Here is a 60,948-nt window from a genome sequence, read left to right on the forward strand (position 1 = left end):
ATGGTTTATATCATTGGGGCATTGTGGGACTATGTGTCAAATTGTATGAAGGGTAACTCTGCCAATTCAAGCAGCGACGATTCGCACTTGTCTTGTGACTTCATTTTATGTTTAAGCAGTTCCGAATAAGTAAATTCTTGAGTTTACGCCAAGAGGAGCATCATCTTTTCAACTTTTGTTTCCTTTTGTAGACTATGTACCTCAAATGTTTTATCTGAAAAATATGTCTTCACTGGGAACCCCAGAGCTGAAACGTGCACACGTCAGTTTAGCAGGGACAATACTCTGTACCCCTATTTTTGTCATTTTTGCACATGGAATCTTTACAGACGCTGTTAGTGGTAAAGAGTATTGCTTGTCATCGACATGTCTTACAAGATAGTGAATGCAGCATTCGAATAGGGACTGTTCGATTCATACTCAGAAATTTTGCAATTGTCAAAAATAGAAAACACCCTTTTTTATTCAATATAGATATTCTACATTATAAGGTGTCGACGTTAAGTTAGTAATGGAACTTGAAAAACTTTTAAAAGTTGAATTTTATACAAGACTTTAACAAAAAGGTTGCCACATATGTAATATGATGGACACATCAACCTTTAAAAATAAGACCCATCCATTATGTTTTCATCTTGTAATCCTAACAAATCTTCTAACTTTTAAGCTATCCTCTGAACTTGTTTACAAATGATGAAAAGAAAATTTCCCTTAAATTCTGCCATGCTTGTCGGTATTACAATGTTGCAAAGATGAAGAGTTTCTCCAGCGGCACATATTACAGTCATGTCCAGATTCATCATTATACCATGCTGAAAAACTCTATCGATAAATTCAATTTCAAATGAATATCGTCTTGTTTAACAAAAATAAGATATGTGTGTGAAACGTCTGAAATATACAATGATTGATTTATTCGTTGTTGGTCTTTAACGCCACTTTAATTATTTGTTTGCTATTTCATGGTGGCCAGCTTTTTGTTGATGGAGAAGAAAGCTGGGGCGCCCGGACAGAGCTACTGACCTTCGACTGAGAAACTGTCAAACATAGTTTTGGAGACGAACTAAGCAACACGTGTAAGGCATGTAGGTTTTGAACACTAAAATAAGCAATGAAGCAATAATTTGTACCAATGACACAAGCTTTTTTATCACTTTATACAGTTTTCGTTTGATCTATAGTTTTTTTTTCTTTTTGGAATATAAATTGAATATAACAAGACGTGTTAAAACGAATTGTAGAAAAACAAACGGTAGCTGAAAAAATCAATTGTCGTTAAGATGCTGTCCAGTTGAGTGAAATTCGTGTAGTCTGACTTACAGTCAAACTAAGCACATGCCCATGATTATTGATGTTGCTAGGTTACTGTCTAATTGCTTTTACTTCATATTGTCACTTTGATGTACAATACATAAGTATACATGTTAAAACATAAAGTTAGGATGGTATGTTATGCATAATTGAGTGCTGAAAAAAGCAAAAGAAAGACTCAAAGAAATAAATAAAAAAAGACAAAATGATCTGATTTTCAAAAGTGACCTGTTTGGTCGCTCGTAATCTGTTGTCTATAAATATAGTTCCTGGCATTTTTTATGAATGTAAACCTTTAGTACTGTGTTTCTTAACATATAATAAACTATGACTAAAAGTATCAGTTATGTAATTTCTTTTATAGTGACCCTTATGATATTTTTGTATTATGGTTTATATCATTGGGGCATTGTGGAACTATGTGTCAAATTGTATGAAGGGCAACTCTGCCAATTCAAGCAGCGACGATTCGCACTTGTCTTGTGACTTCATTTTATGTTTAAGCAGTTCCGAATAAGTAAATTCTTGAGTTTACGCCAAGAGGAGCATCATCTTTTCAACTTTTGTTTCCTTTTGTAGACTATGTACCTCAAATGTTTTATCTGAAAAATATGTCTTCACTGGGAACCCCAGAGCTGAAACGTGCACACGTCAGTTTAGCAGGGACAATACTCTGTACTCCTATTTTTGTCATTTTTGCACATGGAATCTTTACAGACGCTGTTAGTGGTAAAGAGTATTGCTTGTCATCGACATGTCTTACAAGATAGTGAATGCAGCATTCGAATAGGGACTGTTCGATTCATACTCAGAAATTTTGCAATTGTCAAAAATAGAAAACACCCTTTTTTATTCAATATAGATATTCTACATTATAAGGTGTCGACGTTAAGTTAGTAATGGAACTTGAAAAACTTTGAAAAGTTGAATTTTATAAAAGACTTTAACAAAAAGGTTGCCACATATGTAATATGATGGACACATCAACCTTTAAAAATAAGACCCTTCCATTATGATTTCATCTTGTAATCCTAACAAATCTTCTAACTTTTAAGCTATTCTCTGAACTTGTTTACAAATGATGAAAAGAAAATTTCCCTTAAATTCTGCCATGCTTGTCGGTATTACAATGTTGCAAAGATGAAGAGTTTCTCCAGCGGCACATATTACAGTCATGTCCAGATTCATCATTATACCATGCTGAAAAACTCTATCGATAAATTCAATTTCAAATGAATATCGTCTTGTTTAACAAAAATAAGATATGTGTGTTAAACGTCTGAAATATACAATGATTGATTTATTCGTTTTTGGTCTTTAACGCCACTTTAATTATTTGTTTGCTATTTCATGGTGGTCAGCTTTTTGTTGATGGAGAAGAAAGCTGCGGCGCCCGGACAGAGCTACTGACCTTCGACTGGGAAACTGTCAAACATAGTTTTGGAGACGAACTAAGCAACACGTGTAAGGCATGTAGGTTTTGAACACTAAAATAAGCAATGAAGCAATAATTTGTACCAATGACACAAGCTTTTTTATCACTTTATACAGTTTTCGTTTGATCTATAGTTTTTTTTCTTTTTGGAATATAAATTGAATATAACAAGACGTGTTAAAACGAATTGAAGAAAAAAAAACGATAGCTGAAAAAAACAATTGTCGTTAAGATGCTGTCCAGTTGAGTGAAATTCGTGTAGTCTGAATTACAGTCAAACTAAGCACATGCCCATGATTATTGATGTTGCTAGGTGACTGTCTAATTGCTTTTACTTCATATTGTCACTTTGATGTACAGTACATAAGTATACATGTTAAAACATAAAGTTAGGATGGTATGTCATGCATGATTGAGTGCTGAAAAAAGCAAAAGAAAGACTCAAAGAAATAAATAAAAAAAGACAAAATGATCTGATTTTCAAAAGTGACCTGTTTGGTCGCTCGTAATCGGTTGTCTATAAATATAGTTCCTGGCATTTTTTATGAATGTAAACCTTTAGTACTGTGTTTTTTAACATATAAAACACTATGACTAAAAGTATCAGTTATGTAATTTCTTTTATAGTGACCTTTATGATATTTTTGTATTATGGTTTATATCATTGGGGCATTGTTGGACTATGTGTCAAATTGTATGAAGGGCAACTCTGCCAATAGACCACTTTCGAGTTCATCCGTGAGGGCCCTCATGGGGTTTTTGATTATGTGATTACTTGGCCGTTTTTTTAATGATTATTTGATTATTAAGCCAAATATTTCATGATTATTTGATTACCTAGGACTGTATTTTTAGTTTATGATTATTTGATTACTAAAGATAAGCAAATATTTAATGATTATGTGATTATATTGGCAAAAAAATGGTGATTATGTGATTACTAGGACCCCCCCCCCCCCATAAGGGGCCTCATCCGTCACCGGAAAAAACTCGTCAATTATACGCGCTTTTATCACCGTCATTTGTGCGTTTTGGGGCGTCGTCACTTCCCTTCCAATGTTGAGCGAGTGGTCGGAAAACTATAATTCTATATTATACGAATTATTCGGCAAATTGAATTCTCAAAATTGACAATCAACACTGCTGTCATTAGGGAATTGTCAGTAAGTACCTACAGAGCAACCATTATTTCTAGTTTATCCTGCACAAAGACGATCACTTAGACGCTTGATGAACGTAAATAGTGCAGGGATACAGGCGACCCCCTCTATCTGGTAAATGACGTCATAAAGGCGTGCATAATTGACGAGTTTTTGCCGGTGACGGATGAACTCGAAAGTGGTCTATTCAAGCAGCGACGATTCGCACTTGTCTTGTGACTTCATTTTATGTTTAAGCAGTTCCGAATAAGTAAATTCTTGAGTTTACGCCAAGAGGAGCATCATCTTTTCAACTTTTGTTTCCTTTTGTAGACTATGTACCTCAAATGTTTTATCTGAAAAATATGTCTTCACTGGGAACCCCAGAGCTGAAACGTGCACACGTCAGTTTAGCAGGGACAATACTCTGTACCCCTATTTTTGTCATTTTTGCACATGGAATCTTTACAGACGCTGTTAGTGGTAAAGAGTATTGCTTGTCATCGACATGTCTAACAAGATAGTGAATGCAGCATTCGAATAGGGACTGTTCGATTCATACTCAGAAATTTTGCAATTGTCAAAATTAGAAAACACCCTTTTTTATTCAATATAGATATTCTACATTATAAGGTGTCGACGTTAAGTTAGTAATGGAACTTGAAAAACTTTTAATGGTTGAATTTTATACAAGACTTTAACAAAAAGGTTGCCACATATGTAATATGATGGACACATCAACCTTTAAAAATAAGACCCTTCCATTATGATTTCATCTTGTAATCCTAACAAATCTTCTAACTTTTTAGCTTTCCTCTGAACTTGTTTACAAATGATGAAAAGAAAATTTCCCTTAAATTCTGCCATGCTTATAGGTATTACAATTTTGCAAAGATGAAGAGTTTGTCCAGCGGCACATTTTACAGTCATGTCCAGATTCATCATTATACCATGCTGAAAAACTCTATCGATAAATTCAATTTCAAATGAATATCGTCTTGTTTAACAAAAATAAGATATGTGTGTGAAACGTCTGAAATATACAATGATTGATTTATTCGTTGTTGGTCTTTAATGCCACTTTAATTATTTGTTTGCTATTTCATGGTGGCCAGCTTTTTGTTGATGGAGAAGAAAGCTGGAGCGCCCGGACAGAGCTACTGACCTTCGACTGGGAAACTGTCAAACATAGTTTTGGAGACGAACTAAGCAACACGTGTAAGGCATGTAGGGTTTGAACACTAAAATAAGCAATGAAGCAATAATTTGTACCAATGACACAAGCTTTTTTATCACTTTATACAGTTTTCGTTTGATCGATAGTTTTTGTCTTTTTGGAATATAAATTGAATATAGCAAGACGTGTTAAGAATAAAAAAACAAACGGTAGTTGAAGGCATAGTTCTTTAAAAACAAAAAATTGTCGTTGAGATGCTGTCTTGTTGAGAGAAATTCGTGAAGTCTGGTTTACAGTCAAACCAAGCACATGGCCATGGTTATTGATGTTGCTAGGTTACTGTGTAATTGTCGTTTACTTCATATTGTCACTTTGATGTACAATACATAAGTATAAATTTTAAAACGTAAGTAAAGATGTTATGCCATGCATAATTGAGTGCTGAAAAAAGCAAAAGAGAGACTCAAAGAAATAAATAAAAAAAAAGACGAAATGATCTGATTTTCAAAGGTCACCTGTTTGGTCGCTCGTAATCGGTTGTAATAAATATAGTTCCTGGCATTTTTTATGAATGTAAACCTTCAGTACTGTGTTTTTTAACATATAAAAAACTATGAATAAAAGTATCAGTTATGTAATTTCTTTTATAGTGAACTTTATGATATTTTTGTATTATGGTTTATATCATTGGGGCATTGTGGGAATATGTGTCAAATTGTATGATGGGCAACTCTGCCTATAAAGTATTCAAGCAGCGACGATTCGCACGTGTCTTGTGACTTAATTTCATGTTTAAGCAGTTCCGAATAAGTAAATGCTTGAGTTTACGCCAAGAGGAGCATCATCTTTTCAACTTTTGTTTCCTTTTGTAGACTATGTACCTCAAATGTTTTATCTGAAAAATATGTCTTCACTGGGAACCCCAGAGCTGAAACGTGCACACGTCAGTTTAGCAGGGACAATACTCTGTATCCCTATTTTTGTCATTTTTGCACATGGAAACTTTACAGACGCTGTTAGTGGTAAAGAGTATTGCTTGTCATCGACATGTCTAACAAGATAGTGAATGCAGCATTCGAATAGGGACTGTTCGATTCATACTCAGAAATTTTGCAATTGTCAAAAATAGAAAACACCCTTTTTTATTCAATATAGATATTCTACATTATAAGGTGTCGACGTTAAGTTATTAAAGGAACTTGAAAAACTTTTAAAAAGTTGAATTTTATACAAGACTTTAACAAAAAGGTTGCCACATATGTAATATGATGGACACATCAACCTTTAAAAATAAGACCCTTCCATAATGTTTTCATCTTTCAATCCTAACAAATCTTCTAACTTTTAAGCTTTCCTCTTAAATTGTTTACAAATGATGAAAATAATATTTCCCTTAAATTATAGGTATTATAATGTTGCAAAGACGAAGAGTTTGTCCAGCAACACATATTACAGTCATGTCCAGATTCATCATTATACGATGCTGGGAAAACTCTATCGACAAATTCAATTTCAAATGAATATTGTCTTGTTTAACAAAAATAAGATATGTGTGTGAAACGTCTGAAATATACAATGATTGATTTATTAATTGTTGGTCTTTAACGCCACTTTAATTATTTGTTTGCTATAAATTTTCATGGCGGCCAGCTTTTTTTTATGGTTAAGAAAGTTCGAGCGCCCGGACAGGGCTACTGACCTTCGGCTGGGAAACTGTCAAACATAGTTTTGGAGTCGAACTCAGCTACCACGTGTAGGGCATGTAGGGTTTGAACCCTGAAGTAAGCAATGAAGCAATAATTTGTACCAATGAGACAAGCTTTTTTATCACTTGATACAGTTTTCGTTTGATCGATAGTTTTTGTCTTTTTGGAATATAAATTGAATATAGCAAGACGTCGTCGAGATGCTGTCTCGTTGAGGGAAATTCGAGAAGTCTGGCTTACAGTCAAACCAAGCACATGTCCATGGTTATTGATGTTATTGATTGCTAGGTTACTGTCTAATTGTCGTTTACTTCATATTGTCGCTTTGATGTACACTAAATAAGTATAAATTTTAAAACGTAAGTAAAGATGTTATGTCATGCATAATTGAGTGCTGAAAAAAGCAAAAGAGAGACTCAAAGAAATAAATAAAAAAAAGACGAAATGATCTGATTTTCAAAGGTCACCTATTTGGTCGCTCGTTATCGGTTTTAATAAATACAGTGTAAGAGGAGCATCATCTTTTCAACTTTTGTTTCCTTTTGTAGACTATGTACATCAAATGTTTTAACATGGACAAAATGTCTTCACTGGGAAGCTAGAGCTGAAACGTGCACACGTCAGGTTAGCAGGGACAATACTCTGCTTGCTATTCAATTTGAATAACTAAAAGACAAAAAACTATCTATCAAACAGAAACTGTATAAAGTGAGAAAAAAGGTTCTGTCTATGTACAAAATATTGCTCCATTGCTTATATCAGGGTCTGATAATCTGATTTTCAAAAGTGACCTGTTTGGTCGCTCGTAATCGGTTGTCTATAAATATAGTTCCTGTCATTTTGTTTGTATCTAAACTTTTAGTACTGTGTGTTTTACATATAAAAATCAAAGACTAAAAGTATTAGTTAAGTAATTTATTTTATAGTGAACTTCATGATATTTTTGTATTATGTGGCTAGGGAACTGTCAAACATAGTTTTGGAGTCGAACCAAGCTACCTCGTTCAGTGTTCGAACACTGAAATGAGCAATGAAGCAATAATTTGTACTAAAGACAGATTCTTTTTTCTCACCTGATACATGCAGTTTTCGCTCGATAGATAGTTTTTTTGTCTTATAGTTATTCAAATTAAATATAGCAGGTGGTTTTAAAAAGAATTGAAGAAAAACAACAAACGGTAGCTGAAGGCATTGTTCTTCAAAAGATATGTTTGCAAAAACAAATTCGCCTTACTCCGCTCGGCAAATACATTTTGCCTCACTATTAAAAGAGACTAGTTACGACCCTGCAGTGACAATACTCTGAACCCCTGTTCTGTTATTTTTGCACATAGAATCTTGACAGACACTTCAGTGGTTCAAAGTATTGCGTGTCAATGACATGTCTACTAAGATAGCGAATGCTGCATTCGAATAGGGACTGTTTGATTCATTCTCAGACATTTTGCAAACGTCGAACATAGAAAACACCCTTTTCTATACAAACTAGATATTCTACATTATAAGGTGTCAACGTTAAGTTAGGATGAAGTCAAATTACGGGAAGGAAGACATTGCAAGGTACGCACATACCAAATATAATTATCTTATTACTCATAATAAGACAGAAACTAACATTACAACAAATCTTAAACTCTTTTTAAGTTTTCACTCAACCATGACAATAAGGTCAAGGACAATGGACATATGATTATAAGGCAGTCGGAAACTTCATAGCATAATGCATATATATACAAATTATGAAGGATCCAAGTCTTCCAGAATATTAAGATTTTAATATGTTGGCTAAAAGAGGGACGAAAGATTGAAAGGGACAGTCAAACTCATAAATCGAAAATAAACTGACAACGACATGGCTAAAAATGAAAAAGACAAACAGACAAACAATAGTACACATGACACAGCATAGAAAACTAAAGAATAAACAACACGAACCCCACCAAAAACTAGGGGTGATCTCAGGTGTTCCGGAAGGGTAAGCAGATCCTGCTCCACATGTGGCACCCGTCATGCTGCTTATGTGATAACAAATCAGGTAAATAGTCTAATTCGGTAGGTCACATTCATGAAAGGGAAGGGGATTGTAGTTACAACATAAGGAACATATCCGATATCATTTGTGAAGCAGTTATTCCATAACGGTTTACCAACTCGTGATGGCGTCCGTAAAATTTACGCGGCCGCTGCCAGATCACTATCTTTAAGCTGAGACAAAAACGTTCTGCCAAAGTTTCATCAAATTCTCTATCAATGGTTTGACAAAGAAATTGATATATAACAAACTTTAATTCCAAACTGTTTAGTATTACTTGTTAACGACAAAATCCATTTATCTGTAAAATACGAATAAATTAAGACATATTTTTGACATTTTGCTGGATACTATCTATTTGTGGTGAAGTATAATAAAGTATATTGACAGCAAACCACCTCAAGTTAATACAAGTTTCTAATTCTAAAGCAGTGTAGGGGAGGTAATCCAACATATCATTTTTGGATTAATTTTGGATAACCTCCCTTACACTGGTTTAAAATTGTCTTAATTGTCCATTTACCAAGAAACCCTAGTTTTAAACCCCTTTTTTGCCCCTAATTCCTAAACGGTTTGAGCCATAAACCCCCTAAAGCCATTTCTAACCATCCCTTTATGGTATGGAAACTTGTGGTATAATTTCATAGAGATCCATACACTTGAACACAAGTTATTGTCTTCAAACTAGAAAAAAGCCTTTTTGGGCCTCTAATTCCTAAACTGTTGGAACCATAACCACCAAAATCAATCCGAACATTCCTTTAGTCGTTGTATACCTTGTGTTAGAATTTTATTGATTTCTATTTACTTTAATATACTAAAGTTATTATCTGAAAACCGTCTGTCTTCGGACGATGCTGACCACGGCGACAATGTGATACCAATATACGACCAATTATTTTTTATTTTTTTTTAGGTCATATAATAACTTCTTGTTTATATTAAATGAAAGTTATACAATTATTAACTTTTGATTCTGAGGTTTTAATATCTACTTTAATAAATACAATAACACTAAAACATTGCACAGCTTTTAAATCATTGCACACACTACATTACAAAATTTTGATAGTTGTAAATAAACTACAAGAACAAAGCGTGTTCCTTTTTAAAAACAAGCATTTCATTTAAACACTGTATATAGCTTTGCAGCTACATTACAAAACAGATAATAATATGATACCTATTATTTTTGTGTAGGTAATAGTAAATGCTATATGTAGAGATAAATTAAGAAATGGTTTTTAAGTATTATTTCCTTGGTCAAGATTCTATAGCATTAATTCACCGACAAATATAAAAATAAAAATCCCAACAAATTTGTTGAGGAACATCTTAAATAGACAAGGGGTAGACTGACTTATTTCAACAGTGATGTTTAATATGACATCCTATGGCAGACACATGAATAATAAAGATATTTGTGATTTAACTTGTCTGCAAATCTAATTTATCATTTTGAAAGACATTGTAACATTAAAGCTACAATCATTGAATATGAACTCTAAAAATTGATAAACATTTGTGATACAGGTGAGCTTTAAGGGCATACGATACAGTTACAGGGGAGGTAATGACGTTGCTAACGTCAAATGTTATTTTCGCCACGTCAAACTGTGACATATCGGGAAAAGATGCATTTTTCGAATGATTTTTATCATTCAAACTGATTTAATTTGAAAACAAGTGCATGGACCCCTATTTTTAAAAATGACATTTTGTTTCATTTTCCAGGGAGATTATGTGGACCAAATTTTATAAAACTGTAAATAGTGCATTTTTTTTAATCTTGATAAATATACAGCAAAAAATGACGTTTTTTTCTTAATTCATGACCATTTGATAAATATGAGTTATTTCTGAATAAAAAATGCATAAATTTTTAAGATACTTATAAAAAAAAGATATTACAGATTATTTAACAAAAAACAATTTGTGTTTATCTTTAAAAACAAAAAAAATTATGTCTTTTTTTTTAAAGGAAAAATACGGCCACAAATCCAAATTTTGAGCAAATATAAAAATTTTCGACCTCATTTAACTCAAAAAGTAGCAAATGAAGGTATATTTTTTATTACATACGGAAAATTTCATCAAACTGTAAATACGGAATCAAAACTGTATCGTATGCCCTTAAGGTGGTACCTAACACTACAGGGAGATAACTCTGTAAAGTCAGCTGAACGTTTTAATTACATTGTGTTGTTAAGGGAATATTAAGCTTCTCAATGATCAAAATTGGTGTTTGTCAAACTGCTATATAACCAGTGTAATTTTTCTGACAAAACGGTTGGTTCAATGTGTTTGAAATTTTTATATTTTTGTTAAAGGGTCAAGTTAATACTTTGTCAAAATTTTATGAAAATTAAACGAGCCAAATTAATTTTAGTGAAAGTGTTGGGTTTCACCTTAACGATCCTTTTTTGAATCATTATCTCAAAATTAAATAAAAATCATTCATTGATTACTTCTTAAATATTTATTTGAATTTATATAATAATTCATTCATTTCGGTGTAAAAACTTTACTTTATAGAATATCAATAATGCAGAAGTAACTTAAATGATTTTAAATGACTATACAACAGTTTATCAAACAGTTTATGTTAAAAGTTTTTTTTCAAAATTTGGAAGAGAGAATCAAATTCTCACAATTCATATTTTCTGTAAAATTCTTGATCACATAAACAAGTCTTGACAGTTTACTGAGCAAACAAAATTAATAATTTATGCATAAATAAATATAATCAGTTCTCTCTCTACAACAATGACAGAAATTTAACAAAAAACAAAAAATGTAGCACGAAGGAAAGTAAAAATAAATCATAGCAGTAACAACTGGAATACTAAAATATTAACTCTAGAAAATCACAATGATATAAAATAAATTGTTTTTGAAATATTCTTTTAAATTTTTTAAATCTTTAGAAAAAATGCTTCCCCCCCCCCCCACAATTTCTTTTTTACCCCCTCCCCCATATTTTTTCCGCCCCCACCAACCTCTTTTTCCCAAAATAATTTCTTTACCTCAAGATTTGGTCATAATTCAAATTTCCAATGGAGTTTGCAACCATGATTACCAATTTAATAATTTAAAAGCAGTGTAAGGGAAGTAATCCAAATTCAACATTTTACTAAAAAGTAAACTATTAGGACCATATCCCCAAAAATCAATCCCAACCTTACTTTTGTGGTTATTAACCTTGTGTTTAAATTTCATAGATTTCTATTCACTATACTAAAGTTCTTGTCTGGAAGCCAATTGTCTTCAGACGACACAAACGACGACGAAGACAACGTGATACCAATGCGGCCGTATAAAAACTTTTCCTGAATTAATGTCTGCTAAAGATTTAAGATTTTTTTTTACGAATATCAAAACATTCATCATGAGCTCATTTATAAACCATCATGTTTAAAATCTACTCTAAAAAATACACATAATAAATTAAAATATATATATCAAAAACAACTAAACTACATTATCACAATAAAATATCATTTGATGGAAAAAGTAAATCAGAAAATTTTGAAAGAAAAACTTGATTAGGTACATTGATGTCATATGGGTGTTATAACTGATATTGCAGCATAAAAATTTAATAAAACAAATTACGTTTGACTCACTATGGATAAAATCGTACAATAGGTTATATATATCTATTAAATTTGTAACAACAACCTTTTTATTTGACATTATTTGTCATATATCTTTTTTCTTCATCATTTTGCATATATCCTTATTATATTTTTCGATTCAGTAATTTATTGATCAACAACTATCTACATGACTACTACACTACTGGAATGTTTAAATGACTGTAACTATGGAATTCTTTCTCACAATATTCAAACTTGCCAACAGAAAGGGACTTTTAAAAAGCTTCTCTCTATCCCATATTACTACTTTTGATAATAATATCATCACCATCGTTCTAATTCGCCGTTTCAGAATCTAATGCATTCTGGGTAAAATTTTCAAAAGCGTACACCAAAGAATCGTGATTGGTTTAAAACGTTCTAAACAATGGAAATTTAACCAAACACGTAACGTTATTTTCATTTTGGGGTACAAACAATGAGATTACCCATAGTCATTTAGATTCTGAAAAGGCGAATTCCATCAATTAGTTTACTAATTGCAATAAAAAGACTACTCTCAATTATAAAATCTAATATTAGTCAATATCATAACTAAAGTATCAAGAGATCACAAAGATGAACAGCTCATTCGAAAGATTATAACAAAATACATATACTCATATGTAAATCTAAAACAACTAGGTGATGTACGTGTACAGTTGAACTGTCATGGTGTTACACAAGGATTTAGTTTTTTTTCATTTCAACATGTTCAATTGAAAAAGTGACATGTAAGTGGCTGAGATATTGATTCGTAGTGCGCTGGTATCTTTACCCTTTCCTATAAATAGCTGCACTGAATGATCAGTTGTCATTGGTTACCATCTTGTATGAAGCAAGTCTATGTATTATCATTGTTGTTTGTATTCCTCCAGGGGTTTCTCTGAATTTCGAATTCTGATGTCAGTATTCCTGCAAGGCAAAAAATTAGGATTTTTTTATTAGATACAGATTTATTATCTTAGAGTCAAGACAGAAGACAGATGGACATCCATTTAAGAATTGAATGCTTCTTTTTGTAAATTTATTGGGGTGTAAAAGCGTTGACCGAAGTACATTTTGTATGAAGCATTCTGAAAATGTACGCACGGTCAACGCTTTAAAGTTACAAAAAGAAGCATTCAATACTTATAATTACATTTTTTAGCTATGATCATGAAAACAATAATTTTATATATTTTGTTATTAATTCACCTGTGCACTTTATTGTTGGAGCACGTGTTATCATGAGTGAAAAGTTGTATTGAGCAATGCAACTGCTTACGGAATAACATGTGATGTGCAGTAAGCCAATCAGAATTAAATATTATAATGAAACATACATCTAATGTAATTATAAGCAAATACGTCGAGAGCATTCAGTATAATAATATACAAATGTATGTTAATACTTAAAGAAAATACAAGTACATCAAACCAATTTTTTTTTTAAAAAGATATAGGATAATGTCTTCAATTTCTGACACATAATCTGACAAGTCTTCTTTAAGAAATATATAAAAATGCAACAAAACCAATATTAAAGTCTTTCAGTTTGTCTTTTGTTAGAACGAGCTATCATAATAACCCCATGACCTGTATCAAACGAGTCTCCCATACTTCTACAAGACTTCTAATTGTGCTAATAAAACTGTTTTATAGTTCTTATACATGATTGATTGTTGGTTGCTTAATGTCCAGTGGCAAATATTTCATGCATATTCAGGACGACACCTCAACTGATTTTAGCACCCTAACTGGTGTCTCATTGACATACACCCTATATATAATCATGCTAATACAATGACGAACCTCTTCCGGACTTAAGATTGTGTTGGTTTAATCAGTATCACAACGCATACAATTTGATATGACAGTGCTTTAGAACATGTTGGTTTACAGGTCTTTGGTTTATGCAGGATTCAGTTTAGGCAGGTTTCACTGTACATGTATTATTGATGTATGCTGACATTTTAACCTAAGTTCGTTAGACTGTCCAGTAAAGTGATCATCATTTGCACATACCTTTGTTCTTGGTTGTCTCTGCATGAAATATGGTAGGCAGGAATTGTACTTTTAAAATCTGACAATTTGAAATCTTTTGCCTTGGCAGGAAGACCCAAGTTCATCATTTCTTCTAACCTCTCCATTCTTACGGAATCCACTTGTGACAAAAACCCTGCCGTTCCTCCAAGGGCTATAATTCCATCCTTTGTAAATTGTGGTTTAAAGACCAAATGATTCATCATAAGCCATAATTGGAGAAGTGACGACTTGTTTAACACTTTCTGTTTGGGATTTGATTCGGACTGGCGCCAAAATGGAATTGGCTGATCAAAATTTCTCAACAGTACGTCATGTTGTGGGTCATAGATATAAACATCAAAACCAAAAGGATTCAGTACAATGGTAGGGATTGCTGTGACAATGTCTGGACTATTCCAGTTTTTGGCTATTTGGTATCGTCTCTGGTAGAAAGCAAATGTAATGGCCTGACAGACAGCTTGCTTTACAACGGAATCACGTCTGAGGAAAGCAGCCTCATTGTCTAGCAGGCTTTCAAGCTTGGTTGGATCGTACTCACAAGAGGTTGTTCGTCTTTTTTTAACAAATATTTGACAATGGCCCCCTGTTCCTGGGAATAACATGATATCTGGCCTACTATACCATATATATCTATTTCCTAAAATAGAAAAGTCACAAGTATATATATATATTAATACAGAATCCCAATCTCTTATTTATATTAATACATGGAAATATTGGTCTCAATATGACAGGTTTGGCAAAGTATTATATGGACTGGAAAACCCAGAAGGGAAAACCTGGTGCTGAAAAGTTATTGAGAAAATTTGTACATAGAGTTAATGGACAAATACTTTCACATACCTATACACTTTATACTCACCGTGTACACCGGTACAGCAGATATAGGTATAACTAACCAAGCGGTTGTGTTAGATTTTTTTCTGACACAGTATGAAAATCTTTGTTTTGTTTACATAATATCAATGTGTACTTCAATCTAAACATTTGTTGTTTCAAGAAATGTTTTGGTCGTATGTTGATGATTAGAGAAGTCTCATTATTTTCCCAAAACAAGAACGCTTTCTAAAAAGATGTGCAAATACTTGTAAAAGAATTTAACGCTCGTCTCATCCGATATGATTCTATATTGATTCTAACTCTTATTCTGATAGAAGGCCACTGTCAGTCAGGGGTACTACTTGTACAAGTTATTTTTATTTACTTGAAGAAGTAAAAAAAAATGTACACATATAAGTAAATTAATAATGTTTAAATAATCTCCCTTTAATTTTTTCAAAAATTTACTTGTATAAGTAAATTTTTCTTACAATCCTACAAAAATTCTCAAGTTTTGAAATGTGAAATCAGGGCTTTAATGATTTTTCCCAGTTTAGCTCATATTTTTTAATAAGAGTTCAATGTTTCATCTCATTAATTCAACAAAGAAACTGATTGGCAAAGATCTTAAGTATTTGCCAAGGCCTTCATAAATTGCTCTTTGGGGGCTTGTAAATTAACAGTGTTCTGAAGATAACAGACAAATGGGATTTTCATTGCCCATGAAATTACACTTAAATCATTAGTAAAGACATCTGCAAAGGGCAGAAAACTTAAAATTATATTAGAGCAAAGAAATCCTAAGAATTCAATAAAAGAAGATAGGATGACTTTTTTACCTACACAATTAAGTAAAAAAATCTGAATGTCTGACATAACTCAGCCAATATTTTTTTTTACCTATACAAGTAAATAAAATTCACTTGTATACATGTAATTAGCCTACAAATTTACTTATATAAGTATATTAATATTACTTCTTCAAGTAATTAAAAATAACTTGTACAAGTAGTACCCCTGACTGACTGTATGTACATAATATGTATAGCTGGCAAAATGCATATATACAGGTTGCACTTTGTAAATACAACTGTTTCTCAAACCACGCCTCTTTTGGGGAGATTTAGAATATTCATAGAAAATTAATTTTGTTTACATACTGGTTCCCAGTTATGCTCTCTGTGTTCCATCTCATAGAGACATTATCAACTTGGGAATGTTACCAGTAAATATACATGTGCATATTGTTTACATTGAAATCTGTGGTAACCCTTCATTCGAGGTAGGGGTAGTTAAGAAAATTAGTGTTAGTTTAAACTCTGAAAAGTTCAGGGCATATAAACGTTGAAAATATGCCGACAGCCCTATATTTTGACCTTTGAAAAAAATTGTGGTGCATATGAACTTTCAATTCTAGGATAAGATTTTTTTCAAAACTTCATAGTAAAAGTGGTACAGTTTTAGCCGTAAAAGGAGTTCCTAAGGGAAATTGCATTGTCAATATTTACAGAAATGCAACCTATAGATATATCTGCTGTATGACACATTTGCAATGCATATATAACCCCCTATTTTATTTGTAAACCAACAAATTAATTTAAAAAAAACTTGGCTAAATCCTGACATACACATGATATACATGCATTACATGCAATGTCAAACCTAATGACTTACCAAATGTTGTCTTCCCATAATGCACTTTTCTTTGACATATATTACAAGGGCATTGGTCAGGTTTATTTTTGTAGTTAACTTTAACTGTACATGTGTTGCCAAGTTTGTTCTCCTGAACTAAATGTGATAAAATGTGGGTAACAAAAACCGCTGACATTTCTGGTTCTGATATGTTGTTATAGTTGTTAAACACGTAATTCGACAGGCAACCTTCATGGTATTCTGAAAGTAAAATAATATTCATTATTATTGGTTATTCAAGTACATAATGTACCTCCAAAAACAACCTTCTGTATTCTGAAAGAAAAATACATTGATTGTTATAGGTTATACAAAGTGCATTCATATTCTTACATTGGCAAGTCTGAGTGAGTGTTTTAAAATTAGTAAATTTAACCATCAGATTTGGATAAATCCAATAATCAAAGAGTACCTATATATATTAAACAGCCTTCAATCATGAGAAAAATCTATAGTCATAACTGAAGAGTCGACTATAAAAGGCCTGACATGAAAAATTTGAAACAATTGAATTGAAAACTTTAAAATATATACATTATACATTGTCTTCTAAACATTGGCCCAACAATGTTAGATCTGTAAATTTGCATTTGCAAATTTTTCGTATTTCCTTAGCCAGGATTTGAACTCATGCTACTGAGATATTGTGACACCAAATCGCCTTACAGTGTATCCCACACGCTAGACCACTTGACCACCTAGTCTTCAAAATAAAGCTTTTGGTGGCTTGGTGTTATCTTTCCTTGTCAGTTTTAATCTAGCGTCGTAATACAGGACATGATATATAAGGCATGAAAATGGAATTGTTACAGATCAGCTGAATTAACTATTACAAAGGATCCTACAATTTAATGCAAGATACAAAACTAGTTTACATAAAAATCTGGCCAGAGTTGTACACAGAAGAGTGCTTAAATAAATGATGCAATTTACCATATAACCAATAACAAATTTCCAAGCGCGTCCAACAGTCATAACTAATATCAAGCTACATGTATGATAATTTTTTCACATAAATCTAACAAGAATTGTACAAATAGACAACTTTCGAGTTCAATGCATTTCCGTCAAAAACTCTGGTTTTAGCATGCTTAGTGAACCTCATTCGTGCATTTAGGGGCATCGTCACTTCTGTTCCAATGTTGAGCGAGTGGTTGGAAAACTATAATGCTATGTTGCATGAATTAATCGGCAAATAAGTTTCTCATAATTGACTATCAACACTGCTGTCATTAGGGAATTATAATTAAGTACTTACAAAACAAATATAATTTTTAGATTATCCTGCATAATGACGATCAATAAGACGCTTGATGAACATTAATAGTGCATGGATACAGGCGATCCCCTCTATCTGGTAAATGACATCATAACGGCATGCATGATTGATGAGTTTTTTCCGGTGACGGATGAACTCAAAAGTGGTCTATTAGAGCCCTATAGAAGCAATTTTTCTTATAGTTTTTTTTTCAAGGGACATAACTCTCTTCAAAATAACTGCTCCAATTAAAATTTTAAACTCCTGCAAGAAATTGCTGATATAAACCTATAACTTAAGTTTCATAAAAATCTGACAAGAATTGTACACGTACAAAATGTAAGAGTTCTAACAAGACTGGATGGACAGACCCACAGACTGACTGACGCCTGGTATTTCTGTATCCTGCTCAATCTCATCCAAGACATTGCTGATAAAAACTTATGATAAACATCAGGCAAGATTTAAACATATGAGACCCCTAACTATGCTATTCTCCATATAATTATTGTTTCTAAGGGGCACAACTCTTTTAATCAAAGAGCAGAATGCTCTGAGGGATATGATTGCCATAGTTTTCATTGACACATGTATAGCAGTTCTGCCAACTTTTCATTAAGCAAATGCGTGAGATTTGGCCAAAATTTAAAAGATGAAAGAGGAAAAAAATAGATCCAAGGATACTGCCGCAAAAAAGCATGAACATGCATGAGTCTCACGCATTTTTGGCAGCCCTGGTACAGCTGGATAGTATTATTTATTTTCAAAACTAATTCAACAGTTCAACTGCACATGCAAAATGTTATAATCAGAATAGTCACACAACTTTAAAAATGGCCAATCCTGGATACAATACCATACAAGTGTATGAGCAACGTACTTATTGTGTTTTATTTTTGTACTATCAATTCCAAGTTTACTTTCCACAGCAGTCACTGAGAATGAGATAAGGTGTTTCACTTCGTATCTAATCACCGTTAATTCTAGGAGGAACCCCATTTCTAACTCTTTAAATATTAATTTCCTTTGGGTCAGTGCCAGTGGGCATGACTCCTTTCCATACACACTAATCTGTTTAAATTGAGATCGCTCTTAATATAATACGACGTTTATCGACATTTAAAGAGTTAATTTTCTTGACGAGTCGTACTGCATTTCAATTTTGACGGAAAATACTTCCAATATACAATACAATATACAATAATACAATACAATACAATATTTTTTATTTTCCAAATTAAAGGGCCCATTAAGAGCATAACATTAATTACAACATGACATAAACATTACAGAGTGATTAAAGAAACATAAAATAATAATTGAAATTCAAATGCATGAAGAAAGGATCAGTGGTCAAGGGGAGATAATTTTGATATATTTTAGAGTATCCAACTAATTTTCTGATTTTCTTAGTTGCAGGCCTTTATCCAGGTATGCACATAAAATAGATAGAAATCTGCTATCTTCATTAATCATGATCCATGAAAAAAGATCATTTATATTTAAACTATCTAAACTGGGGTATTTTTTTATATAATCAGTGATATCTCTTCTGAGGTTATTGTAAATAGGGCATTCCAGAAGAAAGTGCATTTCATTTTCAATACAATTTGTATTACAATATAAACATATCCTCTCATGTCGAGGTAATATTTCATATTTACCACATACATTGGTAATTCGTTCATGTCTGCCAGTTTCTATTCTTAAACAGTGATTGCTAAGTCTGTATTTTGTTAATAAATGTTTTTGTGGGTGCTTTAAATCTAAATAATTTTCATAGTCAAATGACTTTTTGAATGAAAAATAAGTGTCCAATTTGCCTTGATTCTGTAAATAAAAATCTCGCATTTTCTCCCAATCATTTTGAAAATTTAATTTGAGCTGTTTTTTCAATAAGTTTTTAAATTTATTTTTTCCTAGATTTTTACATATATTTAGGTCAATACCCAATTTTTCACTGTAGAAAATGATATTAGAGAGCCATGAATTATTGGAACTGGTTTGACCTTTACTTTCTATCATTTTTAACTCAGCATAAGCATTTTTCAATAAATCAGATGGAGAATTCTCTAGTCTATGCCAATACATAAACATATGTGTTAGCAAATTTATATAAAGAGGATATCTACCCAATTCAGACAGGACTGCTACATTTGTGCACATCTTTGTAACACCAATAATATACTTACAAAATTTTAAATTTAGCTTCTCAAACTCCCAATCTTTAAATATGTCATAAAGGGACAAATTTTTCCTTTTAGAAGTAATGTTAATAACACCCCAATTTTCACAACCATAAGTTACAATTGGCTGTATACAGCGATCAAATAAATGCAAAAGAGTTTTAATAGGAGGATTAGATGATTTCAAATCTTTATAAAGTTTAAAACTGGCCTTTTGACCTTTTTGGAATAATTGTTTCCTGGCTTCATTAAAGTTTCCAGTATTTTGGATGACTATGCCAAGATATTTGTATTGTTTAACACATTCAATAGAATTATTTCCTACATTGAAATTTTCATTAAGGAGTCTACCACTCCTATTGAATATTATAATCTTGGTTTTCTTCACATTTATTTCCATACACCAATCTTTGCAGAATGTGCACAAAGTATCAAGTCTCTTCTGAAGCCCTTCTTTTGAGTCAGATATTAATACAAGATCATCAGCATAAAGTAGACATGGTATCTTTTCATCATTTAAATTGACATCATCATAATTGTTAGATAATATATCTGGCAAATCATTAATAAACAGTTTAAACAATGTGGGACTCAAAACGTCACCTTGTCGTACACCAACATTATATCTAAAAAAATCAGTTATTTTGTCTTCTACTTTAACACACACTTTGTCGTCACTATACATAGATTTCAAAATGTTATAAAAAATACCATTATTTGTATGCTGTAATAATTTGTATAATATACCAATATGAATAACCTTGTCAAAGGCCTTGCGAAAATCTACAAAACATACATACAATTTACCTTTGCCTCTTTTAACATATTTTTCTATGAGACATTTTAGTACAAAAATGTGATCCGAAGTGCGAGCTTTCTTAGAAAAACCAATTTGAGTTTTGTTTATGATATTTTTATCAGATAAAAATTTATCAAGTCTGTTATACAGGATGGTATTGAAAAGTTTGCCAAGACTATTATTGATGGCAATACCTCTGTAATTTTCAGGGTTCTGCGGGTTATCAGATTTGAATATAGGAGTAATGTAGCTCTCAGACCAATTACTGGGATAAATGCCAGATAGAAGAATGGCATTAAAAAGTTTTAGTAAGCAATCTTGCATATAACTCTGTGAAACTTTTAACATTTCATTTGTAATAGTGTCTAGACCTGGACTTTTCCCAGATTTTAATTGCCTCAGGGCTTTTTGGAGTTCACCAGGGGTGATTTTAAAGTCAATCTCACTGAATCCAAAGTTTTTCTTTTCTAATAGTTCAAGTTTACTCTTTATCTCTTTTATCTTGGACTTTATGTGTTCATTTTCAGGAATGGATGACAAGTCAGAGAAATATTTATACCAAATGTCACCATCTATGTTGTTTTTAGTTTCTGAATTATTTTCAAGACGGAGTTGATTGACAAGGTTCCAATAATCCTTTGGATTTTCTGATTCTAGATTGCTTAAACGGTCCAAAATATTTTCTCTAAATTCTCTTTTCTTTTTCCTCCTTAGTTTGGCAAATTGTTTATTAAGTTTAAAAAAAGAGCCACGCACTATCGGATCTTTCGGAAATTTTGACATTAATATAGATTTATCATTAACATGTTTTTTCAAACTTTTTAAATCTTGGTCAAACCATTTTTTATGATTACATGTTTTTACCCTTTTCTTCTTCTTTTTTAGTGATACTTTGCACACTTTTTCGTATATTGAATGAATACTATATGTGGCATCATTCACATTCTTTTTGTCTAAGATAATTTTGTTATTTAAAAAATATTTTAGCTCATTTTGTATGACAGGATGTGTAAATGATTCCTGGAAATTTTGAATACTTTCTGTGTCCCATTTATACCTCAAAGGAAAGTCTTTCATATGACTTTTATTTTTCTCCAATTGGAAAGATGCTAAAATCTTAAAAGTGATTTTGCAATGGCAATCAGAAAAATTTGCCTTAAAATCTGATACATTAAAATATAAAATTTGCTGGAGTAGGCTTTGAGAAACTAAAGCATAATCAACTACACTGCATCAATTAGGTTTGAAACATGTAAATTTACCCGTGCTATCACCACACATACGCCCATTCAAGATACGTAACTGATTACCTATACAAAATTCTAGCAAGTTTTTCCCTCTGGAATCAGTTATTAAATCTTTACTGACCCTTTCCTCTGTGAAACAGTCTACATCATAATTTTCATCAAATAAAGGAACATGGGAGGTGCTGTCACCATCAATATAGTCTTTTTCTGACCCAGTTCTGGCATTAAGATCCCCTACTAACAGGATGTCCCCCATAGACCCATAACTATCAGTTATATCCTTTTCTATTATCTCCAGTAGGTCTGTTTGGCTTTTGGGAGCATAGTATATCAAGCACAGATATATATCTTTGTTTAAATTGAAAAATTCTCTCTTCAATTTTAGCCATTGGTATTCTGAGGTCCCGTTATTCAAAAAATTTACACCTTTACGAATTTCTTTACGTATGAGAATCCCTAGACCACCAAAATATCTGTTATTTTTAGATTTTGGTCTGCAGAATGGATAGTACAAAAAGTTATCAAATTTCAAATGATTTTCATAACCAACATGGGTCTCAGTTAATAAAACTAAATCATTTTGTGCTAATTCTGATAAAAAATTCTTATCATTTGACTTATCATGATGTTCTGACAGCAACCCCCCAACATTCCAGCTGCATATATTTAGACTAGTTTTCATATTGTATCTTATAATAACGTATATATGTATTTGTATATTTATGTGTACACACTACACTAGCCTTTTTTTTTTTTTAAATCTCTTATATCTGTATTTGGTTGTACAATATATTTGAATATCTATTACGTTGTATATCTAGATCTATTTTTAGTTGTACACAAAAAATTGAATTTACTGTTATAAATGTTAAATGTTATATAAAAAAAAATAGTACTAAAAAATGTTTATTGAAATAATCTCTCTACCTGAGGATTATTTAGCTGATATAATATTCAAAATAACAACACAGCTCAGTACAATTTGTTTAAAAAGAAGATATCAATGAGGTTTATACTATAGGTAATTTTAACAGTCTATCGGTATCCTCTACGGCCACGTCCATAGCCACGTCTGCCGCCTCTGCCTCTATAGGGTCGCCCTCTTCCATATCCAGTTCTTCCCTGTGTACTGCGTGGAGGCAAATTAAGGGCTTTATCGATACAGTCACGGATATTTGCAGCTAGTACAGCAGTTCCATCAGGAGTAAGATGAAATTGGTCCTGAGCTATATATCTATTCATCACTTGTCCTTTGTATGCCAAGTTGCTATTGTCGCATAGGATAACAGAGTCATCTCCCCTGAACTTGGTTTTCATTAGAATTGTTATAAGTTGTCCATCTGAGTTATAATCTTCAGAATCGCTTCTCGGTGTTGGCAAGGAGATCACGATCTTGATATTATTGAAACGTGAACGTATATCATCGCATATCCTAGTCATTCTGTCAACACAGTCATTTGGAGTTTTGTTCATTAACTCGTTCGTTAAGGAGTGTAACACAATAACGTTTGGTTCACTCTCAAGCTTTTGGAGTTCTTTTTCTGTTTCGTCAAGGGTATATGCTGTAACTTTGTGCACATTGTAGTCTGGTGAGATTCTAGGGTCTATGTTTTCAGTATTTGAGGTGCCCATGAGAATAACTGATGGTTTTGATGGTCTAGATATTGGCACAGTTTGGAATTCTCCGTCGCCACTACTGGCATGTATTTTTAAACTAAGAATCTCTTTTTCTTTGTCTTCAATGTCTTTGCGAAAAGCAGTAAATGATGATTCTAATGATTCTATTTTGTTTTTCCTTACCTGCATCTCCTTGTTAATTTCACCAAGTTCCAGGTCTAGTTTATTAATTTTGTCACTTTGTGATTTATTTTTCTGTGTAAGCATCTCACATTTAGTTTCCATTTTGGTTTTCAGTAGTTCTTTTTCAAGTGTTGTTTCATGATTTATATGCTGAATTTTGCATTTTAGTTCTCCATTTTCTCTTTCTAAATTAGCCTTTTTGTTAATCACAGATTCTACTTTGTCCATCATTTGAGTAAATCTTTCTTCATTTTGTTGAATGGTATGTTTATATGCAATGTCCATTGAAGTCATTTTCAAAACCAGCATGTCAGTTTGTTGTTGACATATTTTATCAAGAGCGCTGGTAAAATGTTTTTCCATACATGTCATAAATTTTTCCATGTTATTATTTTGATCCATTGTCTGAGACACTACATTTTTTTCGTGTTGTTCCATTGTTTGGTTCTCATTGTTTTTGTTGGATATTTCTTTAGTGCCTGATGGGCTCTTTACGAAGGTGTTATGGTTAATATCTAAAGTAGCCGTATCCGTGATATCTGATTGTAATGTTTGTTTGGCATTTTTAATCTTTGTTGAGTCTTTGTCTTCACTAGTTGACAAATTATGGGCAACAACTTTCTCAACAAGAACTCCGGAAGGGAGACAACTCGAAACGATAATATGGAAGACTCCATTTCGGGTGAAGGGGTGTTATAACTTATAGGTAAACCCGTTACGATGTGGACATTTACTTTTATAATTTAAATGATGTATACGATTTAAAATTATGCAACAACAATAACCCTCAATAGCAGACAGACATAGAAATAATCCCATGAGTTTCAAATTAATCAATGCAGCGGGGAATCCAGAGCAACCACTCAATTTGATACCCCTTGAAATCAAGACAAGAGTGCACACACTGAAATGTCTCGCCTTCTTTACTAATCATTGATATTATGTTGATAGTCCTAAGTATAAAGCTTTATTACAACTGTCACATAAACTTAACATTAACCAAGATAGCTAAACAAAGACCAATGAACCATGAAAATGAGGTCAAGGTCAGATGAACCATGCCAGGCAGACATGTACAGCTAACAAAGCTTCCATACAACAAATATAGTTGACCTACTACTTATAGTTTAAGAAAAATAGACCAAAACACAAAAACTTAACACTGTGCAATGAACCGTGCAATTGAGGTCATGGTCAAATAAAACCTGCGGGACTGACATATAGATCATAATATATTTCCATACACCAAATATAGTTGACCTTTGGCATATAATATTAGATAAAAAGACCAAAACTTAAAAACTTAACTTTGACCACTGAACCATGCAAATTAGGTCAAGGTCAGATGACATCTGCCTGCTAGACATGTACACCTTACAATCATTCCATACAACAAATATAGTAGACCTATTGCATAAAGTATGAGAAAAACAGACCAAAACACAAAAACTTAACTATAACCACTGAACCATGAAAATGAGGTCAAGGTCAGATGACACCTGCCAGTTGGACATGTACACCTTCCAGTCCTTTCATACACCAAATATACTAGCCCTATTGCTTATAGCATCTGAGATATGGACTTGACCACCAAAACTTAACCTTGTTCACTGATCCATGAAATGAGATCGAGGTCAAGTGAAAACTGTCTGACAGTCATGAGGACCTCGCAAGGTACGCACATACCAAATATAGTTATCCTATTACATGTACTTATAATAAGAAAGAATTCAACATTACAAAAATTCTGAACTTTTTTTTCAAGTGGTCACTGAACCATGAAAATGAGGTCAAGGACATTGGACATGTGACTGACGAAAACTTCGTAACATGAGGCATCTATATACAAAGTATGAAGCATCCAGGTCTTTCACCTTCTAAAATATAAACCTTTTAAGAAGTTAGCTAACGCCGCCGCCGTAGGATCACTATCCCTATGTCGAGCTTTCTGCAACAAAAGTTGCAGGCTCGACAAAAACTATACGCATGCGCATTAATACATTAACAAACCCGCGACTTGCGATTTGGAACAAAAACGTTTATTAAATGATATGATGAATGGTTCTCCATTTCTTTATGAGAGTACAGCATCAAATATCAGTTTCATGACCGTAAAATAAGAAAAACGCCACTTCAGTTCCTATATGACAGATATAGAATTATTGGAATTCAGAGAATTCTCCCATTTATCAAAACTGGGGAATTCCCTCTGACGTGTTTCAAAATTTATAAAAACACTAAATATAAATACTGCTTAATTCTGATTTTCCGTGTTGTTAAAAACACGTATATAAGTCAAGGGAAATATCAAACATGAAGATTATGAGAAGAACATTACAGGAAAGTTGTTTATGTTCAATCCTTTTGCTTGTTTTTACCTTTTAAAGCAAGACAATCATAAGAATCTGAGATGTTGCTGAATGTTTAGAATAAAACGGTTGACGTGAGGGAATGCAGCCCTGAGTCAACGGTAAAAGTCTACAGATTGCTTGAAAGCAAGCAATCGTATCCCAAAAAACAGCTGTGCCAGAAGCCCATGATTACCCTGTCAAGATTTTCAAATAATAAAGTTCAACAACTTGTCATATCAGAAATTTATAAAAATCAAACTGGAGCTTATGTCAATAATGTCAATAGATATAACATTTCACCAAAGTTTCATGAGAACTGCTGAAACTTTGAAAGCATTTTTGAGCTATTGTCCAAAAACTTGAAAATCCTCCCTTTTTTTATAAATAAAATCCCATAACTTGGAAACCTAAAATCTATATCAATAAAATCAAAAGGGAGCTTACGTCAACAGATATTAAATATTATCCAAAGTTTCATTAGACCTGCTGAACGGATTTTTGAGTTCTTGTTCAAAAACTGGAAAATCCCCCTTTTTTAAAGAATAAAACCCTGTAATATGGAAACGTAAATTTACAATTTTATAAAAATCAGAAGAGAGCTCATGTCAAAATATTTAAACAATTCACCAAATTTTCTTGCAATTTGGTTAAAGCATTTTATAGTTATTGTCTGAAAACTGGAAAATCCCCCTTTTTTAATGAAGAAAACCCAATAACTTGTAATGGTATAATCTAAAATCTATAAAAAAAAAAACAAGAGGGAGCTCACGTCAGTAGATATAAACAATTTCTTTAAGTTTTATGCAAATTGGTTAAAGCGATTTTGAGTTAATGTCTGACATGTTTACGATGGACAGACGGACAACGGTATACCTTTAATACCTCCGGTAAAAAAGGTATACAAATTATTTATGACATTGCTAATATAAATTTATGATATACGTTTCGTAAAAATCTGACAAGAGTTTAACAAGAGACACTAGCTTATTACTTACTAATTTTGCATGTGATTAATGTTTTCAAGCTGAAGGGGCATAACTGTTTTTAATTATTCATCTTCATTTAGACTGATTTTTTCAAAACTGGTCAAAATCTTGCTTCAGGGTATCAGAAGTTTTGACACCCCAACGATATTTTTCATATATTTTTTTTAATCTTATCATTATATTGAACTTTTTGTTTCACAAAATTTAAAGTTGAAAGATATCCACTGAATATTAAAAAAGTTATTGAAGTTAGAATTAGTCCGATCATAGATTGTCAAGTCCCTTCAGGTCTTTTCATTTCTCCGTTCAGGTCCAACTTTTAGCATAAAAAAAATGTTTTTAATATAAAACATTTAAATTTTAATGAAATTTGGATATTTACAATTAATAAAATTTCAACTTGAAGAAATTCCATCCAATAATAAAAAAGTTATTGCAATTTGATTAATTTTAGTCGTACACTTTCAGGTCTTTTCAGGTCCGGTTTCAGGTCTTTAGTGTAACTCTTGTTTTTGCATATAATTTAATCTGGGTTCAAACGCACGTGTGATCAATCAATAAAACGTGAAAGGAAATATAAAAATCAAAATGTCTAGCCATCAGTTGTTGTGGTTTCGGCTCAATGCTGAGTACAGGCAATCATTGATCTGACAAACGGCTACCCGTTGTTCGTCATCATTTACATTCGAAGATATCTTTTATGAAGCTAAAAGGGTAAATAAAGTCTGTCAATATTTTCGTTTGATGATATCAAACACATTCGATTTCGACAACAGCCGTGGGTATCACCTATCATAGTTCGAGATTACTCTGACGTATAACGCCAGAGTAATTTCGGACTTCACCTATCAATATTGGCACTGACATGGATAGTTCTGTGTTGGAGAGTTAAACTGTAAATTTGTGAATTTCGAAATAGATAGAACACCCTCCGATGATCCGATCCAAACAATAATTTAATTGAATTACCAACAGGTCCCCCTAAAGAAAATGTGTTTGCACTATTAATAAAAAAAATCAATAGAACTTCCTAAAAAACCTAAACCAAAATCGTGTGAACAGGGCAAGGAGAAATTGATAGAAACTGTTGTGTGACCTTATTGATCTGGCTAGTACTATATAGATTGTGGGTGATCTTCAGATACTTTAGAATCAGGGACAATTGTGCAGAATAAACTTTAAAATGCTTTGTGGTATAAAGACCCTATCCATCAAAGACTGCAATTTACTGTGAAATATGTCAAAATCCTACTATCAAAATAAAATCTATCCCATATCAAAAATTTATTCATTCCCAGAGTGCATCTTACAATTCACAGTAGTAGTTAGTTTTGATGAGAACACATATCCTTCTGTTCATCTTTTAGTTTCCAAGCACATCTCTTAACATAACAATAAGAGATGTGGTTAATTCCCAATGATATAAATATCCACCAAAATTCAAAAGAAGTATAGATGTAAGCAATTATATGCAACCAAACATTCTTAAACCGTGAGAAAATCCTGTGTTTTGTTTGGGGCCTTTCCAGAATTAATTGTATGGGGGGAGGAAGGCACCTGTATTAACATTTGATGGGTGGTGGTTATTTTAAGAAAGATTGCTTGAACATTTAAATGAAGTATCCAAATTAAAATGTATGCATGGTGGGGTCAGATAAAAAGTGCCTTCCTTCCCTCCACCATACATTTATTTTTTGAACAGCCCTTGGTGAAATTTAATTCAACCTCAAACATTAAAAAAGGCTGTTCCGCATAAAGTTACAAACTGAAAGTATCAATTTAATAACTGTCATGTGTTTCTTACAGACCACTCAAAAACTCATTTTCAAGAATTTTTTAAAAACAAAAAAATTTCGCTCGCTTGCCCCATTTTTTTTAGAGCAAATGTCCGAAGAACTATTTATCAAATTGGTGTGGCCTAAGTTTTCAATTTTCACTACTAAAATAACAGGATGTTTACAGTATTGTCTCCCCTCAAAACATGTATATATATTCAATCTTGTTTTCAAAATAATATTAATCATTCAACATTTAGACATCAACTTCATCAAAAACTACCTTGACCAAAAACTTAAACTTGAAGCGGGACAGAAGGACGGATGAACAAACGCATAGACCAGAAAACAAAATGCCCATAAATGGTACACAATCAAAGCGCTGTAAGCGCTGAAGGCAGTTAACCAAAAACCAAGACAACCGTAATTATGAAAGCTGTGGCAAAGTTGACTCAACATTAAACATTCATATATAGTACATTTATGTTTATCTAATGATTTATTTATTAAGGCAAATAATTTATATGTTATCAAGGTTTCAAAAGCAATGCATATAGCAATGTATATTTTTTTATGGTGAGTCTGCAGTGGTACAAGTTCCCAATGAGTGCAGTTGTTCTACTTGGTAGTTAACCTTGGTTTTATTTGAATGCTAGAAGTTCAAGTTGACTTAGTATGAACATGTAATAGTATGAATGGACTAGTTTCCCTGGAAAGAAAACTGAATTTGTGTTCTATAGTACAAAAGTTATGAGACACGAATCAGAAAAATGTTCACTACAACAGGGATCAAATGTGAGGTCTTACCGACTTGCCCATAGTAAATGTAAATGATTTCTTATTTTGTCCCGTACATATGAATATATATAATTTAGGGGTGGTGATCTCAACGGTTTTCAAGTTCTTAAACAGGTAGGGGTAGGCAGAGGATTTAGGGGGGGCCTTTTTTGGGAAAAGAATTGGTTGCTTATATAGGGAATCACTGAAGCGTATCTGGGAGCGGGCCCATCTTAGGTCAGTCAGTGGGCCCCCACTTATGAAAATTTCTGGATCCCCCACTGGGGGTAGGGTGACCCTAGGGACTTCCCCTAAATTTCATTTTATTTGTTATATTGTCCCATACATGTACATAAATATATATGGTTTAGGGGTGGGGATCTCATTGGTTTCCAAGTTCTCAAACAGGAGGGGTAGGGTGACCCCAGGGACTCCCCCTAAATGTATATTTCATTTGATTTGCTATATTGTCCCATACATGAGTATATATATGGCTAAGGGGTGAGGATCTTGATCTTAGGTCAGTCAGTGGGCCCCCACTTATGAAAATTTCTGGATCCCCCACTGGGGGTAGGGTGACCCTATGGATTTCCCCTACATTTCATTTAATTAGTTATATTGGCCCATATATGAATATATATTGTTTTGGTGTGGGGATCTCGACCGTTTCCAAGTTCTCAAATAGGAGGGTTGGGGTGACCACAGGGACTTCCCCTATATTTCATTTGATTTGTTATATTGTCCCATACATGAGTATATATGGTTTAGGGGTGAGGATCTTGACCATTTCTAAGTTCTCAAACAGGAGGGTGTACAGTGACCCAAGGGACTCCCCTATCTTTCATTTGAATTGTTTTATTGTCCCGTACATGAATATATATGGTTAAGGGGTGTGGATCTCGACCGTTTCCAAGTTCTCAAACAGGAGGGGGTGGGGTAACTCCAGGGACTCCCCCTATATTTCATTTTATTTATTATATTGTCCTATACTTGAATATATGCAGGGGCGGATTTAGTCGGAGGGGGGCGGGCGTGCACCGCCCTTAAATTTGCAAAGCATGGGTTGTTCTCAGCTTAATAAAGAATATTCCGATAATTTTACCTCAAATTTTTTTAGCCTCGCTCTGTTCGGAGAAAATTTATGTTTGCGCCCCTCCTAACCTAAAATCCTGGATCTGCCCGTCATATGGTTTAGGGGTGGGGATCTCGACCGTTACCAAGTTATTAAACAGGAGGGGGTAGAGTGGCCCAAAGGATGCCACCTATATATCTTATGATTTACTTACATTCAGGTATATATAATATAGTTGCATTATTTGTGAAAATAAAGAAACTTTCAGCTACTTTAATTGACCCTTCAAAATTGAGATAAAAAAATAACCCTTCGAAATTGCAATAATATGTTTACACTTTAAAAGCATCTCACATGCATTATCATCATTTATGACTGATTTAGACTGTGAACATAAACATGTATATTCTTAGATATACTATTCCCAGCTGTCACCTTGTATTGGATTTTTAAATTAAAATTTGTCAAAAAGAATTTTGAGTTTCTGTATAAAATATTTTTCTGCTTTTTCTTTCTTTTACATATATCTTTTGGTTTACAATTCCAGTGTTTATATTCATTTACCATGCATAGATGTATTTTTTCACCTGTTTGGATTTATTTTGTAATTGATCGCCAAACCAGGAATTACCCTTATCCGCTTCTGGAATCGGATCCGATAGTGTAAAATTTTGTCTTCACGGCCGCCATTGTTATGTATTTACAATGTTGTTTTTGTCAATCAGATACGATTTTACTCGAATTTATACAATATTTGTCGGCGATTTTCTGTATAAAGCTAGCGGTTGAACAAAATGAACATCGCTGTCATGAATAATAATGATAAAAATAAGTTTTTAGCTCGTTCAATTGGAGACTTTGGTGAACATGTTGAAAAGGTTTGCAAAGTTAATTCTTATTTTCTTTAGTCGAAGGTGACTACGTCGGGCGTAGCTAGAAAGCAACTATCCTAGTTGAAATTCCGCTTGCAAAAGTGGAAGGTCGCGGACCTCGGACCCCCGCTAATTTGCACACCTGCCTCCAAATTGAAAAGATACGAAAATTTCTTTTTCTAATTTGAAATTGCCGCCAACAGCATGAACAGTTGAACTTATTATATAATAGACTACTGACGTAGTTGTACTACGCATTGATGACAAACAATATTCCTACGACTTTTGCCATTTTGGAAATCTAAACTGCTTGTCTTAAGAGATTTTCGGCGATTTAATATTTCATACAATTGTTCTTTGACATCTTGGCCAAAAGCACAGGTCATAATAAACTACACAAGGATTCCTAATGAGCACTACTTCCTATGTGTAACCTCAAAACTTTTGGATAAATCGACGATCATTTAAGGTTTTTCTGGTCATATTTTTTGTAATCCAGAATAAAAAGTATTAAAAAAGTGTTCAATTAGTTATATATAACATAGTAGCAAGCTAGATAATGACAATGGCAAGTATTTCAGCATTTATTGGGTAGAACACAAATCTAGGGTGCTCGCATAATGCAGCTTAACTGCATAAAAACATGATCAATATAATACTTTTTCACCAATTAAGTAAATAAAATGGTTAATTTTAGTTGGGGAAAGTTTTTTTTATACAAAACTGTTTAAAGCACCCTTTACCATGTTTACCTTATTCAAACAATGTTTTGGCACTAGGTTATACTTGTTTACTATATTAGAACAATGTTTTGGCACTCAACTGCTCAAGATAGGGTCTTATCCTCAAGCACTCGACATGCTAGTGGGCTCTCTGACAACACCCCTTCCCCCTTTTTTTTACTGTTAACAATTTCAAATATTTTTAACTGTATATTTATTAAAACCCACCTAAAGAACATAAATACTCATTTAACAAATTCAGGACAAGATTTTGCCTGTTGTCATCCACAATATTAGCGTCACGGATGACATCAAATCCCTTGCTGAATATTGACTCAAAATCAACGGAGTAAGTACTGATGGCATTCTGGTTTACATCTTGGTCTGTGAGAAACTCTTCGCGAACAAACTGTCTACTGTTGTTTTCAATGTATGAAAATACTTCGGAACCCCCATAACGCTTTCCGAATGACAACGCTCCGACTCTCAACGGACGCAATTGAAAATCTTGGTAGCTAGAAAGTACATTTGTCAAAGTCGTGTTTTTCCCATTTGAAATTTGTCTGCCGCATCCTTGGGGGTTTAAACTTGTTGGAATATATCTTATGATAGGGGAACAGCGATGCATGATGGTTGTCAATGATTGTCAGTCTAATTTGTATAACTGGAACCATTCATTCGGTAATTCTTTCACTAACTGCAAATGCCAAATCAACGGGTCTGTTCCATTAGGGGAGAGTAACGAATGGTTCTATGTTCCTCTGAAAACTGGCGGGGTTTTATGGGGCTCTAAAGGGAGATTGCATTTCCCATCATATTCTATAATATTTGTGCCGTATTTCTCTATTTTATAATGATATAAGAAGTTGTTATTAATTTAATTTTAAAATCATGTGTTTGTGCTTTTTTTATTCCAAATTTCACCATACTACATGTATATCAGGAACCGATGATGTAACGGTGATACAAATAACGTCTGTTCAAGTTATATATGTCTCTGTATTATATGTCTTTAGTTCTATTTATCTCGCCCATGATTCGTCTATTAAGTAAGTAAAGTACAACTTAATTTAAATAACGCGAATTGTCAAAATTGGGTTCTTCTTCCGGGTACGGGAAAGACTCCGGTGCCGGAGTGTGGAATACCCCGGCTAGAGGTATTAGGAGGGGATGAGATCTCAAAAAACTTGTTTAACCATACCACTATGTTTCCCTCCTCCTAAGTCAAGAGCCTCTAACCTTTGTAAATGTTTATGAGTTTTAATTTTAGTTCACTTATATATATTTCGGTGTCAGTTTAGTATGAGGTCCTGATTATCACTGAACTAGTACACATTTTTCTTTTGGGGCCAGCTGAAGCACGCCTCCAGTTGTTTTCTGCTCTTTGGTCGGTTGCTGTCACTTTGACACATTCCCCATTTTCAATTTTTCCTTTTTATAAATTTCATAATTTCGGAGTATCTTCACAGAATATAAAAGTGGTAAATAAAACAAATATTTAAACATTTTAATTATACAGGATGATGTAAATGAGCAACTATATAATACACGTAAAAGGCTCATACAAAAAGCACAGAAAAACTTTTATAAAATTAAAACAGGTTAATATTCTGGGAGGATGTCACTTTTTGACTATGTTCTTAGTGGTAGAGAAGAGCTACTAGCATGAGTACGCAAGCTTGGTGGTAAATGAAAAAATAATCCAAAAATTTAGATTAAATATATAAAATAAGGTTGTTGGTTTATCTAAGCTTAAAGATAAATTGTTAAAGAGTAACAGGATAATATTCATAATTGTCAAGCTTAGTTCATGATTGTGTAAACGTGTTTTTTGTTTTGTGTTTTGAGGTTTATTTTTGTGTAAAAAGAAGATATTACTCTGGATATTTTCCACCCAAAGTACAAAAAAGTAGTACAAAAGCCGTGTATATATATTCATACGTTTTGAGACAGCATCTTCGCCAATCAAAAATTATGAGCCAGCTACCACCTCTTTAGGATGGTGCCACTGTAACCCTTGCTTGGCTAGAGAAGGCAACGTTTCAGAGATGACCTTGCGGTCATAATCGCATAACGTCACTGACGTCGCCAAATCGACAAATGAAATACCGGCGATATCTTGTTTTTGGACCAATGTCGCCGAATATGAGCATCACTCCAAATGAGTCAATATATTTTCACAAACTATAGTGTTACAGAAGATATAACAACGGAAGACGAAGGTTTTAACTCCAGGGAAGAGGATAGCATTTATAATAGTTCTCCTCGAACTCCTAGAACGGAGGAAGATAGAGAGACGGCTTCAATTGTTTCTACGGATATAGTTGAAGAAAGTACTACAGAAACAGTTCAATTGCATTCTGATACCATTTCAAATTCCAGTTCATACAGTATTGATTCTTTTTCAAGTATTGAATCACAGATAGAGCAATTTTTCCAATATCAGAGAGAAAATCGAGAAAAATTTGACGGAATTTTAGAACAACAAATTTCGCGGTTAAGACGGGAACAATTTCATCCAGAATTCCCAGAAAGAAAATGCTTCACGGAGGATTCGACGCAAACAACATATGTTGAAAATAAATCTTTGTCTGCGATTTGCACATACGTAAAAGCATTGCAAGCGTTAATTAGTGAGAAGATCCAGGCAGACGATATAACAGGTACTTTTAAAATGATAAACGAAGCTGTTTTTTTTGTGTTGTTTAGTTACTGTCTGGTGGTTGTTATATACGGCAAACTCGCACGAGTGTGACACACTTTTGGTATATATGTGGTATGTGGGATATAGGGGTAAAAATATATGGATTTGGGATATAAGGGATATAAATATAAGGGATACACAATTGGGATCTAGGGAAAGAAGGAAAATAGTGGGAAGTTCCAAGAAATCTACGAAAAAACGGGATTTAGAAAATGCGCAACCCCTTGTCACATCCTCCAGCATAAATGTCCACAATAAAGAATGTAACCAGGTTAATTGTTTTGGTCGTATATTAAAATAAACACCTCAGGATCAATGGATTCGTTTTATTGTGAAATTTAAGAAATGACCCTGCAATACAAATAAAAATAATCAGTACAAAGAAAGATAACTCTATTCATTCTAGGTGACAATACCTAAACTACAATACTCAAATATTTCCTACTGGACAACTATGGTTACAAGAATATGAGACATGTCTATCAAACTGTTAAACTTGTCGATCGACTAGTTCTTTGTATTTACTTTTTTTTTTTTTTTTTTTTTTTTTTAATTAGAACCGATCTGATAAACGGGAATTGGTGGTGACCATGTAAATGTTTTCTACGTTCACAAAGAGTGATCAATAGCCTATAAAATCTGAGGATGTGAGATCATACACCGCTCGTGGTAAGGCGCGTGTTCGACTTAGATATTTTTTTACATGTTTTGCAAGTTGCTTGTAGAAACTCGTCGACTCGTCGACTCTCCCAGGTACTCTTTCTTCTTTTTTTCCACTTACAACGCTTTTAAAAATGGAAAAATGTAAAACAATTGTCAGAGCAGAACACACATTGAGATTGTTTTTTTTTGCCGTAAGCCTGGCATAGTTATAATAATAGCGGCATATACATTATATATATGTGGATATAGGGGGTAAAAATATATGGATTTGGGATATAAGGGATACAAAATTGGGATCTAGGGAAAAGAAGGAAAATAGTGGGAAGTTCGAAGAAATCTACGAAAAAACGGGGTTTGGGAAATGTGCAACCCCATGTCACATCCTCCTGCATAAATGTCGATAATAAAGAATATATGTGACATGTCTATTAAACTGTTAAATCGACTAGTTCTCTTAAAATGTATTTGCTTTTTTTAATTTTTGTTTTTTTTAATCAGAACCGATCTGATAAAGGGAATTGGTGGTGACCATGTAAATGTTTTCTACATTCACAAAGAGTGATCAATAGGCTATAAGCTCGTGGCAAGGCGTGTTCGACTCACATCTTTTTTTTACATGTTTTGCAAGTTGCTTGTAGAAACTCATCGACCCTCCTAGGTACTCTTTCTTTTTTTTCTTTTTTTCAAACAATATAATATAAATTCATTGCTTTTAAAATGGAACATGCAAAACAATACTCAGAGCAGAACACACATTTAGATTGTTGTTTGACTTACGTCTGGTGGCAAATATTACATGCACATAATTGATCAACGACAAGAACAAAGTCTAAAAATAGGATTGACAAATACATTAGCCAATCAATATTCCTAAATGTAGACACCGAAGTGCATTTGGTAGAACAATACGTGTTCGCTTTGATAAGAAAATTGAGAGACAGTATAAATAGAACAATGGTTCGTTTACTGAAATGAGTTTGTGTTTTTTCTTGATAATATAAGTCCAGAGGCGGATTTAAAAAAATCGTGGGGAAACACTCGTAATGTTAGAAAACATTTGTTTATCATTTAGGGAATCACTGAAGCAAGACGGGAGCCTTACCCCAACCCCTTAATAAACATTTCTGGATCCGCAACTGAACTTATTTTTGTTTGTTTAAGTTCCAGTGTCAAATTTTCATGCATGTGTACGATGAAAGCAAATTGAAATTATAACTCCAACATTTTACGACCAGGTACAGCAAATTGAGTCGATAGAGAGCTCACGGGTATATTTTTTTTTTTTTTTTAAATATAGGATTTTGGATTTTTTTTTCTATAAATATACTTTATTCTATACTTAATAGAAAAATAGAATGTAAACATGGAGTCATCGTTCATTAAAGCTCACAATCTACCTACGAAAGAAGCATGCATTTTTGTTGAGGTCCTTTTTTCTGTTCAGCTAATAGGAGAAAAAAGGTAATATCGAAATACAAAAAAAAACAGAATTACAGAAATCGCTTGTATTTTACAAAAGTTTAGTTTTATTACAGTTTATTTGAAAAAAAGTAATAAAAAATATAGGTCACCGATGAGTTTATAAAGTTATTGAAATTCTAATGCAAATGAAAATAATGGCATTTTTTTCACCAAAGGAAGATAATTTGTAGCTTTTTCAATGATATAAACATTTAAAAAGTCATCTGGGTCTAAAACGAATTAATTTTTGGGTTGATTTTTGTACCAAATCATAAAGCAAGGAATTGTATATTTAAATATATACAATTCCTTGCATAAAGTAACAACTAATAGTGTCGTTAATAAAATTTGTAATGAAAAGAGAAAGTTTCATTTTTGCTGGGTTTTTTTTTTGTACCCTCGAGCTTCATTAAGAGCTGTTATCGAAAAAATTTTACTAGTGTCAAATATTGCATGCATATTTAGGGAAAGAACACATAAAATGCATATACCCAAAAGTAGATGGACTTAGCAAATAGGCAAGCATATTTGTCGTTCGGCAAAAGGTAAATGATTGTATACGATTGACACAAAATTTCAAAATAATAAAATATCTACTAGTATATAAGCATGCCGTAAAATCATTCGTTAATTTCTTTGATAGATCTAGAAGAAAATTTACAGCACTGGTACCGAACACTTTCGGAACACGCAGAAGATATCGGATTGACAGAAGAAGACAAAGAACGCTTAATTCATGGCAAACAAGATGAGCTCTCTGAAATAATTCAAAATATTATTGACAGATATAACGTTCGGGTAAATAGTGTGACCAGATTGCTTCCCTTCATAAGTAGACATTTAATCAGGAAGTCCCTCTTAGTCTTTAGCTCAGTCGGTTGACGCGGAAACTTAGAGGTCAGATGTTCGATTTCTGGAGGAGAAAAAGAGGATTTTGAATGTTAATCATGCTCTCCGGTTCCAATATACAAAAATAACTTTTAGAGATGTGGTATGAAGCGAATGAGACTATCAAACAGAGTTCAAATGCAATGACTTGCAAAGAAAAAGTGTAGGTAACACGTACTAGTATATACCGTTTAGTCTACTATACAAGGCATCGACATGAAAAAATAGAAAACAATTTAAACCAGAAAACAAACTATCTGAATTCTGCAATAAGATAAACGGAAATCAACATTAGTATACAATTAAATGCCATTGTGGCAATTGATTGCATTGCGTAATATGAACGTCACTGCATTAGGACGTTCTGAAGAAACAGGTAACTGTTTGGTCTTTCTTGTTCATATCGAGAAGCCAAATTGATGCGCATCCATATTTTGTTATTTTTTTTTACCTTTCGTTTTCTCCAACCTTGATCCATTATTCTTTATTTTGAAATCCCCACCAGATTTTCCGTTGTCACAACATTCAGGCGCGGATCCAGAGGGGGGGTTCAGGGGGTTGGAACCCCCCATTTTTTTGGACGATCAATGCATTTGAATGGGGACATGTAATTGGAACCGCCCCCCCCCCCCTTTGTCCTGGGTTAGGACCCCCCTTTTAAAATGGCTGGATCCGCCCCTGTCATTTATCGTAAAGTATATATGTACATGCCGGATAAAATGGTAACAGACTTTTACATGTTTATGGCACCGTTATGTAATGGATGCTTTGTAAATAAGCTCACGATATTTAGTAGTGTACCAGAGGATATTTTATTTTACAACTGTTTGTCTCGGAACTATTTAGGTCTTTAAACATGGTATACACTGTTAGTTAAGAACACAATAAAATTTATGCGTTTCAGGTTATAAGTTCTGGCGAGAACATGTGGTCTGCAGACAAATTAAGCCCAAGGAGTTTAACTCAAGCTGCAAGGAAGTACGACAGCTCAAATATAAAAGAAAGCGACAGAAAATCTAACACTCAAAAAGATAACAGGTCAGTTAACTCTTTCTCTTTTTTTCGAAACGGTCAGTGGACATACACGTAGAAGCCGATCTATTAAAAATCATTCGCCTACATTCTTCGTGATTTTTTAGGTCGATGAAACATGATTGGGTTACCTCCCTTTTACCAGAAGAAAAAGTTAACTCAAATTACAAAAAAAAGCTAATTATTAATATTTCTGATAGTATATTATTAGTTACATGGTGTGTTAGTGACCCCATATATATCGTATTAGGTTACTAGCACACCGTGTAACGAATTTATCTTAACGACTATCTTCACATGTGGTATTTTGACTAGTGGCCTATCAAAGTGATTAATTCTTTAGTATACTTAGTATTAAGACTACTTCCATTTGTCTATACAGAAAACAAATGCCCACAATAACAACTTTTTAGCTTTAAATTAGTTTTATGAATTTATTTCCATCGTTCAATTCACATGATTCATGTATCAATTTGTTCGTCTTTTGAAAAGTTTCAGATTTCTTTTTTGTTGTTTTGAAATGGAAGTAACTCCTTAAAGCCAACAATATATAACAACTTGTTAACTTGAATTATGTTTAATGAATTTATTTCAACCTTTCATCATCAATTTCTTCGTCTGTTGGATCCTTTCAGATTTTCCCTCAACACTGTATTGGTTTTATTCAGGGTTGTGCTATATAAGTGCTGGAATTCAAGACCGGTTTCATATGTACATTGTATGTCTATTAGTGTTCACTAGAAGCCAGTCTTCTCTATTATGGGCAATTCCTTTTAATCCAGATATAAGTTTTCCTGTATTAATGGCGTATCATTCCTTATTTAAATGCATTATTATTAATGAAGTTCCTTAATCTTGATTTATAAATAATGAATTGAATACAGTTTTCATTATATGCGTTTGGTGTTTTTTATTGCTCCTTTAGCTCCTTTTAGCATTATATTCTATACAACATAAGCAAGTAGTGTTATGCCTATTCTCTATAGCTTTAAATCGGTTATGTATGTTGGCCGGATGCGGCAATTTCACCTTTTTGCGTTTCCGTGATTTCTCCTTTCACAAATGCAAAAGCGAAATCGAGAAATCGAAAAATCGGGAAAATGGGAAAGCGAGAAATCGAAATGGAGAAATCAAAATCGAGATATCAAATTTTCCCGTTTCACGTTTTCGCTTTCTTGCTTTCTTGCTTTTTCAAATTCCTGGTATCCAGAATCTTGGAATTCACGATATTTCGATTTCTCGATTTCTTGATTTCCCGATTTCTTGATTTCGCTTGAAAGTGAAAGGTGAAAACGCGAAAAAGCGAAATGGCCGCATCCGTCTACCATAGTTATGGCGTCCTTTTATTTTTCTTTGTTTTTGTCATTCTAATGCCTTTAGAAAGAAAAAAATACTACACTTAAGTATTCATTGTAGTTTTTAAAATTTCTTTCATGACTTTAATTATCGTTATAGTCAATTTTCCCAATATCTGAAGAAATACGACACACCAGAAACTTCAAAGCAAGGAAAGTATCTAAGCAATGACCGGGACAAAAAAGATCCAGCGCAATTTACATATGACCAACCACAAATAAAAACTTCCAAACTGTCTTACCCTGAAGCTGGTCGACAAAACAAAAGTTATAATCCTATTCCGAGTAGCAGTGCATATGAACAGTATGATTCCAAGACTTCTCGTCAAAGAAAACTATCAGAATATGGAGAGAAACCTTATTCTGATCCACTGGATAGAATATCACAACAATATGATTTGATAAAAAGTAAACCAAGAGACGATCTGTTAACACGACAACCACAAAATCAAACTTCTTCTAAACAACTGTCTAATCCTGAAGCTGATCGGTACAAACGTTATAATCATATTCCGAGTAGCAGTGCATATGAACAATATGATTCCAAGACTTCTCGTCAAAGAAAACTGTCAGAATATGGAGAGAACCCTTATTCTGATCCACTGGAAAGAATATCACAACAATATGATTTGATAAAAAGTAAACCTAGAGATGATCTGTTAACGCGACAGAAGGAAAAATCAAATAACGAACCAAGTGATGGAATGTTTCAGAAATACACTATGGAAGACAGAAAACCAGTAGACGATCTGACGTCTGAGAAATATAGTTCAACGACAAAGCAATCGGGAATTGATAGATATAAAGACAGCTATAAAGACATGACGTCATCAATACCAGGAAATAACCAGTTTCGAGAACGACCAGTTATCAATGCACGTGCTCAACCAGTCGATTCGTTCTCTCGTAAAGAAATTAACCGTTCGCCGTTATTCAAAGACGATAAATTTGCTACCTCACGAGAAAAACGGAAGCAAAACATCGTTAATAATGAACCAACAGAGGACGAAATTGTTCAAAATATCTTAGACGCGGCATACAAAAAAGAATTGAAAAGTACAAGATTACCACAAGAGACAAACATGAATGACCAAAGAAGCCATACGATACAAGGTCAGCGAAAACTGTCAGATAATGGAGAATACACCTATTCCAATCCTATCGACAAAGTATCTAAAGCATATGATCTTATAAAAAATAAACCAACAGATGCAAAAATCGGTTACGAACCAAGTGACAAAATGTTTCAGAAAAGCAGCACAAAGGACAGAAAACAGTTAGACTACCCGACGTCACAGAAAAACAGTTCACTGACAAAGCCATCGAAAATTGACAGACATGAAGACAGCTATCAAATGAAGTCATTAACGCCAGCAGAAAACCAGATTCGAGAACGCTCAGTGATCAATTCACGTGAGCACCCAGTCGATACGTTACGACAAAAAGACGCAGACAGTTCGCCGATATTCAAAGAAGATACTACCTTACAAGAAGATACTACCTTACAAGAAAAACCGAAGCAAACCATTATTAATCGGGATCTAACAGAAGAGGAAATTGTTCAAAATATCTTAGACGCCTCTCTTAAAAAAGAAACAAAAGAAGATAGATTACCCCAGGAGCAAAAAATAAAAGAACCAAGAAGCCTAAGAAGCGATATGTTACCAAAAGGTCAGACTCGTGATATGGTGCTTTCAAACCCGCCATATAATGCAATAAATAAACAAACAACCGACAGACAGAACCTAAAAGGGAATGTGTACCCTGGTAAAACTGATGACATCTACAAACGAAAAGATACAACAGTACAAAGACAAAACCCTGCATTTAGATCTGATTCACATAAAGACCAATATAAGCCAGCAAAAACCTATGCCACAACAAAACAAACAAGTTATCCAACAGGGGTTAATAACAAACCAGGACCTAGTCGGAGTTCTTTAGACGAAAGAAATAGGAGTAAGGATACTTCTGTAACAGAAAAAGATAGATACAAGCCAATAGCTAGCAGAAGTACAGTTGAAGAAGCTTATAACATGGCAGATAATATTGTAACAAGAGAAGAAAAGTACAAACCAACAGCTAGTCAGAGATCAGCAGACAAATGGCTTCAGGCGATAGAGAGGAACAGTAAACCAACTAAAGAATTAACAGATAATACCTCTGTCACAACAAAGCAAACAAATGATCCAGCAGGGATGAATTACACACCAGGAACTAGTAGGGGTACTTTGGACGAAATATATAGGCGTAAAGATACTTCTGTAAAAGAAGAAGAGAGATACAAGCCAATAGCTAGCAGGAGTACAGTTGAAGAAGCTTACCAGCTGGCTGATAACATAGTTACAAGAGAAGAAAAATACAAACCAACAGCTAGTCAGAGAACAACAGAAAAATGGCTTCAGACGATAGAGAGGAAACGTGGACCAGTTAAAGAATTAACAGAAGAGCAAGGAAGTCAAGGTGCAGTAAACGTCCCTTTAAAGTCAGATGCAGCATGGGATAGATTACGCCAGGGTAAAAAAAGTAAAGAACAAAGACGCGATATGATACCAAAAGGTCAGAGTCGTGATATTATGCTTAAATCCCCGCAAACAAATGTTCTTCGTGGGGATCCAGTACATAAACAAACAACCGACGACAGACAAAACCAAAAAATGATACTTTACTCTGATAAACCTGACGATATCTACAAACAAGATGATACTAAAGTACAAAGACAAAACCCTGCATTAAGATCTGATTTATATGAAGACCAATACAGACCCATAAATACCTCTGTCGCAACAAAGCAAACAAATGATCCAGCAGGGATGAATTACACACCAGGGGCTAGTCGGGGTACTTTGGACGAAATATATAGGCGTAAAGATACTTCTGTAACAGAAGAGATATACAAGCCAATAGCAAGCAGGAGTTCAGGTGAAGAAGCTTACCCGCTGGCTGATAATATAGTTACAAGAAAAGAAAACTTCAAACCAACAGCTAGTCAGAGAACAGCAGAAAAATGGCTTCAGGCAATAGAGAGGAAAAGTGGACCAACAAAAGAATTAACAGAAGAGGAATGTATTCAAGGTACAGTAAGCGTCCCTTTAAAATCAGAAGTAAAACAGGATAGGTTACCAAAGAGACAAAAAGACCTTGAACAAGAAAGCTCCGTTATACCAAACGAAAATGATTCTATTCGACATACCTACCCTCCATATGATGTTATACATCAAAAAGCAGTAAATACAATGACAAGTGGAGAAAAGCAAAAACAAACAGTCGACAATAGTCAGGGTAGCGTTGCAGACGGTTTCCAGCAGACAGATGGTTTTGTAGCATACGACCATTCAATTAAACCCACAGAAAACAAGAGGACAGATGAGAAAATGTATAAGCAAATAGATACACCTGTTAATATGAAACAGAATCTAAATCCTGTTACAAATGACGAAATGTATATCTCAATAGATAGACCTGTAATATCAAAACAAGAACGGATCTCCAATGTAGGTTCTAGTATGTCGGATAAAATACATATGCCAGAAGAAATTCTTTTAAAAAAAGAACACATACCAAAGCAAAGCTTTGCCAATAGTCAAACTGTCGACCAATACAAGCTAGTGAACAGCCATATTACAACTGACCCAAACAGTGTTTTTGTCTCAAACGAAAAAGAACAAGGACAGATAAATCTTGATACAACTGAAACAAACTATAAACTAACAGATGATCCTCAAACAAAAGAACAAAAACCTGAAGCAATTTATCGTCGTTTTACAAATGAAAGAAGATATAAAGAGACAGATAAATCAGCAGATATCCCTATACTTGACGGAGAAAAATACAGAATAGTTAAAGAGGAACAGAGATACGAACCTGCGGCTATTAAAAGTACATTGGATGAATTGTATACGCAAAATGATAACTATGTTCTAGAAGAACCGCTTAACATACCAATAATTAATCGACGAGCAGAAAAAGAAAGACCCAAGCAAGTGACAGATACTCCAGTTACAAAAGACAGAAGAGACAAAGAAATAAATAAAGCATATATTAATGAAAGAAAAAATCAGCCCACTATTAGGGAAACTACAGATGCACCAACAAACATTGAAACAATTGGTCCGAAAACAGTTGAAGAACAATATAAGCCAACGGAAAGTCGCAGGACAGGCAAAGAACAAAACAAACCACAAGAAAACCTAATAAACCAAAGTCAAAGACAGCAGACATTTTCAGAGAAATATAAACCAAAGGAAATTCCTGCATTTACAGAACAAAGACACAAACCAACAGATAATCAAAACCCATTTGATAACAGATATACGTCAATGGCAGCTCCTTCTGTAAAAGATCAAAGAAGCACACCAGAAGATAGTTTAAGTACAGACGATGAAAGACGTAAGCCAGCAAGTAATTTTAATACAGTAAAAGAACAGAATGAATATAAACCCACAGAAAGTACTGATAGGAACAAACAAGTAAGAAAATCCGTAGTACCAGAAGACTTACGATATCATGAAATTATCAAAGATGAACGATTTGAATCTTATTTAAAAAGTAGAGATGATACGGAGAAAGGCATTGATAGACAACAAAGTATTTTCGACTTACCTAATCCTGATGATGGAGTGCAGGTGTCGCTGAAACCGACTAAAAGTTGGTGTCCAGATGGTGATGGCATATTTTTACCGACAACACGTGACTCTGAAGAAGATTCAGATGTAGACTTATCTTTTAGTGAATTGGAAAAGACAATGTATTCTAGGAAGGCATCACCTCGGAGAAAATCAATAGCTGATGAATTGGAACAATATTTCACGGACCATCCCGAAAGTCCGATGCTATCCACCACATTGCTGTCTCTTCCAAAGACTCCGGGGATGCAGCGTCCACAATATCTTAATACATTAAAAGAAGAAAATACAATTGAGGATCTTAAGGAAGACAACGAAACAGATAAGAAACGAATTTCAAAAGATGATCTTTACTTTGAATCCACATCTCATAAAGGAGGAGGTTCGATACCTTCATACACCACTGCTGACGAATACAACAAGAGTTCTGGTTCTTCGTCTGAATATGTTGTAGCAGACGATATGTTTTCGATGGACACTAAATTAGGTGGAGAATTTACAGAATATAAAACTGACATTTATGAAACAGGTGATCGAAGAAAAGCAAGCTTTCGCAACAAACCGAATACTTCTGTTGAAGCAACAAAATTTGGAAAGATTGCAAGAATACCGTTTGACCACTCAATGCCCTATAACAATGTTATGTGTATGAGCTGTGGCAGTGACATCAGAACATATGGCACGGAACAAATAATACAAATAAACACAAATGTCCATGAAAGTCATATTGAAACATTTCGAGATTCTTCTGGAACAGTGTATTACAGCACTGTCAAAAACAACTCCCATGAGGGAGACAAAAAGCCCATCGCACAAAACCAAAACGTATTGGTAAATTTAACAGGAAATCAAATTGACCAAAGTATGGAAGGTAAATCGCGCGATCGGTCATATAGTTATGTACAGTATAACAGCGTATGTTTAGAATGTCAAAAAGTGAATAAACCAAATGGACAAATAAACTTCAAACAACAAGCTGTTTCCAAATCAACAGATCCCCCTAAACGAGCACAGCCGGACAATTTTATTCTGATGAATATTCCAGAAACCTCAGAAAAGAGAATACAATCTGACAAAATGCAACAAGGAGATGTAAAAATATCCTTCGCATCTCCTAAGAAATATACTGTATTGTGTTCTAGTTCAGATTCCAATTTGTGCGTTCATCATATCCGGTCAAGTCTTTTGCGCGAGGACGATTTAGACGCGATTCCATCGAATTGTATAAAAGTCGAGGTATCGGTACAGCATTTTCGCTTATGGAAATGTCTTCTAATTGCTAGTGCACTTTTTATTCTGTTCGTTTCAACGATAAGAAGGACAAATGGAAATGGCGATTATCGTGATTTTTCATTGTTTGATGATTTGTGTACTTTGATACACCTGAAAAACTTCGAACCTCCGCCATGTTTCTGAAAACCTTTGCAATTGCAGTTGCACATCGAAGATTCAGATTAAATACTCAAGATTGCGGATTTTATATTAAAAAAATGTGATTGTTTAATTTGTTGGTCAAAGATGTTGTGAATTTATCAAAATAAAAAATAGGATTTTTTTTCCAAAAATGTGCGTTTATAAATAAACTGTTGACACAGATATGCCCATTGCCTTCATGATATTATTATAGTATGTACAACTGGATACCAATTATTATTGAATTACCACCAGCAGTTCCCCTTAAACTAACATAATCACAAACTTTTACATACAAACAATTTCAATTTTCAAATTGAAAACATTGCATGCATGAAGAGGCGGGGCCAAATAATCTCTAAGAAATTAGGCATATACTGGTGCAACTGTGTATCAATTATCAATAACCTAGACCACTTTAGCTAGCGGTTCCCTTTAGAAGCTGACGAAACATCATCCGTTGCCGGACTGTAGAAATAAAGCAAAATAACTTTAGTGAGTATGGAGACCCGAGTAGTAATTGGTTTCCTTAATTGCACTTAGGTTGAGCTTGTGTTCAAAACTTCTTTTGTAACTTTACTGACAAAGTGTCGATATCACTAAGTAAGTAAGTAAGTAAATTTTATTTATAGTCGGCATATATATATATACATAATAACAGACAAAACTGTCTGGTGAGCTCTTTAACCGACTATATCTCTATAACATATAAATGCGCATTAAACACGAATGACGCTAATGTTGGAGATCATAGAAACATCAGAGTTAAGAAAATTGAGAATGACTTCGATAGAAATTGTACTTTTAACTGGTAAAACCGTATAGAAATTGAATACAACTGGCTAATAATGTGTCAACTTGGTATAGTTTGTACACAAGTAATTGATTGAACTTAATGCCTGACCGATAAAATTTCTAGTACTAAACAATACAATGCAATGAATTGAATCAGCGATTCACTTAATAGGATTAGTGAAATAAGTTGGTTAACCAATAGGACTAATGTTAAACTACTTTAGAGTTGTTATACTGGTTTAATACTCAAGTTAATCTTTTGGTGTGTTTTTGTTTTCAATTGTTTCATTGTTGCTGTTTTGTTCTGATTGTTATTTATAAACCGACGTTTGAGATTTTCATTTTGAAAACCATTTTAAGAATTGAATGCTCTTTTTTGTAAATTTATTGGGGTGTAAAAGCGCTTCATACTTAAAATGTGCGCACGGTCAACGCTTTTACAACCCTATAAAGTTACAAAAAAAAGCATTCAATACTTATAATTACATTTTTACCTATAGGATCATGAAAACACGCCTTTTATCAAGTTTTTTTTTTATTTACCTGTGCACTTTATTGTGGGACCTCGTGTCATCATGAATGAGAAGTTTTATTGAGTGATACAACTGCTTAAGGAATAACACATGATGTGCAGTTAGCCAATCAGAATAACGTATTGAAATGAAACATACATCTAATGTAATTATTGCAATATATTGCTTTCCTGGTCAGTAAACTGACTATATTAAATCACCCACTTTTGTAACTTGCTCAAAATTATACAAGAGCTGGTACATCATGAGTAAAATACCGCATTTTTTTTTAAGAAAGTGAAAGTACGTCGCTGAAAAAGGAGGGACCACCGTCCAAATATTGAATTAAAGCTTTCATGTGTTCTATAATAATATGTGAATAAAATATGATACCTAATCGTGCAGAAAAATGAATATGGAATTGCATTTTGTATTTTTCTACTTTTAATTGTATGTCTGAAAGGATTTCGTTACAGAAGCCATGCAAGTATAACCAATTTCCTGGTTTTATTTATTGGCTATGTGCTGGTGTCTTGTAGTAGACGTCACAATATCTGATGAGAAGTTATCTATCAAATGCCTATAAGCCTATCATATTCATGTATGCATTTTAATGTCTATATATCAGACTAATGTTTGTTTTTATTCCTATCATGTGTCTATAAGCCTGCATGTCCGATGTATATAAGCCTATCTGCTGTCTATAAGCCTATTCGATGTCTATAAGCCTATTCAATGTCTATTCGATGTCTATAAGCCTATTCTATGTCTATAAGCATATTCTATCATGTCTATAAGCCTATTCTATGTCTATGAACCTGTCCGATGTCTATAAGCCATTCTATGTCTATGAACCTGTCCGATGTCTATAAGCCTATTCTATGTCTATGAACTTGTCCGATGTCTATAAGGCTATTCTATGTCTATGAACCCGTCCGATGTCTATAAGCCTATTCCATGTCTATGAACCTGTCCGATGTCTATAAGCCTATTCTATGCTCATAGCCTACCAGATGTCTGTAAGCCTATTCGAATGTCTATAAGTAAAGTATATGTTCACAAGCTTATCCTATGTTTATAATCACATCCTATGTAGATAAGCACATCCTATGTCTATAAGCATATCACATGTATATAAGCCTACTCGATGTATAAAACCCTATTCTATGCTCATAAGCCTAACAGATGTATATAAGCCTATGCTTTGCCTATATCAGCCTATCATATGTCTATAAGCATATTCAATGTCTAAAAGCCTTTTGGATGCATGGCTATAAGAAAATTCTATGCTCACAAACCTATCATATGTCTATAAGCCTATCAAATGTCAATTAGTCTTATCCTGTCTATACGCCTATCATATGTCTCTAAGCCTTTCCGATGGCGATAAGACTATCATATGTTTATAAGCATATCTGATGTCTGTAAGTCTATCCAATGTCATTAATTCTATACTATATCTATAAGCTTATCCAATGTCTATAAGCCTATCAGATAAGTCTATCATATGCTCCTAAGCCTATGTTTTTCAATAAGCCTAAAATTTAATAACATGGGTGCCACATGTGGAGCAGGATCTGCTTACCCTTCCGGAACCCCTGAGATCACCCCTAGATTGAATTAAGGTTGCTCAGTCTTTAGTTTCTCTGTTGTGTTTTGTATACTATTGTTTGTCTATTTGACTTTTTTCCCTTTTTAGCCATGGCGTTGTCTGATTACTTTCAATATATGAGTTTGTATGTCCCTCAGGCTCAGATATGTTTCGTCCCTCCTTTAATACTGTTGGTACTGTTACTTAAATAGTAAAACAAATAAGTAAAGATATTTATTTTTATTATTTCAACCCCAAGATCGTTTATGTACATTGTATTCTCCATTTTACTTTCAAATCTCGAGTACATTTTTATCTAGTACATAAATATTCACTATTTGTAGAATCTCATGATCAGTCAAGAACGTCTACTCATATATATTTGAATAATGATCAATAAACGAAATTTAATATTTTACTTATAGTCGTGAATGCGTGCTGTTCTTAGCTTTTGAAAAGTTATTAAAATTTAAGACGTGATGATTTTTTTTTTTCGACATTGATTTTATTTTGAAATATATATTTGCTTTGACAAGTTCTTTGAAAAATTTAAGTATAGAATAGAATCAAATTATATACCGATAACATTTAAAGAAATGGTCATATTTCAAATAGTTTAATATATTCTTTAGTAGTGATTTATATTAAATGATATGTTTTATCGTGAACTTTATCTTAATTAAATGTATACGTGTATTTTCCTGTGTTTGGCAAATACTGCCATATAAGGGGGTCTGAACTGGAGTTAACAGAATAGAGAATAATGGGCACGAATGTCCCCGCCCCCCAAAAAGAAATAAAAAGGCTAAAAAAACCAGTACGGAATAATGGGGTTCTAAAATATAAAGAATAGAGAATAATGACCAAAATAGACAACTAAAATACCAAAGAATAAAGCAATGAAGGATCCTCACCCATATCCTCATAAAACGCGATGTAAAGAAAACCCCACAGTTTGGCGTAATCATTATATATTGATAAATTGTTAAAAAATAATTTGAAAAGATTTGAAACATGTAGATTAATTTCAAAGTTTTAAAGGAGAAACGGAAGCATAAGCATATCCGAATCCGGCTGAGCACAGGAAGAAAAGTAGGAAATCACGTTCTTTTCAATAATTTTCTCCAAAATAGTTTCAACTAAATGAACACTATACTAGCCTTGTGACACAGATTAGTACATGTATGTACTAATTAATTTAGATTGATTTTTTTGAGAACTTGAAGAAGAGACATAAAATATCATAGGCGGGTCCAGGGGGGTCCCCTTTTCGTGGGAAAAATTTGATTGATTATATAGGGAATCCCTGAAGCGTGACTGGAGCGGACCCCCTTACAAAAAGTTCTGTATACTCCACCACTGAAAATAACAACTTCTATGGAATATGAATAAAAGAATATACCGAACCTATCCATAATACTAAATGAGAACAGCTGTATTTTGTGCATGGGTCTCAAGCTCTCCAAACATTTTCAAATTATAGAATTACGCCCCTTTTTTAAATCCTGGATCCGCTCCTGAAAATAAAAATGTTATTTATTTACAAGTTCGTTTGAGTCACATCATGCAAATAAGCTAACTAGTGTAGCAACATCATGAATAGAACACAAAACTTGAAGTTTTCACAATAAAAATTTTGGGTCATCATGTCTAATTTGTTTAAAGTTCAATAAACTGTGAGAACAATATAAATTACCTAATTGTTAAGCCTCTTGTAAAGTTAAGTACTAGCATACAGAAATATTTCATAACTCTCCCATTTCAGTATCGCTTTGTAACTTGTGAAATGTGTATAATAAACACATTTTATTTACATTTACTTTATACAAACTTAATATGGCAAACAAAAGTCATTTTCAAAATAAATTACAGATTTAAACCGCCAAATTTTACACAAGTTTCAAACTTGAATCCCGCCTTTATCCTTGTATGAAGTTAACGGTAAATTATATGCAAAAACGCAAGCTAGCGGAAATAAACATCTCAGAGGTCTTATCGTTCTCCACGACGTTTTTATTTCTTTTTTCGAATGACATTTTGAAAAGACTAAGATTTAAAATGTAAATTTAATTGATATATACTAACAGTTTGAAATTTCAATAAGCCTTTTATCTTAATTTTTGGTCTTTCACAAGGGCAAAATAATATATAGTAGCTTTAAACTATATATATAGACATGATAGATGTATGTTTCTATAATGTTGTTAGGTAAATAAACAATTATACATTTTGTACAGGGTGTTGTATAATTTAAGTTAAAAATTTTAGTGAGTGGAATGCATCGCAAATTACGTCTTTTGAATTAACAAAAAAATCTGTTGACGCAAATGTTTGAACAATCTATACAGGCTTTCAATTCTACAGCAAATGTCATACTGGGTAAAAATGTGCAGTTTGACATTGGTTTCATAAGCATATACTTAACACTTCAAAAAGACAAAAGCTCGCGAAAAAATCTACAATCACGAAAGTACAAAGGAGGATAACTTTACACAGATTAATAAAGTATATTATTTGTCTTTTTCACAAATAAAGGCATCAATGTTATATACACTCCCCCCCCCCAAAAAAAAAATCAAAACACAAAAAAAACCACACCGAAGCATTGACTTTTTTAAAACATCAGTGTAATCACTAACCACAGAACCCGACAGGCATTCGAGACAAACACTCTTAATTACCAAAAAAAAAGATACCGAAAGGGCATATTTTTGTTGTTGTTGGTTTTCTCCTCTTTTCAATCTGCCGTCCTTTAAAATAAAATGTCGGAGTGCATTTTCAATCTGATATAGAATTCTATTTTGATCATTCTACATAACTTATTATGTATTCAAATATACTTGTATTTGTATTTTAACGTGTTTTGGTTTGGTTTTTTTAATTGTATATAATTAATATAATATCTAAAAATGTTTCAAACAGCAATTAAAGTGTAACAAACACTTCGTTTTTACCGTTAGCAAATTCTCAATTTAGTAATTAAGTATTGAAAAAATATCTCAAAAATAGTATAATTCAACACAAGTTTTACATATTTATCTGTCAATAGAATTTTAATGAGTATTTATCCCCCAGCAGAAATGTTCTTTTTCATAATATGATAATAAGGTGATTTTTTGAGCCGTTAATAACAGTTATTGAAATTTAATGAGATTAACCTGTTTTTACGATATTTCTCTCGGCAACGGAAAACATCTTTAAATGTTATCCACCAATAAAAACGGTCGTCTGCCCGTTGCTAGTAAACTAACACCCGGGACCCCTTGCTACCATATAAAATTAGGTTTTCGTTTTCAATAAAACATCAACATTTGAAATCGCAACCACCGTGTCGGTAGTAGACGTGAATTTTATAAACGAAAATGAGGGAAATCGTACATTTACAAGCCGGACAATGCGGAAACCAAATTGGTGCCAAGGTGAGTTAAATTTTGCAATTAAAAGAAAAAACGCAGAAAAGCAAAAATAGCTAAAATCGATTATCTAGTTTAAAGCAGTTAAGACGTGTATAGCATAGCGCTTCTGCCTAGCATATCGCCTTTAAACAGATGCACACTGTATATATATGAATAACAAAATTCTTGAATCTTTAGATCTAAAAGAAAAACTCTGATGTACTAAATATCTAGATTGTTATTTTATAATGTTTCTTGAATAAACACTATACCGAGTCAAATGCATTCCGTGACATTTTAATTTGTAAAAAATAAAAAGAGAAAACTTCATTCAATTAAGGTTTTGTCATGTATATCGTGTATTTTATGTAATGATAACGATGTTCAACTAACTTTTGTAATTGAAAATGACTACAAAACAGGGTTACAGTGGCGGATCCAGGGGGAGGGTTCCGGGGGTTGGAACCCCCCTTTTTTTGGACGATCAATGCACCCCCTTTCAAGTTTGACCTGGGTTTGGAACCTCCCCCCCCCTTCTAAAATGGCTGGATCCGCCCCTGGGTTAAAATCAAAATATTTTCTAAAACAATTCAATGAGCTGCATTTAACGAGATCATCTGTCGGTATGACAACTTATTGATCGTCTGCGAGAAATTACAAGATAAAGTCAATAAAGATGACTCTTGAGAGTCATGACTAATTCTACAGAAATTCCTCAATAATTGACCGAGTTTTTTTGCAGAATTCTGCAGAAAGTGCTTCCAAATCAATATAGCGTGTTGAAATGTCATAAAAATACATATCATTCTACAAGCCTTAGATTAAAGTTCAATACAATTCAATTTAAAACTCCATTGTCGTGTAAATCTACTAATACGATCTGATACGGGTTGTTACAAAATGGAAACTAGCGTAGCATATAAATGACTACAAGATAACACAGGCACTCGTCTCAGAATTTATTTCCCCTATATACCGTTAAATTAAGGTTTATAGGGAAAAAAAATTCTGAGACAAGTGCCTGTGCAAGATAACCAAAAAAATAAATCAAATGGGAGATTGGGATCAATTATTTGTTTGCTTAAATTACTGTTATTACATATTGAATATGAAAATCAATCATACTTATAAATATTGAAACCTTATTAGGTTAACATGTATATGTTGAAATTAATCTAACATGACTTTCATTTTGATTTCTATATTAATATATTTGCGTCATGGTTACCAAGTAAACAAATGTACCTCACGACAGGAAAACATTGCATGCAGTAACTTGTAGACTAAAATTGATATCTGGATCTTAACTTTTACCTCGGTGGTAAACTTAAATACTTTAACAAACTAATATCACCCGGATTACTTATAAAATATACCATATCATGCAACTCAATATTGGATTTTAATGACCACCTTAAAGTTAAAGTATTTAAATTAAATTCTCTCTTGTCATTGATAAATACTTAAGTAAAACAAGAAATTGATCCTATAAATTTGGTATAAGTTTATACACATGAAGTTTGAAACACGACATCAAAATTCCTTTACATTTTATAATTTAAACATTAACACACACATACACACACACACACACACACACACAAACTCACGAAATAGCAAATTTTCTTATATATATACTTAAACGATTTACAAATATTGAACAAGACCATCTAGATTGATTTTTTGATTTTTTTTGCACTTTCAATTTTTATATGTTTTCTTCATTGAAATCGCCACTGGACGTTAAGTAACTAACAATCAATCAATCTATCATGGTATTAAACCGTCGAACGCAAACTTTTGGTACACCAATCCCTGTACTGTGTTCATCGCTTGAAACTGCTGGCCCAACTAGGCTTTTGAAATCTTTTGACAGAAGTCTGTTTTATACAGATTCGTATATTCATATCTAAAATACAGAAATTAAATTAACCCACAGATAATAACCCTATGCATGACACAAATATATTTTGATATGAATGAATGGTGCTTATTAAAATGCAAATAAGAAACAACAAATAAAAGGGGGAAACACTTTGCAGTTGTGTTAGTTGGGACGTCGTTCAATGTAAAATTTTACAACCAAAATTTTAGTAATTTCCAATTTGACTGTTGCAACTTTGATTTTTTTGTATTGGTGTCTTTAAGACATGTAACATGACGCAAACAAGCAAATATTTTAATGTTTTTTTCTAATGTTGTTTATAATTTTTTTTATTGTAGTTCTGGGAAGTTATCTCAGATGAACACGGTATCGACCCCACCGGAACATACCATGGAGATTCAGATTTACAGTTAGAAAGAATCAACGTCTACTACAATGAAGCTACAGGTATGAAATGAGAATAAAGACACAATAATGAAATGGTAAAAAACTTGTACGGGAAGAATCGCTGAAAATAATATTTTTTTAATTTTAGACGTTTCATCTTTAGCTATGCTGGCTCATTGATAGATCCACTAGCTGAGAGTTTAATTTTCGCAAGAAATGGGTATGAAACTTGCATATAACACTCCTCTTTCAAGAAGGGGGGGGGCGTAATTTTCCCCTTTTTATTCGAAAAGTTATAGAAAGGGTAATTTATTTATGCAAAACAGAGTAAGATCGGAAAAAAGGATAAACACAGTTGCGATATGCCATTGCAAAACATTGAACATTAATCTGAACTAATTTCTTCATTACTATTTTACAGGTGGAAAGTATGTGCCACGTGCTGTCTTGGTTGATTTGGAGCCCGGAACCATGGACTCTGTCCGATCTGGACCATTTGGCCAAATCTTCAGACCAGACAACTTTGTTTTCGGACAGAGTGGTGCAGGAAACAACTGGGCCAAGGGACATTACACAGAGGGTGCTGAACTTGTAGATTCTGTTCTTGATGTAGTCAGGAAAGAGGCTGAAAGCTGTGATTGTCTTCAGGGATTCCAACTTACACACTCTCTTGGAGGTGGAACCGGATCAGGCATGGGAACACTCCTCATCTCAAAAATCCGTGAAGAATACCCAGACAGAATCATGAACACATTCTCAGTTGTACCATCACCAAAAGTAAGTTTTCATATACCAAAAATACAATTTCGTTTTGCCTTAGGTTTGAAAACCGATCTATAGAGTTCTGATAATTCTGTTCTTGATAAGTAAGTAAGGATAAACAAAATCTGTAAGAAAATCGTAGCAGCAAGGATTTGTATAGTAACTTGCTATACAAATCCTTGGTAGCAGTTAGATGACATATCTATTCTTGAAGTTTGTTTATAATACCATTTAGTTCTAATGTTTGTTCGTTGTTTTCGGTAATTTATTTGATACTTTGTTACTGCAGTAATTACGTAACCAAAAGAGCATTCTGCTTTCGAATATCTTGTGAAAATTAGTCATTATTTTTTTTAACTAGGTGATCATATTTTTTTTTGTATGTTATTAGATAAACATTTATTACTAGATTCTTAATAGTCATGCTTTCAAAAAAACATATAAAAATTCACTGACAGTAGTATGTATACATTTATTTAAGATTGCAGATATAAAAAAATTAGTGATAAAATATATGTAATACTAATATGAGACTAGGACTTAATTGTTAACTCCATTATTTTCAGGTATCAGACACAGTCGTTGAACCATACAATGCCACACTCTCTGTACATCAATTGGTAGAAAACACAGATGAAACATACTGTATCGACAACGAGGCTCTATACGATATATGTTTCAGAACCCTGAAACTTACAACACCAACATATGGGGATCTTAACCATCTTGTGTCTGCAACAATGTCAGGTGTCACAACCTGTCTCCGATTCCCAGGTCAGTTGAATGCTGATCTCCGTAAATTGGCCGTCAACATGGTACCATTCCCACGTCTCCATTTCTTCATGCCAGGATTTGCTCCCCTGACATCACGTGGAAGCCAACAGTACAGAGCTCTAACTGTTCCAGAACTTACCCAACAGATGTTCGATGCTAAGAACATGATGGCAGCCTGCGATCCCCGTCACGGCAGATACCTCACAGTTGCTGCCATGTTCAGAGGACGTATGTCAATGAAAGAGGTCGACGAACAAATGTTGAACGTACAAAATAAAAACAGCAGTTATTTCGTTGAATGGATCCCAAACAATGTCAAGACAGCTGTCTGTGACATTCCACCACGTGGTCTCAAGATGTCTGCCACATTTATCGGTAACAGCACAGCCATCCAGGAACTTTTCAAGCGTGTATCGGAACAATTCACCGCTATGTTCAGGCGTAAAGCTTTCTTGCATTGGTACACTGGTGAAGGTATGGACGAGATGGAATTCACAGAAGCCGAATCTAACATGAACGATTTGGTCTCAGAATACCAACAATACCAGGATGCAACAGCCGAAGAGGAAGGAGAATTCGAAGAGGAAGAAGACGGAGAACAAGAACAAGTTTAAGAGAGAAACTATAGAATAATTTACTGAACAATATTCAAATCATCATTTGTTTTAAAATGCGCAAAATGAAAAATCAGTCAGATCGTTTGGATGCAAATAAACACTTGTTAAACTTCACAGTTACCTATTGAAAACTTCACACCATAATGATATTAAATTATTTGTTGAAAAAATTAAGTTGTTATTAATATTTATTAAAACATAAATTTAAATATTAATGTTAAACGATATGTATAGCATAAACATTTAAGTTATAATTTTCAGGTTCAGATATTTTTAAGGTTTTTGGTTTTGAACAATTAGATGTGGTCTTATAATTGGTGGTCTAAGGCCGTTAGTTTACTCGTTTGAATTGTTTTACATTGTCTTTTCTTTTATAGCTGACTATGAAGTATGGGTTTTGCTCATTGTTGAAGGCCCTATGGGGGTCGATAGTTGTTAGTGTCTGTGTCATTTGGTCTCTTGTTGAGAGTTGTCTCATTGGCAAACATACCACATCTTCTTTTTTATAATATAATACATTTCTTCAGGTTGAGTTACCATGATCTTGAAATTTCAAGTCATGTTTGCATGAGTTGTATTTGTAGGGAGTAATTTGATGACTGCATATCGCATTTATGATTGCATATTCCTTTTATTTCCGGTAACAGTTTAAACCACAAAATTGTTAACTGTAGAAATGTCTGGATTTTTTTCTCTTGCATCTTCCTTTTAGAAAGTGAAATACAAAATAATGTGATATATATGATGATATATTTTTGCGACCACTATCCATCACAGTTGAAATAACGTGGATTTCAGTTACTATCTACTTTGTAAATGTACTAATGTAACCCAACGGCCTTCAACAATGAGCAAAACCCATATCGTATAGTCAACTATATATAAGGTCCCGACATGTGAAGCAGTTCAACAAAAACATTAAAACAAGGGCCTAATTTGGGACAAATCATTAAACGAAATACAAATATAACAGACAGCAACTCAGGACATTCAATAATTTATAGAGATCAACTCGTTGTCAAAACCCGCAATAGTTGTCTAACAGCACAAAATAAGAACAATAGATAAAATTCAGTTGTAAAGGGATTTATTTATCAGATTGAACATACGAAGCCCAAACGCAACTATCATAAATACAAAAGACACAAAGCACCGATCAAAACCTTCTCATAGTTACTGAAAGCTAATCCAAAAGAAAGTACGGAAACATATTCCTATGAATCACTACATTTTATAGTTAGTTTGGTGCTCCTCATAGTCTGTTCTTGTAATTTTTCAATGGCTAGTCTTTCTTCTTAGTTAAATACATGCAAAAGTGATAGTTTAGTATATTTTTGTTATTAGTAATATAAAAAAGAAGATGTGGTATGATTACCAATGAGACAACTCTCCACAAGAGACCAAAATAACACAGAAATTAACAACTATAAGTCACCGTACGGTCTTCAACAATGAGCAAAGCCCATACCACATAGTCAGCTATAAAAGACCCCAGAGTGGCAATGTAAAACAATTCAAACGAGAAAACTAACGGCCTCATTTATGTAAAAAAAAAATGAAATCGCTTGGCAAAAAATGATTCTGTCATTTGCTTGTAAAATTGAGAAAGGAAATGGGGAATGTGTCAAAGCGACAACAACCCGACCATAGAGCAGACAACAGCCGAAGGCCACCAATGGGTCTTCAATGTAGCGAGAATTCCCGCACCCGTAGGTGTCCTTCAGCTGGCCCCTAAAAATATGTATACTAGTACAGTGATAATGGACGTCATACTAAACTCCGAATTATACACAAGAAACTAAAATCAAAAACCAGAGGCTCCTGACTTGGGACAGGCGCAAAATTGAGGCGGTGTTAAACATGTTTTTGAGATCTCAACCCTCCCCCTATACCTCTAGCTAATGTAGAAAAGTAAACGCATAACAATACGCACATTAAAATTCAGTTCAAGAGAAGTCCGAGTTCGATGTCAAAAGATGTAACAAAAGAAAATAAATAAAATGTGTATACATGTAATAATGGACTCACAAGTATATATTAGACTTTGATTTCATGCATGTTTCCCTGTAGATTTAGGTTTTATTGTCTCTACGGAGACACATGTAGCAGAAGGCAAAACATTAAAGATTACCATGTGGTATGTGTTTTGCTCATTGTGGAAGGTAACATGGTAAACTTTGGTCTCTGGTGGATATGCCAATCTGATGACGGTTGAGTAAACTTGCATTACTATAAGTACAGATCAGTTTGATGACTATTTCGAGGCCCTGCCTCTGAGAGTATGGTCCATCTTCGTACCGGAGAAAACACAAGCAAATTATAAATCATAAATAGAACCCATGATTTCTTGCAATACAGTTTTAAGTGATGTCTATATAAGATACAAAGAAAAGAGAATAAAGGGCCAAAACATGAAGACTACATCAAAATGATGTAAGCAATTAATTGATATGAAAATGAAGGTCCCCTCCCATCCCCCACCACAAAGGCCCTTGGGCCTAATTTATGGAAATGTCGTGAAGCAAATTTTTGAACTACCTAAATAGGATATAGACTTTCAAGCCTGAAGCAAATGACATACTAGGTAACAAAATATTAGCAGTTTGACATTAAATGAAATAGATCGACGGAAAAACAGCAATTTAATTTTCATTTTTAATAGAAAAATAGGAAGATGCGGTATGCTTGCAAATGAAACAACTCTCCACCAGAGACCAAAATGGCGTAGAAGTTAAAACAACTATAGGTCAATATATAGCCTTTAACAATGAGCAAAACCCATACTGTATAGTAAGCTATATAAAATGCCCCGAAATGACAGATGTGAAACAATTCAAACGAGAAAAGGAAGGCATATGCTTTTTTAAACATCAATGTAATCCCTGACCTCAGACACACAAGACATATACGCTGCCAAAAGATCATCGAAGCGACTCCTATATTTACCAAAGATACCCGAGAGATGATATGGCTGACAACTCTTATGGTGCCCAAAAACTATTATCATGAAACAATTAAAGAATCATATAAACTGGAGGCTTTCAAGAGCCTGTGTCGCTCACCTGTTACTGTATTTACTGATGTCGGCCATCTTGGGTGGTAGGTGGGGTCATTAGACACTTTTTTTTTTTAAATAGATACCCTAGTAATGATTGTGGCCAAGTTTGGTTAAATTTGGCCCATAGTTATAGAAAAGAAGATTTTTATGCAAGTTACAAAAATGACGAAAAGTTGTTCAATATTGACTATAAAGGGCAATAACTC

At 33.4% G+C, this 60,948-nt stretch overlaps 3 protein-coding genes across 3 annotated transcripts; 2 read left to right on the forward strand and 1 right to left on the reverse strand.

The window, feature by feature from the left end:
• Positions 1–12,987: 12,987 nt before the first annotated feature.
• Positions 12,988–33,556, reverse strand: LOC139485877 (uncharacterized). Its single transcript, XM_071270528.1, has 4 exons — positions 33,054–33,556; positions 16,960–17,181; positions 14,446–15,103; positions 12,988–13,353 (listed from the first exon to the last, which is right to left on the reverse strand). Exons 1-4 carry the CDS (start codon positions 33,451–33,453, stop codon positions 13,293–13,295), a joined length of 1,341 nt encoding a protein of 446 aa, XP_071126629.1. The 5' UTR covers positions 33,454–33,556; the 3' UTR covers positions 12,988–13,292.
• A 1,349-nt stretch (positions 33,557–34,905) lies between these two features.
• LOC139485860 (myb-like protein X) lies at positions 34,906–47,151 on the forward strand. The gene is made up of 4 exons (XM_071270507.1): positions 34,906–35,488; positions 38,297–38,451; positions 39,446–39,579; positions 41,029–47,151. The coding sequence occupies exons 1-4, from the start codon at positions 34,987–34,989 to the stop codon at positions 46,967–46,969; spliced, it is 6,732 nt and encodes a 2,243-aa protein (XP_071126608.1). The 5' UTR covers positions 34,906–34,986; the 3' UTR covers positions 46,970–47,151.
• Positions 47,152–53,103: 5,952 nt separating this feature from the next.
• On the forward strand, positions 53,104–57,794 carry LOC139485863 (tubulin beta-4B chain-like). Its single transcript, XM_071270509.1, has 4 exons — positions 53,104–53,283; positions 55,483–55,591; positions 55,953–56,308; positions 56,860–57,794. Exons 1-4 carry the CDS (start codon positions 53,227–53,229, stop codon positions 57,679–57,681), a joined length of 1,344 nt encoding a protein of 447 aa, XP_071126610.1. The 5' UTR covers positions 53,104–53,226; the 3' UTR covers positions 57,682–57,794.
• The last annotated feature ends 3,154 nt before the right edge of the window (positions 57,795–60,948 follow it).

This window comes from Mytilus edulis, chromosome 8, assembly GCF_963676685.1.
Source record: "Mytilus edulis chromosome 8, xbMytEdul2.2, whole genome shotgun sequence".
Taxonomy (NCBI): domain Eukaryota; kingdom Metazoa; phylum Mollusca; class Bivalvia; order Mytilida; family Mytilidae; genus Mytilus; species Mytilus edulis.

Bases quoted from the DNA above. Each gene is read 5' to 3' on its own strand.
- LOC139485877 (XM_071270528.1), bottom strand. From the start codon at position 33,453: ATGCATCGCTGTTCCCCTATCATAAGATATATTCCAACAAGTTTAAAC. The intron at 17,182-33,053 runs GTGGGTTTTAAT...TTTTACTTTCAG, and splicing joins TGAGTATTTATGTTCTTTAG to AATACCATGAAGGTTGCCTG. The intron at 13,354-14,445 runs GTATGTGCAAAT...TTTGCCTTGCAG, and splicing joins AGAGACAACCAAGAACAAAG to GAATACTGACATCAGAATTC.
- LOC139485860 (XM_071270507.1), top strand. From the start codon at position 34,987: ATGAGTCAATATATTTTCACAAACTATAGTGTTACAGAAGATATAACA. The intron at 35,489-38,296 runs GTACTTTTAAAA...TTTCTTTGATAG, and splicing joins CCAGGCAGACGATATAACAG to ATCTAGAAGAAAATTTACAG. The intron at 39,580-41,028 runs GTCAGTTAACTC...TTATCGTTATAG, and splicing joins AACACTCAAAAAGATAACAG to TCAATTTTCCCAATATCTGA.
- LOC139485863 (XM_071270509.1), top strand. From the start codon at position 53,227: ATGAGGGAAATCGTACATTTACAAGCCGGACAATGCGGAAACCAAATT. The intron at 53,284-55,482 runs GTGAGTTAAATT...TTTTTATTGTAG, and splicing joins GAAACCAAATTGGTGCCAAG to TTCTGGGAAGTTATCTCAGA. The intron at 55,592-55,952 runs GTATGAAATGAG...ACTATTTTACAG, and splicing joins CTACTACAATGAAGCTACAG to GTGGAAAGTATGTGCCACGT.